We start from the raw sequence: 72,089 nt of genomic DNA, 5'->3' as shown, positions 1-72,089 counted from the left end.
ACAGAGTAGCCAACACTGCTATACATTACTCTGGTTAGATTTCCCTGTGTCCAGAGATTGGATTTCCTTTATTGTACTTTGATTTATCATAAAATCCTTAGTTTCTTTTTGCACAATCCTACTTTTTAAGACATGACTTTCTTCAGTGAGTTTTTGGACTTCATTTTCAATATTACTGTTTAAAGCACTCTGCTCCTCATAAACTTTTTGTATTTCTTTTTGAACCACTCTTAATTTCTTTCTAATTTTTTTCTCTGTGTCTCTTACTTGATTTTCAAAATCCCTTTTGAGCTCATCAATGACCAATTCTTATTTTTCTTGAAAGCTTTGTATGTAGGAGCTTTGACTTTGTTATCTTTTGAGTATGTGCTTTGATCTTCCTTGTCACTATATTAACTTTTAATGGGCAGAATCTTTGTTATTGTCTGCTCATTTTCTTAGCCTATTCTTTGCTTTTAACTCTTTGTTAAAATAGGGCTTTATTTCTAATGGGAAAGTGCACTCTCTCACACGTCAGAGATTTTTGCAGCTGTTTTCAGAGATTCTTCTAGGGACCTGACCACAAGCACACTTTTCTTTCTTGGAACTGTTAGAAGTGTCCCTGTCCTATTGTAGCTGTAAGATGTAGTGTCCTAAAGCAATAGCATTCTTCCTCAGGGTGAGTAAAGAGGCTCCCTACAACCTGAGGCCTCCTGGAAGCTGGTATCCTCCATCACCACTGCCCACACCTATTCCTAGTGTGATGGTTTGTTCAAGGCTCTCTCACCCTACAGACTAACCTTTCCTGCTCACCTTCCAAGTTATCTTTTGTGTCTCTGGGTTAAGCTATCTAAAAACTGACAGTGTATCACTGCTGATTAGGTGATCCTGCTTTTCTGGTATTGGGGCCAGTGCTGCACTGGTATGTGTCTATGACAGAATTGCTCATTAGGCTCCACAGACTTTCTGCTCACATTCAAAAATCATCTTAGGTGTCCCTGAGCTGAGAGATCTGGAAGTCGACAGTACTGCTACAGTTTCAGATGAATCTTGGCCTATTCCTGCTTTCCTGATGTTAGGCCTTGAACAAAAGCTAGAACTGAGCTGTTCTTGCATGACCTACATTAAGGCTGAACGCTGGACACCCTAACCATGGAAATGTGCATTCTGATGCAGTCTTTACCTACCTTGGCCTCAAAGGCCTAGAATGTTTCAACTATATTTTTAGTTCTAGTGTTAAAGACATTGGAATTCCTTTTTTAGTTTACGATTTGAAATTATTCTGTGCTCATTTCAATATGTAGACACCTGAGAGATAATTGTATCTACTTCTTATTTTTAAAGGGTCTATGAATGTGTATGTAGATTTCTATAATCTCAAAAGGACTGTGTAGCCAAAGTAATTTGATTACAGTCTGCATTGTACTGGTCCTCTTTAATTTGGATTTCTCACAATTGCTTAGATATACTCCTTGGTTTGAATTGAATTTCCAAAAAAAAATTTGTTGTTTTTTTTTTGCATATTTTATAGTTCTAAGAAATGGAATATAGTTAAAGAACTGCTTGAAATTTTCATATAATGTTTTTTTGAAGACATTGATAGAAATGGGGATAAATTATATACTGTTCAATTTCTTATAGATAGTCCATGTGCTGGGTTCAATGGGGAAAAATCTTTTTGTTTTTTTCATATTTTTCATTAAGGTAATAGAAATAAATCAATGGGAATATTTCCTAAATCTAATCATTTTCTGCCTACATCAGTAGTTACTCATAAAAATATCTGACACTGGTTATTATTTATTATACATGTCAGCCAACTTTATTGATTGACAGTGGGATCTATGTTTTATGGGAAATACTGGTTTTATGACTTTTATAATAATCAGAACTTCCTTTTATTGAATAACATTTGATTTATTTGTATGAAAGAGAATAGATAGTAGAGATGGGTGAGCTGCTTTCTATTCAAGGTTCCTTGAGTCAGCAGAACTTAGACAACTTAAGGAAAATTGAAACAACAATATAGTTTAGATGTCACAGTAACTTAGAAAAGCTTAAATCTTAATAACTGAAATGGAGCCATTTAAACCAGGTCTTTATAAATAATTTCTTGCCCTTACTCTGGATGATAATTGCTAGAGTGTGACAGATTATATAAGATGCATTCAGTTGCCCAGTTATATTTAATAACTGCAAAGTGATTATCTACTAATAAATCTCTCTCTCCCCACCCTTTATCGCTCTTTCTTTTTTTCTTCTCTCATCTTTTAGTCTCTGTCTCCATCACTCCACCTTTTTTCTCTTTCCTTTCCATGAATGCTCTGAACATATACCCACATTTATACATACATACATATGTATACACACATACACACACACACACACACACACACACACACACATATATATATATATATATATATATATATATATATATATATATATATATATATACATATATATATATGTATATATATGTTCACATACATAGGTAGAGAAAAAATAGAACAATTTTACTAAGGTTTAGAATTTTTAATGTAAAAACAAATATTATCACTGATAACTTGTCACTTATGCAAGTCTTATCATGATCTTGATGAAAAGAAGAAACCTGGGAATCACTGATACAACTCACATCATCTCTTTTTCATCTGTCCTCTTTCCACTAAACCAATAAGAATCAATAAAAATGGTTTAGATACCTAAAAACAATGTAAAATCTCATATAAAAATAATTTTCCCCCAAGAAGTAAATGTACTGATAAAGTATAAAAGTTAAATAATCTATCTGAACCTGATGTTCAATTAAATGAAGTTTTTCATATGAGGACTTGGAGCCCTTGGAAAAATAACAGCTTACCTAGAAAAAGAAGTAAAATATTCTGGAAACCTAATATATTTTTCTTTTTATTGCTTCACTCTTGGTTAAAAACAATATTTGAAAATTGAAAAGTACCATCAATTCCAATCCAAAAGTCAATTATGTAAATCTATTTATCCATATTTTTGTTTTCTATTTAGTGACAAAATTATACTATATTTGTAAGTTTAAATGATTTTTTTAACATTTAGAAATTATCCATTTAATAAGAAAAACTGTTACAGATCACAGTTCAAGAAAGAAGAAGTACCCTAATCAGTGATCCCTTCTAAACCATTACTCAAAATAATCCACAGTGTCATAAAGTCCAATATGATAATTCAGACTCTTTTTGAATGCTTTCAAACAGAAATTGCCTGTCACTTTCTGAGGCAGTACATTCCATCTCTACATTGGTCTATTAGAAAGTATTTCTTTAACTTAAGCCTAAATTTGTTTCTTAGAAATTTCTTTCAAATATCCTAAGTTGGACCAAACAAAACAATTCAGATTCCCTTTCTCTGAAGCAGCCTTCATGTATTATAAGACACATGTAAACTGTTTACTAACTTTTCTCTGATAAGCACTTTGTAATTCCCCTGGGCTAAACTTTGCTAGTTCTTTCACTCAATACACAAAAATGAAGAAATCATCATCCAATTTATTCTCTTTAGTCTAGGCTTATCTCTGTCCTCTTTAAACTGTTCTGGGTGGATAGTACTGAACACAATACTATAGATATGGGTTGATTAATCAAAATATAGGGAAACTATGATCTCCTTATTCCTATAAACCATGTCTTCAGTATAGGGCAAAAGTCCTTATACTTTGATTACTTCTTTGTTTTGGCAGGACAGAAACATCTGATCATTATCATATTGATGTGATCATCTATCAGTGTCAATGCTTGCACTCTCACAATCTGATGCCCAATTATCCCTTCTCTATCTTTTACTTATAACTTCAATTTTCATGAATATGAATTTAAGATTTTCCATTTATAACTATTTTATTTCAGTAATAGTGGCCCAGTGCTCTGATTTATGAAGATTTTTGGACCCTAACTCTTTAATCACATAGTTAATTATTCCTCACAATTTTGTTCAAATGAAAATTTAAAATACATTTAATAAATCTGCCATGTAGTCCTAAACACAAACTAGTAATGAAAATGTGAAACTACTGTATAGGGTCAAATACAGACACCTTACCACTTTACTTGAGACCTGTTGCAATGTTGATAGTGAATCATTACATTTTATTTAGCAATTCAAGGAGGTACAAATACATCTAAGTATATTATCATTTAGTTATATCATCTTTATCTGTACCACAAGACTAGAATAAGATAATTTATCAAATAATTTACTCAAATCTAGGTAAACTTTATGCTTTGTATATCTAATCAATCAGGGCAGAGTATAGCCATTCAAATGTTCTTCTTATCATTACCAAGTTGGATATGAACTGACTCTATAGATGGCATATCCATTTATTTAGTTGATCAGAAAGCTGTTTCAAAATGAAGTCAGAGTTTCCTCATCTTACTATAAATCTACTGTAGCAAAATTCTTTAGATTGGCACTTTGAAGCCAAACTTTAGCAGGAAGTTTTTGTTTGTTTGTTTGTTTTTTATAAATTTGCCTGATTTTTACAAAGAATAAGAAAAGTTTTGTCCTAAGGGAGTAATGATTCCAGTTTCCCCTAAATCCACTGGGACTCACTCCTTTTGTTGGAATTCAATACACTTACACTTAAAGAAAATGTCAGGGATGGCAAAATGAGAAGAAGGGAGAATTTCACTTCTTTCTTTAATAAAACTTTCTTCTTTTAGTCCCTTCAGTATTTTCTGGTTCTTCTGTCTTTTAAAATCCTTTAATCTGTGCCCTCTCTCTCTCTCTCTCTCTCTCTCTCTCTCTCTCTCTCTCTCTCTCTCTCTCTTCCCCTCTCTCTCCTCCCTCTTACACATACTTTTGTCCTTCCCTCCCCTGGATAACAAAACAAATCAAATAAACCAACACAACCCCTAGAAATATATATTTTTGAAGAAAGAGGATAATGTGTGAAATTATAGATAAACATATTTCTTTGTACATATGAAATTACCTCTCCATCTCCTTTCACACTGTTATTCAAAGAGATTTTGTTTCTACTTACTTAAACATTGAGATGCCAAATTGAAAAGAATTCTGAGCCTTTAAAAATTCTTCAGTCATTAATTAGCATTTCAACAAGCTACCCTGGTGGTATATGGGAATCTATTTTCAGGTTTTTGAGCCACTATAGAAGTTTAGGATTAGATTCCTGAGCGATTTATTCTGATACTATTTAGGTTAGAGTAGTAACCTCAGGGAGTTGTCAAAATAGAGCTGTAAGCAGTTATGCCTGTAGCTGAAAAGACACTGTTATGGCCAAAGACTTTTTTTTTCCCTTTATATAGTTCACTGTTGTTTTAATAAGTCTAAAAATAGATGCTCAAAACATATCCTACAGCAAATTCTAAGGCACAAATAGGTTAACTCAAGTTCAGGTCTTAGTGTTAATGTAATATCCCTCCTCCCTCAAGTCTAAGTCACTTCAGAATTATCTCTTTTTTCACTCTGCCCTTCTTTCATGGAACCACTAACCAACATGGAAGTCCTTCCAAACACACCCTTCAACCAGGAAAGAATCATAACCTAAAAAAAAATCTCTCCTAATTGTTCACTATGTGAGATTTGCAAAAGAATTATATGGGGATTAGACAAAGATTCTCCTTTAGAGGAGATCATAAGACACTGTGCTACAGTGGGAATAAATGCTTTTTATACCCGGACAATGATCCTTGGGGATTAAAGGGTATGCCCGTGGTATGTAAAATCTTATACTGTGCACAAAAGTGTGTAAAATGTTTGGACGTATATGCAGGTCCATTGTCTGTTTTTATTGCTTGTGGCACACCCATAATTGCAAAAGCTTGTATAAGGAATTCAGTGACCACTCGGGCTGTCTCTTTTGCTGCTGGCATTGCAAATGTGAAAGTTGCTGTTAACTCTTGTCCAGAGAAGTGACTTCCCTTCCTGCAGAGAGCCGACTTCCCTTCCTGCAGAGAGCTGCGTCAAGCCAGACGTAGTGCAGAGTCTTCTCTTCTTCCTGGAGTGCTGTCCTCTTTTATCCTCCCAGAGAATGGGCGTGAGATAATGCAAGGGCTTCTGGGAAGAACCACTTCAGCCAATGAGCTTGCTCCTTCTATCAAATCAACCTGAGTTCTCACCTTGTAATTGTCCAGACAACCTGAATTCTCACCTTGTCACTGTCCAGACAACCTGAGTTCTCACCTAGTAATCCTAACAACTATGTGTAATTTAAAAGATTTAAAAGTCAATGTTAGAAGAGATATAAAGGAAAGTAATGGAAAGTCATTATACTTTTGATGTTCCCAGTTTAGAGAAGGAGCTAAGATGCAAATACTTTTCCCATTTAGCAGGTTAGCAGAACTTTCTGTTCTGTTAACAAAATCCATCACAAATTTATAATCTGTTGTCATTGTCTTCTCCCTATCTCATCTAGGCTGAAGTACAGTGGCCATTCACAAGAATGATCCCAATACTGTGACACAGAAAATTTAGTTCATTTTGTTTTTCCTCCCTAAGTTTGCTTTATCATAAGCAGCCCTTTTAATTTTGGGGGACTCGACATAATGATGAAGGATTTAGTAAAGACTCAATTTACTTTTATCTACTGTACTTTATAAATTATGAACTCAAACAGTTCAATAGCCTAAGGGTCCTGCTGAAGCAAAATTACTGGTGGGCAATGAGATATAAATTATATTATACTATAGATATACTAAATACCTAGATTTTACATATAAATGATAAATATATAGGGAATGTGTATCTCCTATATCATCTATTTTATAGAGAGCCCAGGCAGTTATATTCTGTATATAACATATAGAATATATATAATGTATATAATATTTTTTATTTAATAGTTTTTATTTACAAGATATATGCATGGGTAATTTTACTATATTGAAAATTGCCAAACCTTTTGTTCTAATTTTTCCCCTCTTTCCCCCCCACAGATGGCAGGTTTACCAATACATGTTAAATATGTTAAAGTATAAATTAAATACAATATATGTATACATGTCCAAACACTTGTTTAGCTGTACAAAAAGAGTTGGACTTTGAAATAGTGTACAATTAGCCTGTGAAGGAAATCCAAAATGCAGGCAGACAAAATTAAAGGGATTGGAAATTCTATGTAATGGTTCATAGTCATCTCCCAGAGTTCTTTCGCTGAGTGTAACTGGTTCAGTTTATTACTGCTCTATTGGAACTGATTTGGTTCATCTCATTGTTGAAAATGGCCATACCTAATGTATTTAATATTAGTGGCATATATTTATGTATACACACATATACAATAAATCATATATTTTATATTCTGCACATATATGTATATACTATCTATATATACAGACACATATACAATACATCTATAGTGTGCCATAGTTTACATTTTATGTAATATTATGTGTTACATTTGTAATGGATATGATTCCAATCTTCTTTTTTATACATTTTTCTGTTTCTTTTTTCTTTGAAAGCCATCATGCAGGATAGCCTTCTATTATAATTTCTGATTGTCATCTACTAAAATGGTTCTAAATACTTAAAGTGGTTTAAAATACTTTTAAATTAAATTTTAAATTAATTTTAACACATCTAATTAACAATAGAACAAACCCTCCTATCACCATGAAAGTCATTTTGCAATTATTTTTATGGAATGGAGGAAACAATTTCTTATGAATATTGGTTGAATATATAAATTTTTGCATATTCTACCAACACTGAAGGGCTTAAAACTTGGAACTGGTGATGTGTTATATGTCTGTTATGTGAGGGCTAAGCAATTATCCTGGAGAGGTTCATCACTAAATTGTCTAGAGGGTGATTTAATTTTTTGGCCACAGTAATTCCTATAAATGATCTATAAAGTCTTGGTATAGTTAAAATCTTTATTTATGGGTGGAAACCTCCACCAATGCTGTTGCTGGTCTCTCCAGTATTAAAATGTAATGAGAAATTGGGCAGTAAGCCCAGTGAGGCTGAGCTTTTATAGAATGTTCTTTTAAAGCAATTCACAAGTGGATTTTGAAGCCTGAATAGAAATTCTATAATTGGCTCTAGTATGCTAACAACATGCATTCTATAATTGGTTCTAGTATGCTAACAACATGGCAAAGAAGCGCTTCTTTGTCTGTATATACAGATCTTAGTGAAGGTAATATTCAAAAGGCAATGGTTTACAAGAAATTTGCCCTTCTCTCTGATTGGATGTTATCCTCCTGGCAGCATTCCTGTGATAGAAATGAGACAATGCTATAAAGGGAAAAAAAATCTAGATCCCTCACCACTGGAAGCCAAAATGTGATATAAATATGGAATTCTCTTCTTTTTTTTTGTTTGTTCTTCCTTTTTTGGGGGGTGTGCTGTGGTGGAGATGGCAATGTGGCTTTCGGTGAAGGAGATTGTGAGTTTACAAGTTTAGGATAGTGAGGTTTCAGGAGGTCCAGAGTTGAATCTATACAAGTGTTATCAACAACCCATTCAAACTTTAAGGCTTCAGGGACATCTTAACTCAGACCAGTAGTAACTGAGAAAGAGATTCATGTGAGAGCAATGAAGTACCCAGGCATGAACTTTGGAGGGCCAGTGCTACTTTTTTCCCCACAAACCAATTCTGTGCAAGAACAGGGTGATATCCAGAGGAATGTATGGTCTGAATGAAGTACATGTTGGGCAGGCTTATTTTAACTTTTGTTCTTGTAGTATCCTCTTACATTTGTGACAGAAAAAATGATATTAATTAAATAGAATTGGGATTCTAGCAGTTAGCAGTAAGGACAATACAGTGGAAAAGATATTTAGGCTTATAACTTCAGAAATGCATGAAGTCATATGTATTTGGCTTAATTCTAAGGTAGTGAGACCATAATATTTGTCATAGTAGTTTGGAAAAGAGGCTCAAGTTTCTGATATCTGATTACTTTAATTACATGACTCTGCATGTGAATAAATTTACCCCAAAACAAATAAGTAAAGATGTATACATTTTAAAATTCAAAAAGGCATACAACTAAATTGGGAACTATTCCAATCCTTCAAATCTTTCCTTTGTAACTTTCAGAGATTAATTAGCAAATGAGGGGAAAAAAAAGCAAAAAGAAAGTCTTCCTATATATGAGAGGTCTGATGTTTAGTACACTGGTGAAGTCATTTTTAGGAATGTGAGGGATGTAGAAGATCCTTACCCAAAATGACTACTCAGAGATCACTCAGTAGAAAGCAGAAAGATTGTTTATTAAAACCTCCAGAGGATGAGCCATCCTATCATGAGATAAGAAAGAGAAAGCTCGTGGTAGGAAGGCTAAAGATACACAGCTTTTATACAAGAGATTACAACACAAATAAGAAAGCATTGAGAAGGGGAAGGGGAGGCATCTAGTTGGTTGCTGCTATTTGGAGAGATTGGAATGGAAAGTTTCTGTTTCCCTGAAATCACCTAATTTCTAGACAACAGAAAATCAGGTCTTCAGGCTTAATCAAGCAAATACTGGTCAAGCTAATAAACTAAATATCAATAAATATCAAATACTGATAAATGTCATCAGCTCAGGTTAAGTAAATATGTTTATAGCTGGCCAAGGCTCAAGTATATTATACAGGTAATAGGGGAAATACAGAAATAATGAAAATAAAACACAGAAAAAGAATTCATACTTTCCTGTACATTCTTCACCTTATGTCTCTATTCCACACAGGAATATTCTGCCAAATAACATGTTGTCTATAAGACTAGGTGACTCATTCATTTAGACCAGCTATAAATTTGTACATGCAATTGCAATTGCCAACAGTAAACATCTGTGTATACATGCTCATTTTTAAAAATTCAGGAGAATTCTGAGATTGATCTTTTGGTTACACCTCTGTAAATCCTGAGATTGGATTTCATCTTACAAACTTTCTTAACTATAGTGAAGAAGGGGTAATCAATCTGTGTGGAAAGTAAAGGGGGAGAGTTAAACAGAGCCACTGCTTTTAGATAGATCTTTTGCTACTGGTATTTACCTTAAAATTAACAAAGATGAAAAAAGTAAATCCATAAAATTATCATTTGGAAATCATCCTTAAATGGCTCTGGATAACCAACATTTATTTCTTATTGTTTATGATTTGCTTTTGAATTGGTGGTACAATTTGAACCATGCTAAAGAATACAAACTTTCAACTAAGAAAAGATAAACTAGAAGAATCCCATTTTGTATATGTGTTGGCCACACAGTAGATGTTTTATAAAAGTTTATTGAAATGAATCAATATAAAGGAAATGGTACTTGTGATAAGAAATTTTATTATAAAGGTATAAGATTAAAAATCAGATTTCGTGCCAGGTATATGTTTAATAAAATTTTTTCTTACTTTACAATCTAAGCCCCTGCTATGGATAAAGCCATGTACTAGGCACTAAATAAAAATAAAATTTAAATAGATTAACATTCCTGCCTTAATGTTGCTATCAGGATAATAGTGAGTACAGTATAATAACCCTGACTCCCTATATCTAACCTTTTCTTTTTACTCATCAATAGTATGAATTCCATTTCTATGGATGTAAATAGAATTTCTCAGTGTTTGGATGGGGTCCTAAGCAATGATTGTGATTGGATATATTCATACTAATCACATGTACAAGAGAAAAAATTGCAAAGCTATAAACCACAAAGAGGTAGAGGTTGAGGGAATAGATACAGAAATTTGAGAAACCTAGAAAATTACCCAGCTCCTTCCTTCCCTAGTATTCTAGGAGCATAATGGTGAGATTAAAGTGGGGAGGTCTAGGAGCTGGTTCTTATAGTAGTACAAGACTAATTTCTAATAGAGTATCCTAGGTGTTAGTACTTTATTGCTTAAAAAAAAAAAAAGTTCAAATGAGACATGTAGAGCTGTCTATTTTATGAATGCTTTAAATTGACCAGCAGTTCTAAGGTTTTGTTGAATTATAGATCAATTATTTTTAAAATAAGGGAGTTTTGCCACTGAAATACTTATTAGGGGAATTTGTTTATCTCTGGTTGGCATTATTTATTAAATTGCACATAAATTTGAATGTCAATGTTTTTCATTTTTCACAATCTTATATTGCCTATAATAACCAAATTATTAACTCACATTGTAAGAGACCTTAATGTTTTCGTAATTTGATGATATAAAATGATTTTATTATATAGTACGTAGAATCATTTTTTCAAATTATTTAAAGATTAATAGGCAAACAAATTAAAATAAATGTACAAATGAAAAAAAGATGATGCAGTCTTATGAGCCAGAACTCTGAAATTGAAACAAGGATGCTTAAAAGGTACCAACTAAGTGAAATTGATGAGACAATGGTTTTCTAGTTTAGCATGATGTTTAATAGTTCTCTTAGTTTAGTATTATTGATTTAATCTTACAATAAATAATGGTTTTCTAGTGATAGAATGATTGGTTTATACTCAGTGTAGAGCATATAAGCTAGCAATCTCAGCTAGATTCAGATTCAGAGCTAAGGAAGACAAGCAAACTGAAGCACAAGCCCTTGGAAAGTTCAATTCCATCTTGGGTCAGGCTCCAGGTCTTCTGCACTTCTCCACTAAAACCAAGAAGGCATTTAAGAAACTAGCTGAGTCCCAAGTGAAGGAGATAGGACTTTGAAAGATATAATAAAGGATTTGGACTTTAACCCCTGGCTACTCTTGTGATAATCACTGAACTGAAATGAAGGCTGCTCCAGAGACACCCAGAAAACCGAAACAAAAAACATTAAAATATAGTAACCCAGAGAAAGAAAAAGAATATATTTTACAAAAGCCAACTCCATTTTCCTAAAGCTATTATTCTGTTTAGAATCTAAATCTATTAAGTATGTGAAGGAAAAAAAAAAAAAAAACTGAGTTAAAAGCTCTTGTTGTTGCCAAGATATATCATTTTAAGAATGCAAATTTTGCTCATCTAAGACAAGAAATTTCTATGATTTGGAAATTTTACTATGATTTACTATGATATACAGTTCCTCTTAGTCATTATATTAATAAATAACTCTTCTATTATTTTTTCTTTCAAAAGGCAGAGAACTTAAAATAAAAGTAACTTATAAATATATTTTCAAATGAACAAGCTTTTATTATTTTATTCCCTCTCCCCATCAAAAAATAGATGTTAAAAATAAATTATTATTAAAAAAAAAACTATAAACAAAACGAGTTCTTAAACTAGTTATGTAAAGATTAAATTTGTCTCATTGCAAATCTTGAGTTTTCCAATTTTCTACCAGGAAGTAGGCATTATTCCCCATCATAATTCTTTTAGAATTATGGCTTAAAATTTGCATTGATGAGAATTTTAAGGTCTTTAAAATATCATTTTTAAAGCAGCTAGATAGCACAGTGGATAGAGTACCAGCCCTGAAGTCAAAAGGACTTGAGTTCAAATTTGGCCTCAGACACTTAATACTTCCGAATTATGTGACCCTAGTCAAGTCACTTGATCCCAATTGCCCAATTGCTGCAGAAAAGTATATAAATAAATAAATTAATTAATATATATATATACACATACATACATACATTTACATACACACATATATCATTGTTATTTAGAAACAATTTTTCTTTCATTTTTCTTAAACCATACTGCATCAGTTCAAACAAATCTTTCCAGATTTCTCTAAGACTATTCTAAAACCAATCTCTTGATAATCAATCAGTAATTTAAGTCTACAGTGGCCTGAATTTAGTCTGCTTCATTTTTTGCTCTCTCTTTTTCTCATAATCTCCTATTAGACTCTGTGGAGTAAAATACATTTTTGTAGTAATTTATATGTTTGTAGGGAAAGAAGGAAGTATGAATTTTTCTCCTTATATCAGTTTAGAAGAAATTTACATTCTTGCTGCTTTTAGTTTATCATCATTTTGTTTTATTTTGTTTTGATGTTTTGGGGGGTGTACAGTTTTATATTTACACACTGGATTATGAGATACTTTCTTCCCAATTTCCTCTTACTTTCCCTCATCCTGGTGTACTCTTTTCATCCTCCTCCCTTTCCAAATTTCTTTTAAGTTACTCAAAATATTAAAAATAAAAATATAGCCTCGTAGACCCTCTATCTTATTAGAAACTCTTTATAATTTCTTAGTATGATAGGATTAGAAAGGAAACTTCCATTATTTTCTTATATTAGAATGGAAGCAGTTTTATCCTTGTATAACCATTTTAGTGTGTGTGTGTGTGTATGTATGTATATAAAATATACACATACATATATATATATATATATATATATATATACATATATATATATATATATATGTATATATATATATATATATATATATATATATATGAAATAATATTGTGCTTACCTTTCCAAAAATGTTTTAAAAGGCTTTATCAGGGCATCTATTTCTAGACTGAGAGGACCCAAAGTTGCCTAATTGTCCCTGGAAATCACTGCAGTTCAGTATCTTTCCTTTCTTTCAAACTAGTTCTGAGCATCACAGAGTGTAGAGGGCTAGAACTGAGCAGATGCAAGGTAACCTAGCACGTGAGGCTAATCACCAGCTGGACAATTCTCTATTGCCACATGTTTGAAGGATGGCCCTCCACAACTATTTTGTGCTGGCTGGATCGGTGGGTGTGGACAAAGAAATGTTAGTGAAATCAGTGGATGGAGTAAGAAGAGGAGATTGATTAATTCTCTTGGAGGTGGAGGGAGAGGAAGGAGGTGTGGAGATTACTAGATCTAATCCCCTGACCAAGACTGCAAAAGACCAAGAATAAAGACTTTTGCTTATCCTGACTCCAGCTGATTCTAAGATATCCAGGGTCCCAACATTTTGGCCTCCAATGTGTAGGCCAGGCACCCTACTTCCACTGAAGTCCTCTGTGACCAGGAAATTAGGTGAGTATTTTAACAGACAAATAAGGAACTTACTTGGTTAAGGGTTAAACTAGTTAGCATAGATAATGAAGCCATATCAATACTAAACACAAATGCACCAAGTGGTATAGTATCTAACTTCCTAAAGGAGAAGTTAAGAGAGTTGCAAGAAGAAATAGACAGCAAAACTATAATAGTGGAAGATTTCAATCTTGCACTCTCAGAATTAGATAAATCAAACCACAAAACAAATAAGAAAGAAATTAAAGAGGTAAATAGAATATTAGAAAAATTAGGTATGATAGATCTTTGGAGAAAACTGAATGGTGATAGAAAGAGTATACTTTCTTCTCAGCAGTTCATGGAACCTATACAAAAATTGACCATATATTAGGACATAAAGACCTCAAAATTAAATGCAGGAAGGCAGAAATAGTAAATTCCTTCTTCTCAAATCACAATGCAATAAAAACTACATTCAATAAGAAGTTAGGGGTAAATAGACCAAAAAGTAATTGGAAACTGAATCTTAAAGAATGATTGGGTGAAACAGCAACTTATAGAAACAATTAATTATTTCACCCAAGATAATGACAATGATGAGAAATTATGCCAAAATTTTGTTGGATGCAGCTGAAGAGGTAATAAGGGGAAATTTTATGTCTTTATATGCTTACTTTAATAAAATAAAGAAAGAGAAGATTAATGAAATGGGCCTGCAACTTAAAAAGCTAGAAAAAGACAAAATTAAAACACCCAACCAAAAACTAAACTTAAAATAATAAAATTAAAAGGAGAAATCAAAAATATTGAAAGTAAAAAAAAAAAAACTATTGAATTAATAAATAAAACTAAGAGTTGGTTTTATGAAAAAGCCAATTAAATAGATAAACCTTTGGTAAATCTGATCAGAAAAAAGAAAGAGGAACATCAAATTGTTAGTCTTACAAATGAAAAGGGGGATCTTTACATCAATGAAGAGGAAATTAGAGAAATAATGAGTTACTTTGCCCAACTCTATGGCAATAAATTTGATAACTTAAGTGAAATGGATGACTACCTCAAAAATATAGGCTTCCTAGATTAACAGAGGAGGAGGATAAACTGCATAAATAGTCCCATTTCAGAAAAAGAAATAGAACAAGCTATTGATCAACTCCCCAGGAAAAAATCCCCAGGACCAGATGGATTTAGTTCTGAATTCTATGAAAGATTTAAAGAACCATTAGCCCCAATGTCATACATACATACATACATACATACATACATACATACATATATATATATATATATATATATATATATATATATATATATATATATATATATATATATATATATATATACAAATAGTTTACTATTTGAAAAAATAGGGGATGAAGGAGTCCTACCAAACTCCTTTTATGACACAGACATGGTACTGATACCTAAACCAGGTAGGTTGAAAACTGAGGAAGAAAACTATAGACCAATTTCCTTAATGAATATTGATGCTAAAATCTTAAATAAGATATTAGGGGAAAGACTTCAGAAAATCATCCCCAGGATAATACATCATGATCAAGTAGGATTTATACCAGGAATGCAGGGCTGGTTTAATATTAGGAAAACTATCAGTATAATTGGCCATATTAATAACCAAATTAATAAAATCCCTACGATCATTTCAATAGATGCAGAAAAAGCATTTGATAAAATATAACATCCATTCCTACTAAAAACACTTGAGAGTATAGGAATAAATGGACTATTCCTTAAAATAGTCAGGAGCATATATTTAAGTAAGCATAATATGTAATGGAAATTAACTGGAACCTTTCCCAGTAAGATCAGGAGTGAAACAAGGTTGCCCACTATCACCATTACTATTCAATATTGTATTAGAAATGTTAGCCTTGGTAATAAGAGTTGAGAAAGAGACTAAAGGAATAAGAGTAGGTAATGAGGAAATCAAACTGTCACTCTTTTCAGATGATATGATGGTATACTTAGAAAACCCCTGAGATTCTTTTATTTTTTTTATTTTTTATTTTTATTTTTTTATTTTATTTATAAATTTTTTGACATTATATATGCATGAGTAATTTTTTATAACATTATCCTTTGTATTCATTTTTCCAAATTACCCCCTCCCTCCCTCTACTCCCTCCCCTTGATGACAGGCAATCCCATATATTTTAAAATATGTGGACAATTTTTAAACAGATTCCATGTGCCACCAAAAAAAAAATGTATCTTTCTTTCTGTCTCAATTTAATTTTCTTCAAAGATTTACCATACTTAACTTTTCTAAAATTCTATTTACCTCTTTAACTTCTTTCTTATTTATTTTGTCATTCAATTTATCTAGTTCTGATATAGCAAGATTGATATTCCACTATAAGTATAATTTTGAAGTCTAATTCTTTTTGTATTTCTCTTAATTTCTCCTCTAGCAATTTGGAAACTATACCACTTGGGTTCATATATGTTTAATATTGATATTACTTCCATCATCTATGGTACCCTTTAGCAAAATGTAGTTTTCTTCCTTATCTCTTTTAGTTAGATCTATTTTTTTTTCTTAGAGATCAGGTTTGCTATCCCTGTTTTTGTGTTTTTTTATTTATTTATTTATTTTATTACTTTAACTGAAGCATAATAGGTTCTGCTGCACTGCTGCAGTCTTTCACCTTTACTTTGTGTTATCACTATGCTTTAAAAGTGTTTCTCATAAATAACATGCCACAGGATTCTGCTTTTTAATCCAGTCTCTTATATGCTTCCATTTTATGGAATAATTCATCCCATTCTCTTTCACAGTTCAATTACTAACTATGAAATTGCTGCCATCTTATTTTTCCCAAGTTACACTTTTGTCTTTCCTTTCTTCCTTTCCCTCCTACAGATTTTTTGCTTCTTACCAACACTTTCCTCAATCAGTCTTCCAATTTTACAGCTCTTTGGTTTTTTCTTATCTACTTAATACTTCTACTTGCATTACTCCATTACCCCATCTTTACTTTCCTCTTTCTTCTTCTATTCCCCTATAGGGTGAGACAAGTGTTTTTGTGAAGCTAATCATGTCTGATGTTCTCTATTTGACCCAAATCCGATTTCAGTAAAGCTCACACAATGCTCATCTTTGTCCCTTCGTTCCTTCAACTGAGACATCAAGAATCAATCAAACAAAACCAAATAAATGAAAAAAGAAATATCAGGTTGTTTTTTTCCTTCCTTATAGGATATAATTTACTCCATTTGAGTAAATTAGTTTTTTCTCTTCTTCCAGTACAATCCCCTTTCCATCTATAATTTATTTTTCTATCATCACAATAAAGTGAAGTTATACTTTACACTGCATAAGCACACTTGTAACAATGATATTTTTCTCAAGAGTTAAATATATCATCTTCCTATATAAAGATGAAAACTTTTTAACTTTCAAAGGAAATAGTTATTTATATATATATATATATATATATATATATATATATATATATATATATATATATATTTCCTTTTTCTCCTTTTTTATGCTTTTCTTGAGTTCTGCATTTGAATATGAAATTTTCTGTTCAGTTCTGGTCTTTTCATCAGAAATAAAAGAAATTTACCTGTTCCATTAATTGTCCATCTTTCCCTGAGGAATAATGCTTAGTTTTACTGGATAGTTGATTGTTGACTATAATGCAAATTCCTTTACCCTTAAGAATATCATATTGCAGGCCATCCAATTGTTTAAAAAAAAGCTGCTAGATCCTGGGTAATCCTGATCCTGGATATTTGTTATCCAATATTTGTGGATTCTGCCATTCCAAAATTAGTCTAGAGGTTTGATTTGATGTTGATCTGAGGAAAACCAGGAACATCACAGACAAATACTGGTCTACTCTCTGCCATCTTCTAAATACTCTTAATAACATTATCTCTACAAAAATTTATTTTATTACTTTACTGTGGTACAAAAGTGATACTGGTGTCACTAAGTCTATGTCATCAGTACACAAGATAAGATGGAACCTGTCAAACTGAAAAAAAAAAAAAAAACGGTTAAGTAGGGTTCCCAGAACAAATATATATTTGAGAATCAGACCTGAGTTTCTGTGTGATATGTCATCAAAAAGTCTACTTTTTTGGAAATTTGGAACTTTCAAAACATTTTGGAAACAATTTGAAGAATTTTGCCTTACTTTGATTCATCTGGTCAGTTTCCCACATCTGAGTGACAAGAGAAGACATAGAGATAGATGCCAATCAAGTATGAGAATAGCTTTGTGATTTCAATAGTATAAGTCATGGTTAAAGCTTTACCAACTCAGATGAGCAGATTTTCTGCTACTTGTTACTAGAAAATAGTGTATAGAACTGAGAGAGATTCAATAAATTGAAAAGATCCACTCAGCTTGCAAATGTCAGTAGCCGGTCCTGAACCTACATTGTCTTTGCTTTGAAAGCAGTTATCAATACACTAAGTCATATGGCATTTGCAAACTGCATCTATAGTGCAAGTTATGCTTAAGAAACATCACGGATAGTAGACATTTGATTAAATAGACTACTTTTGTCATACCATAATAACAATTATAAAAATGCATTTTTTTCATTCCTGATCTGAAACTGGTGTTAAAGATTTTTATGTAAATATGGCACTATATCTTTGATTAGTGGTGGACAACAACAGAACTATATTAGGCCATGTTGACATAGCTAAAATGATAAAAAAAAAAAAGATTATGAGACTTTTAAACCTTTAGAAGTAACTTAGCATTTCACAGGCATTTGATATACTGATATCATAACGGAGGCCAAAAGCTAAAAAGGGCCCAGTGGTTCAAAATCTGAAATAGTTTCATTATCTCCATGGTAGATAACACATGTGCCATATCTCACATGTGACTAATATTTTTATATTTTAAAATCATTTTCATTTATTAATATTTATTTGCAATTTTTTCTTCTAAATGTGACTTGTTATTTTGGACTAGAATTTTTCAGCAATGATATAATTTAAAGAGAAATTTTGGATTTACCAACACAAACCTGACATTTTGAAATTTCATTCTGTTAAGAAACTGAAATATGATAATTTCCTAGATAACTTGCATTATCAAGCTAAACAATTCATGATCTAAAGTATAGACAATTGGCACACTTTAGTTTTCTGGTATTCAGTTATAAAATGATTGAATATTTGCCATGTTTCTGTAGTACTCTCTGATGGAAAGAGCCATGGTTAAGCTATTTATATTTTTAAAGACTGTATGTATACTGTATGTATGTACATTTGTATGTATGTATATCATCATCCTGTACATAGTCCTATTTATCAGTTCTTTCTCTAGATTCATATAGTTTCTTTCTTCGTATGTTCCTCATACTTAATTTGGGTATTTATAGTAACCAAAATAATTTATTCTCTCAAAATCTTCTTAAAACTACATTCTGGTTAACTACAAAATATTCTTTTGATTCTATTCATTTCACTGTTCATTATTTCATGCAAGTCTTTCCAAAATTTTCTGAGGTCATTAGCTCATCTTTTCTATTGTACAGATATGTGTTCATTGTTTAATGCTGAATACAAATCTTTGGCCATTAAGAAAGATAGAAGACAGATGATGTGATGGAAAATATGGGTACCAAAAGATCTCAAGACTGAACCCAGCTCTATTCTTAACTAGCTGTGTAACTTCAAAAGTCTATTAATTTTCTGATATTTTTAATTTCCTCTAATGTAAAATAAACAAATCAACAAACATTTAGTGAGTACTTGCTAATTATTAATCACTGTCTTAAATCCTACTGAATTAAAAAATAGAGAAATCCTAGAAAAATTTAGCCTAGAAAAGAAAAGAAGGATTAGTTGGTACACACAAGAATTAAAATAAAATGTATTGACCAGACTTATACATCTACAAATCTAGCAACTTGAGTTTAAGACATAATTTAAAATTAATTAGATATGCTAGTTATATGATGTTAAAGTCTAAAGTTCATATTCTATATTATGCCTTCAATTCCTTTGGTATTCTTTTAAAATTGTTTTAATAATAGTTTTTTTTTTCTCAAAACACATGCAAAGATAGTATTTACCATTCACCCTTGCAAAAGCTCGTGTTCTATATTTTTCTCCCTCCCTCCCTATTTTCCTCTTCTCCTAGACAGCAAGTTATACAATATAGAGTAAATATATGAAATTCATCCAAACATCTTTTCACATTTCAGATATATAATTTAAATAAATGACAAAATTTTATTTTTTACTTTTTAAAAAAACAATAGCTTTTTATTTTCAAAATATATGCAGAGATAGTTTTCAAAATTTACCCTTGCAAAAGTTTGTTGCAATTTTTTTGCCCTCCCTTTCCCACCCCCTGTCCCAGACAGCAAGTTATGTAATATTTATTAAACATGTACAGTTCTTCTATACATACACATATTTCCACATTTATCATGCTACACAAAAAAATCATTTCAAAAAGAAAAAAAATGAGAAAAAAAGGAAACATATAAACAACAAAAAAATATGAAAAAAAATATGTTGTAATCCACATTTAGTCCCCAGAATCCTCTTTCTGGATGGAGATATTCTTCTGCATTGTTTTATTCCTCATTTTGTCATATTTCCTTAAACTATATTTACTAAATGTTTTTGGATAAAAATATTACTAAAGTGATCTCATTACAAAATAGATTGTAAAATTTTATTTTTAATTAATTAGCTAACTGCTCACTTTATACAATATTAATGTTTAGAAATGTTAGCCCAAAGTTTCACCCAAAATCTTTATATGTTCCCCTCTAAATACTTTATATCTACTTTGATAGACTTCTTTATGCAAGTAGTCATGATAGGTTATTGAAATTCAAAATGCCATTAAGACAGTGGGAATGTGCATGGAAAATTGACTTATGTATATCAGATTCTCTCTCTCTCTCTCTTTTTTTTTTTCTTCTTTTAAAAGACTCAGAAAAAAATAGATAGACTGAATGGACTGAATGGATTTTTTGCTTGTGATCATTTAGCTATAAAATCCTGAATAATGTGATGCAAGTGTTTCCACAACAAAGACAATATAATTTCTAAGCTATGTTGAATGGACAATATGTGTATTGTGATATCAGAAAAAAGCCCTTTCTTTGTTTTCTGTAATTGTCCATGTAACTCCCTGGAGTTCCTTTAAATAACATATAACATAGTGTACCTTCTCTTAAATAATGTAGTGTAAGATTACATAATAGTTTGATCAGATAGAATTGCCCTTTCAAATAATGAAAATTTAAAGGTATGATTAGACAAAAAAAAAATTTAAATTAAAGTTTATTTCAAGCTTCAGTTTCATCTGTAACTGAAAAATATTTAAACTCTAACAGGCTTATCATGTATATTACTTTAAAATATTTTTTCTTCTGTAATATTCTGTCAACAAAAATGAAGAAAGGAAAAAATAAATAAATCAAATCACCTCCATTTTCCCCCACACACATTCAACATGATTGTACTTAAATTTATCTTGAAAGACTATGGTCACAGATAATCAAATAGTTCTGGTTCATGCAAAAAGTATATATACCTGATTGATATTAATTAGATCATCACTTTATAAACATTTTGTCATTCAGATTTATAGTGAAAACTTGAATGGTAGCAGTATAACTCAAAACCTGAGCTTATTCTGTAGAATTAGCATCTTTATTTTCCAATCATTTTCTTGGTCTTTATTCATAAGGTCCATATAAGAAATTGAAAATTTAAGGAACTAGCATGCTTACTCATTATTGTAGTTTCATGTTTATACTTGTTAGGAAAACATTGTTTAAAAATTTGCTATTTATATTGTCTTATCTTGTTTTAAAAACTATATACACTGTCTTTGTGGTTTTATACATTTTCACAAGCTCTTTTGACAGGAAGCTTTTAATGAACAATAAGTCACATATCTGAACAAAACTTTGTGTCCTTATGATTCCATCCAAGTAATACATCTTAATGATATTAAAAGGTGATTGATGAATTAAAGGCACATGCACACATCCTTTTTTATTATAACGTTTTATTTACAAAACATATGCCTGGGTAATATTTTCACCATTGACACTTGCAAAACCTTCTATTACAACTTTTCTCCTCCTTCCCTCCACCTCCTCCCCTAAATGGCAGGTAGTCCAATACGTGTTAAATATATTAAAATATAAATTAAATCCAATACACGTATACATATTTATACAGTTATCTTGCTGTACAAGAAAAATCAGATCTGGAAAGGAAAAAAAATCCTGAGAAGGAAAACAAAAATGAAAGCAAACAATAACAGAAAGAGTGAAAATGCAATGTTGTAGTCCACACTCAGTTCCCATAGTCCTCTCAGGGTGTAGATGGCTATCTTCATTACAGAACAATTGAACTGATAAACACACATCCTTAACTGTTACTCTAAGAGTTAAAAAAAATTTACATGTAGTAAACAAAAAATGTTGGGGAAAAAATTTAATGCATTAGACTGCTTTTATTCCATAAAATAAAAAGATATATTGTATATAAAGAGCAAAGGCAGATGAAATCGTCAATATAATAGAATTCCTACAGAAAGTCTTGATATAAGGAAAAGGTCACTGTCCTAGTCAAACCCAAATGGATGCTCTTGATATTAAACCTTTCCATTTTTTCTGGTAAATTGTATCCTAATATTCCCCTTCCTCTTAGTTCCCCTCTGCCCCCACCTTTTAAATATGTTCATCTCTCTAATCTAAAACTAATAAATAGAAATGCAAATGAGTAAGTTTATAATGAATAAGTTTGTAATAAAGGAAACAAAATTGTAAAGACCTTGGAGGGTCTACTCTTAATTTATATGAAGACAGAGAAGATAATATGACTAGTATTAAAAACATAAACATTATTAAGTTCCTCTCTTCCTAACAAAAGCAACCAATAGAATATCAAGAACTACTCTTTCATATTTCTGTTTCCATATGTGTGCATTTTAATTAGAATAGTCTATAAGTGTAAAATTGTGTCAAAATTGTCATTTACAAGGAATATATTTTTTTAATTTTGGTATATTGCAATAGTCTATATCTTTTGTCTCATATAATCATATAGAAAGTGGGAAGAACACAAAGTACTATCTAACTCCTCTGATTTAAAAAAGGAATATATATATATATATATATATTCAGCCACAAAAAAGACTTACTTACTTACTTGTCAGGGTATCTATCTTGCACATATTCAAATTATGTACGATTTTTTTGAAAATATGTGAAATGGCAAACCTTATCTTCTGATCCTCTCAGTAATAAGTGAGCTATAAAACCAGCAGACATAAACTCAGGAATGGTGTTGGACATTGCCTCAAATGAGATTGTGAGCTACCAATTTAGTGAGGGTTTCAATTTATATGGTGAAGCCCTTAAGATACTCCCCTTTGTGAATATCATTGTGAAATCCATGCATTGGCCAAGCCCCAAGCTTTTTCATCCTTTTCCCTTCTGCTTCATACAATTTCTCTATTTTTTTCAAGATACAGTTCAAGCACAATCTTCGACATGAAACCTATCACTATTCCAATATCTCCTAATACCATCCCTTCTAAATTATTACATTGTACTTAAATAATTTGCATGTTTGTATCTTTTTACTTTCTGGATATCCTTATTCCAGTTTAACAAAATTAGTTGTATCTTTCCCTCAGTGTGTTTGCATATCCATGAAAAACTTAAGTGTCTTTCTCTAATGCCATTGGCTCAATCCTTATTGTCAATTGTACTCACCAAAGTTTATCTCTAATCATTTGTGTTTTATTTTTTACTTAGCTAAATATCATCAATGAGCTTTTAAAAAGGTATATTTACTACAACTATATAGAAAGAAAAAAAAATTCAAAGCATTCCTTCCACTGTTCTTTATTTACACTTTGTTATATATCTTCATTCCCTGGAAAGGACAGGTTTAAAATTAATGCAGTCCTATTCAACATTAGCAATACCAAAACAATCTCAATCTCTGAGCTAGTTGGTATAGTAGATCAAAGCTTCTTAAACTGTAGGTCATGACATAGTCACCTAACTGGATGTGGGTTTGTGAAAAATTTGGTTGCAGTAAAAGGTATCAAATATTCCACCATATTTATTTAAAAATAAACAAGCACATCCATCTTATTACTATACAAATTTACTTTCATTTTCAACAAATTAGAATATTACATGTGTACCACAGAATTATTTGACAATATTTATTTATGATTTGTTATCAGTAAATGTTTCATTTGTATACCTCCCAAAAGTTGTGCAAAAATTCCTTTGGAAAAAGGGTCATTACTGGAAAACAAATTTTGAGAAGCTCTACAGTAGATAGAGTGCTAGACCTGGAGTCAGGAAAATCTAAAATCAAATACAGGCTCAGGCAGTTATTAGCTTTTTGAGCCTAATCAAGTTATTTAATCTTTGTGTCTGTTTTGTAATCTGTAAAGTGGGGACAGTAAGACCTCCAAATAATGAAAACTTACCTCTCAGACTTACTGTAAGTATCAAATGAGATAATAATTATAAAATACTTAGCATATTATCTGACAAATAGTTAATACTATATAAATTATTATTATTTCTCCCAAACAAATTAAAGCATTTGACTTTATTGCTGAATAGCCCTATTTTCTTACAACTCATATGGGTCAAGCAGTTTATTCAGCATTTCTTTCCAGATCATCTGGCTTTTGCAAATCCTGATATGTAATCCAGCTTCTGGAAATCTGGTAGCTTGCCATTGTGACTTTCCAAAGTTTATCAGGCTGTCTTCCTTAATTATTTTTGTGTCAATTTCATCATTGTAAATGAGGATACTAATATTTCCTAATAATAATACCCTATTTTTCAGATTTGTTCCAAAGATCAAACTGAGATAATAAATTTAAAGAGCTTAGCATAATTTCTGGTTTGCCCAATATTCCTAAATGTAAAAAAAAAGGGGCTGAGGCAGCACAGTTTGAGTTCTATAGTCTTTGTTTCTAGAGTGAGTCTTCTTCTCTAATAATATGCTCTTTCAATGGATTGGTCAATAATAAACTCAGTAGGAACTAAGAGCTTTATATTTGAGTGATCAACATCAGTTAGATAGGAAGAAAGACATATGTAGAGTAGATTATTCATTCTCTATAGCTTTAGTTTTGCTGGTATTTTTATTGATAAATCAGATGAAAAAATACTTGATTACAAATCTTGGCAGACTAACAAACAATAAAATACCAATTAAGAAGAAAAAATAAAATGTTTAAGAATTTGGTCTGAAGCATGTAATAAAAAAGTATCAGAAATAAATAGTTCTCTGTCATTAAGATTAAAAAAATCTTGTATAATTAAAACATAAAAAAGAAATATAGGTTGTCAATTTTGTATGAAAATGACTCAGAAGTTTTAGAAATTGAATTATTTCTTTACTATTTATAGAGTCCTTAAAGACGAAGGACAATGAGGTCAAAGTTATTCTCAATGAGGATGGAACAGGAAGAACTTGAAAAGTTTTAATCAGTCAATATGCATGCATTGTTTTGTATGTGCCAGATATTATGCTAAGTTCCAGAAATATGTACATAACGGACCAAACTTATCAGGTAAGTTTCCTAGACACTGAATCACAGAAAATACTGAACCACAGAATCCTTGTTCTTTGTAAGATGTAACTATCCATGTTGTTTAATAATTCTACTATTAGTACTCTCCTTAATTAAATGGCAGATGATGTTAGTTGTATAACTACTTGACAGAGGTATTTAATATGTGCTTTACAAAGCACCAAATAGTTTATGTATGTGTCACCATTATTATCAATAAGAAAACATATTAGAGAATTATATGGATAGTAGAATTTAGTTATTAGAACTGCCTTTTATGGTTATCAAGTAAAGTTATACTTTTAACATAAAAATTAAAATGAATTTAGCATATTATTGGATGGAATTCATTTTTTTCATATTTTGAATTTTTATTAGTTTCATGCAAAACGTATTCTGAGAGTTTAAAAAATGTCAAGAAAGATTTTGAAATTAGTCATGAATGAATTGCTATGTCATTATTTTTTACCTTTATTAAGTCAAATCAACAAATATTTATTCTTTGTCTTCTATGTCTAGGGTATTATTCTAAATGCTGGTGTATCAAAGAAAAACATACAAAACAAAGCAAAAGAAAAATACCAATCTTTGGGAACTCACAATATAATATGGGAGGCATCAAAAGTATCTGGAAAAGTTGCCAGAAGAAGAATTTTAGCTGGAACCTTAAGGAATACAGAAAGCCAAGTATCAAGGATGAAGAAGGAGACAGAAACCAAGTTAGGAAGAGCTTTATAAAACCAACTTTTTTTAAAAAATATTTTTGAAGCTAATGGAGGGCTGATGAAGATTACTGAATAATAGAAAAGAATATATGGTCAAATCATCTATTGAGGAAGATCAGTTTGAGAGATGATAGTAATTTGGATTGTGCTGGAGATAACTGAGATGGAAAAATCAATAAGAAGTTTATTGAAAAAGTTCATGTGTGAATAATAAGGCTCTACAGCACAGCTTCAGAAAAAGGATGAGAGGTTACTTAGGATAATGAATTAAAGATGACATTTTCAATTTGAGTTTAGGATACTGAGAAGATGGTGGTAACAGACAGTAATAGTGAATTTAGAGAGATGAGAGTGAAAAAAACAATCATGAGTTATGTGACTATATAATTTAGAATATCTATAATACATCTGAATCAAAATTGCCAATATGCAGATGGATATTTGATAGTAGAGATTAAGGGAATATTTAAATCTTAAGAAACAAGAATCATTGATATAGTGATGAAAATTGAATTCTTAGAAGTTGATGACAACGTCATATGAAATAATTCAGAAGGAGAAAGAACAGTCATATAATTTTCATAATATTAAAATAGGAAAATGTATTGATAATCATTTATCAATAATTAGGCAAACTACTATGCTCTAAATGCCTGCCAAAATTAGCATTTGCAGTTTTAACAAAAAAAAAAAAAACAACAATTTTACTTATTCATGGCATCTCATAGCTTGTGGATTTGAGTTTTCTATTATTTAGTATTATTCAACTTTTTGCATCAGATTATCTAGAGATATTTCTTATAATTCAGAAATTATAACAATTTAGTTGTCTTTTGTTCATTTTTATTTTATTTGTTTTAAATTTAAGGAATAAAACAAATGTTTCCATAATATTGTATAACAACAAATATAAAGGATGAATGCATGTGATATAATGCAATGTAACACACTCCTTTATCTTTAAAGATATGTTAAATATATATATATATTTTTTAATATGTTAAATATATATATATATTTATATATACATATATATTATATATAGAATATATTTTATATTATATATATTTATTATGTTATAAATATTTATATATATTTATATATAGTTATATATATTTATATATATTTATTAAATATGTTAAATATATATTTATACATATATTGTGTGTATGTATATATATGTATATATATATACATACACACACATGTGTGTGTGTGTGTAGCTATTCAATGAAATAACAGACTCTTATGGACAAGCTTGGACAAGCTTCATTATATTCCATCACTTGAGTCCTCACACTCTTCAATTTAAAATGATCATCAATTCTAAGCTATTTTCCATGGCAAACTAAATTTTGATATCCCAAATCATAATGAAATATCTCAGTGGTATTTAGCACTGAAGCAGAAATAATTTGTTTTAGCTTCATGAAGTCACATTTATTTTCTTTTTTAATGCTTAAAAATGTTTGATCATGTAAAGTTTCCAATAAATTAAAAAACTCTTAATTATTCTTATTTTTATTACTGATTACAAATAAAATCACATAGTTGTGAAAAAAATGAAGAGAAGGAATAAGTAAGGAGGAGGAGAAAAAAAAGAAAAGAACTGACAATTTTTGACAAATGAAAAGACTTAAATTTTTGAGATAAGAATTCATTATTTGGTAAAAATGATTGGGAAAACTGGAAAGCAGGTAAGGCAGAAATTTGGTATAGCAGAATATCTTTTATCATTTCCCAAATTGAGTTAAAAATAGATATATGACCAATATATAAAAAATTACAAGAAAATCTAATATCATCAAACATATTATTTATCAGTCTTATAGATGGGCAACAATGTATGACTAAATAAGACATAGAGATCAAAGTGAGCTATGAAATGTATAATTTTAATTATATTCAAGTTTTTGTATAAGTAAGACAAATGTAACCAAGATCAGAAGGAAAGGAGAAAAAAATTGGATAAATATTTTTACAGCTTCACTGATAAAAATCTCATATCTCAATGGCATAAAAAACTTTGTAAAATCTATAAAAATATGAGTCATTACTCAGTTGATAAATGGTCAAAGGATATGAGCAGGCAGTTTTCAATGCAAAAATCAAAATTACTTATAGTCATATGAAAATAATCCTCTAACTCTCTAGAAAAAGTCAGTATTAAAACATTAAAACTTCTACAATTTAAATTTTAAATGAAAAGTGGTATTGGTAGTCTTTATAAATTACCAGGGATGATAAATAATCCTGTGTTTTTTATCTTACTATTTCTTTTACATTCATGATGGAAATGATAGAATGTTTCATCTCCTATAGGTTGGCTTATCTGAATACCAAGTCAAATGCTCAGAAATTGTTTGATAAGGTCCTGGAAAGACCACGGAGTCAGGTGCACTCCCTGATCTAGTTGATGAAATGCATGGCGATCAAAATGACAATATCAATAGGTTAATGAATGAGAGGGGAGAGAAGAAGAAAATAGCAATTTTCTCCTTTTTATACATGTAAAAAGAAAGGAGTAAGAGTGGGATCTTTTCTATTTTACAGGAATCCAGTTAGTGAATGGGAGGCAGGAAATAAGAACAATAATAGTACAGAGGTCATGTTGAATAGAAATTCTTTGTTTTCAGTGAATAGTAGATAAGATTACTAATGTTAGAATGATTCAGAGGCATAGAAGGAAAGATTTTCTTCAGGAATTATTTTGCAGTAAAACAACTTATTTGGCAGAATTTCATACTCTTGTTAAAGAGGTATTATATCTTCATGGTTGTCTAGGAACAGCATGTACCTGAAGATCAATCTCAAAGTAAATAGAAAATGTGGTAGATAAATTATTTTATAAGAATAAATGATCATAGTCACCAGAGTGCTGCATCTGTACCAATGTAATGTTAAGAAATCTTTAAGTATCCTCCCAGTGTGCTTAGAGGATGTGCTATGAAGGATATACAAATGTATATGTTGGTTATAACAAATGAAAAGTCTTATTATATTATGCTAAGAGTATGCATAGAAATTTAGTCATAGAACAAGTAAAATACTGATGTAATTCAAAAGGGATTAGAAAGAAAAATAGATGTCACTTAGAATCATCATCATATCACCATCAGATCAAGTCATGCCAGACTAGCCTCATTTGATTTTCTGGCAGGATTACTTAATTTTTAGAATGAAAGATTGTTATAGTCCTTAAAAAGCACTTGGGAAAGTCACTCATACTATTCTTATAAACAAAGTGAAGAAATTTGGATGAAATGACAACATAATTATGGGCAAATTACAAACAGGCTGAATTATTTATTCCAAAGAAGAATCCAAAGAACCATAAAATAAAACTATGGATGATGATGTATAGAATTATGGACTCATGAAAACAAAGCAAAACAAACAACAACAAAAACCCAAAAACTTGAGTTAATAATCTTTTTCTGAAATTTACATTGCTATCTGTGTTAACTTGTATGGATAAGTATTTAATTATTCTGTGCCCCTGACAACTATTTTTAGACCTTCTTACTTAATGAAAAGCTGCTTTTATAAATATAGGATAAATTCCTTGCCCATAATTGAAGTAATATGTTTATAATTTTGTTGCTATATAATATTGTCATGTAATGAACTTATTCATAGGTTCAATCTATTGCATACTTATTCATAGTTGTCTTGACTTAATGGTAAACTCCACGGTAAGAAATATTTCCTCTAAATCATATTTTGGTATTTCTGTTGTATTTTGATAGAAATTCTTTTGATGCAAGGATATAAAAGTGAAACAGCCACTCTTCTATCTTCTGGGTCAAGTTTATCATAATAGTTCTGAGTTCTGAGTAGGATAGATTGTTATGCTATTCCACCATAATTTTAGATTCATAAAAACAATTTTATTGTACTGACTGGAGTGTTAGTCTAACCAGAAGTGTCATCAGAACCAGATATCCAGTTTTACTATTACCTCCATGTAGCATGTTGAGGATGACTTGGACTTTGAGGAGTATTTTATTGTTATTATTATGTTTCTAAGAACCTCAAAATTTAGGCATTATAAGATATTTTTGTCATGTGTATATGATGATACATATCTATGCCAATATGAAGAGTGATATGCTTAACATGAGATGACCTCAGTTTGAAATTTGACACTGTCACTTCTTATCTTGACTTGGTCAAGTCATATTACATTGATGACAATCAGTTCCTTTATCCATTATCCCCAAGTTAAATTTCATATATATAATAGAATCATAATAAAAGAGGATAATAATAAGTAATATGAAAGTAAATTGGTCTCATGCCTAATAACATCTAGACTTTTTCTTTTTCTCTGAAAATGACCACTAGTTTAGGCCTACTTTATATACATAACTTTAATGTTCTTTAAATTATATACATTGTTTTTTAATCAGATTAAGGGCACTCAGCATATATGTTATTACTGTTTTATTATATGCAACAGAAAAATTACAAATGAGATCATGGAAAAGAACTAGCTACATTATGATAATGGAACACAGAGATACTGGGTAATCATTTTAATGATGCTTAATTGAAAGAAAGTTGTAACTTAAAATATATAAGAGAAGAAGAAGAAGAAGAAGAAGAAGAAGAAGAAGAAGAAGAAGAAGAAGAAGAAGAAGAAGAAGAAGAAGAAGAAGAAGAAGAAGAAGAAGAAGAAGAAGAAGAAGAAGAAAAGAAGAAGAAGAAGAAGAAGAAGAAGGAGGAGAAGGAGGAGAAGGAGGAGAAGGAGGAGAAGGAGGAGAAGGAGGAGAAGGAGGAGAAGGAGGAGAAGGAGGAGGAGGAGGAGGAGGAGGAGGAGGAGGAGGAGGAGGAGAGGAGGAGGAGGAGGAGGAGGAGAAGGAGAAGGAGAGGAGAGAGGAAGAGGAAGGAGAAGGAGAAGGAGAGGAAGAGGAAGGAGAAGAAGAAGAAGAAGAAGAAGAAGAAGAAGAAGAAGAAGAAGAAGAAGAAGAAGAAGAAGAAGAAGAAGAAGAAGAAGAAGAAGAAGAAGAAGAAGAAGAAGAAGAAGAAGAAGAAGAAGAAGAAGAAGAAGAAGAAGAAGAAGAAGAAGAAAAGAAAGAATTGGACGACAAGGAGGAGAAAGAGGAGGAGAAGGAGAAGCAGGAGGAGTCCAAGTGATTAACTAGAGAAAGAAAATAGTTTTTCTGCTATGTAAATAAAAAATATTTTTTCACAGCGTAAATAAAGAGAACACTCATCTTTTGTAAGAAATATTGTATTTTTATATATTTAAAGTGCAAATGATTTTTATATATTATTTCTCCTTCTGGCCCATACTAACACACGCACAAACACACACACACACACACACACACACACACACACACACACACACACCTATGCACACACACACACACACACAAACACATGCTTCCCCATGAAAATGTGAAGCTTAGAGCTTCTCTAAAGTCTTATTGTGGTCCATCAACAGGGTAGTGGACTGCAAACTAGTTTAATACTGCTTTTTATCCTTCATATTCAAATTTACTACATAAAGAATTAGATCCATGCTAATCCTAGAAAAAAAAAAAAAACTTCTGGAGAACACTATAGCCTTACATGTAATTTCATTTAGGGGTAGATCCCATCCAGGTCCTTGATTATTTCAGTCTCCACATAAGTAGTTCTGTCATGAGGCACATAAGATTTTCTTTCATTTTTCATCTTTTTTTTTCCTCTTGTGAGGCAATTTAATGACTTGCCCAGGGTCACACAGCTAGGAAGTGTTAGGTGTCTGAAATCAGATTTGAACTCAGGTCTTCCTGACATCAGGACTACTGCTCTACACTGTGCCATTTAGTTGCCTGAGCATACGAACTTATGAAAACTTCTAAGTGGCACAAGTTTCCAAAAAAAACACTCTAAAACTTTTCTCTGTTTCCAGATTTTCAATATGAAATATGCCTATTATAGAAATGGAAACTTTTTGGTCACTATATAAGCTTATATTTCTGCTATTTGGGGTTATCAGCCTACATGGAATCCTTAGACATTAAGACAATCATGGGTGTATAAAAGGGGAAAAGGGAATCATTGCAGATCATTTCTAGAAAAAGTATGATTCATGTCTATCTAATAGAATTAAATTATATCATTCTTAAACATTTTCCAGCAGAAATTGTATGGATAACCATTTGTAGCAAATGTCATAGTATATAACTTGGATTTGATGACCAATGACATCCATTCAAACTCTCAGGGTATGAGACTGTGGCTATTTAAAGATAATCTTTAATTAACTGTGTATTCAAAGTCTTCTAGTAATTAAAGAATAAACTATAAATTTGCTTAGGAGTGTTTATATGTGAATAACCACAAATGAATTTGCTTTATTAAGAAAAATTCCAATGTTGAAATTCCAGGGCAATTTATATGATTAACATGTCAAAAATGGGGGAAAATGCCAAGTGGCTAAGTTTTACTAGAAGATACGCATTCAAAATTTAGCTGAAATAATGTAGAATTTTTATAACAAATACATTTTCCAATACTCTAAGAAAAAAGAAAAAGAAATGAAAAAAATTAAAACAAAATTAGTTAAACCAAAAGGTTAGTTAGACTGTTCAATTTAAGATGAGTTAAATGAAATGACATTAATTTAAATTCAATTAAACAAGCATTACATATATTAATTTGTATACATTTTGTTAATGGGAGACATGCTATACTTCTCAGATTGCCTAAAATAATAGGATATAATAATGATGAATATCGGAGGAAAATTGTTTGGAAAACTGGAACACTAATACAGTGATGATGGAGTTTTGAACTGATCCAACTATTCTGAAGATCAATATATAACTATGCCCAAAGTGCCATTAAATTGTGCATATCCTTTGATCCAGCAGTATCTCTATTGGGTCTACATCCCAAAGATACCATAAAAAATGGAAAAGGATCCATATGTGCAAAAATAATCAGCCCTTTTTGTAGTGGCAAGTAAAGGAAACTGAGTGGATGCCCATCAATTGGAGAATAGCTAAATATATTATGGTATATGAATCTTATGTGATATTAATATTTTATAAGAAATGATGAGCAGGATGATTTCAGTGATACCTTGAGAGACTTACATGAACTGATGCTAAGCGAAGTGAGTAGAACCAGAAGAATGCTGTACACAGCAACAGCAAGATTATGTGATGATAGTGATGATCAGTGATGATAAGTTTGGTTGCTTTTAACAGCAAGGTGATTTATGTCAGTTCCAATGGTCTTGTGATGAAGAGCACAATTTGAATTCAAAGAGTGGCCCGTAGGGCTCAAGTATGGACCAAATCATGTTTTAATTTTTTTTTTTTGTTTGCTTGAATTTTGTTTTTTCTTTCATTTTGTATCCTTGTTGATCTGAATTTTCTTGTGCAGCATAATAATTGTGGAGATATGTATAGAAAAATTGTATTTAACATACATTGCATTACTTGCCTTCTAAAGGAGGTGTGGGGGGAAGGGAGGGAAAATATTTGAAACATAACTTTTTGCAAGGGTAAATGTTTAAAAGTATTTATGCATATGTTTTGAAAATATAAAAAAAAAACTTTAATTAAAAATTAAAAAGGATATTTTCTTAAATTTTAAAAAGAAATAAATAATGCTTAGTTCTATGAAAAAAATATATTTTTACAATCATCATTCTGCAAAAGAAGCAAGATCTATGGTAGCTCATCCTGATCCTGACAGTTTTTCAGACAGTACCTATGTAATGAAATTTTTCTTGCTAATCATCTATATTCTTTTGACACAGGTTATTCTGGATGTGTGAGAAAAATTACGTATTTTTCAGGGCAGTTAACAAAGAATCTTAGAAAAAAACAAAAACAACATGTTTTTCTTAAACCAGTGTTTTGAAGTAAATCATAAACACACATACACATACCAATACATATGTATAATATGCACATGCATCTATACATATATAAATACCTATTTCTTTTATAGAGCATGTATCAAAATTGATAAGGTCAAATTCCACAAGTAATATGTCACCTTGCTAGGGGATGGGAGTAGATTTCGCATGTTAGTTACTGAAAATAATATTGGTATTACATTATAAACTGATGTGATTTTTGGTACCCTCTGCCTTCTTTTGCAACATGTTGTTACTATCACTGAAAAAGATGGGAAAATAATAAGAATTTATATAGTGCCTACCACATACTACTACTGCTTAATTGGCTAAATATGTTACAAATGTTGTCTCATTTGAACCTTACAAAAAAACTATGAGGTAGGCGTTATTATTATCCCCACTTTACAGTTGAAAAACTGAATCAAACAGAGGTTAAGTGAAATAGTTTGTGACAAATAGCTTGTGAGTGTCTAAAACTCCATTTTTCCTCTAGACCTAACACTTTATTTATTGTACCATCTAGCTGCCTCTTAATATCGCCTCAAAGTGATTAAATTTTAGGACTTTTTCAGCATTCTAAATACCCTTAAAAGTGTCTGTAGTGCCTTGGTTCTCGGCAAATGGTTTATATAGCCCAATTGTTACATTTCCTATAATACAATTCCATCTAGTTATTAACATCAGATTATGTTTTTACAAATTAATATTTACTTTAAGAAGTGTAAGCATATATTTTAACATGTTTAACATATATTGGAATACTTGACATCTAGGGAAGGAGGAAGAAGGAGAGGAAAATTTGGAACACAAGTTTGCAAGGGTCAATGTTGAAAAATTATCCATGCATATGTTTTCAAAATAAAAAAGCTTTAATTAAAAAATAGTACATGATGCAGTCATACCTTCAAAATTAGATTTTTACTCACCTGTTTATGTAAACAATCTTTTCTTAATTAGATCCTCTTATCCTTCATATGACTCTTCTATGAGCTGGTTTTGAACTTTCCTCAACTTGTTGACTCTCTGACTAACCCTAGCTCACAAAGAACATCTGGATCTTGCATTTGGTTGGAATATTTGCTAAAGGTAGTCATGCTCCACTACATTCATTATGTTAAGAGAAATTATGAAAAATCCCCAGTATTTTGGGTATTCCCATACATAGCTAACTTATAGGAGAAAGTGTAAACATGTTAGATTGATCTAGATGGGTGGAGATCTACATCTTTGCAAGGAGTATCCACATTTATGATATCACAGAGCCATTGAGAGTACTTTTTTCCTATATATCCTGTTGCCTTTAAACTTTGTATTTGAATCCTATCAAATATTCTTGTAAATACATATTCATATATATATTGATTTCCCTAAAGGAATGCATTGTATCTGAAGAAAGGAACTGTGCATTTTTGCTTTATAAGTTCAGCATCTATAATAGTATTTTTAAAAAATAATAATAGTATTTATTTATCAGATATTTGCATGGGTAATTTTACAACATTGACAATTGACAAAATTTTTTTCCAAATTGTCCCTTCCTTCCACCCCCAGATAGTAGGTGGACCAATACATGTTAAATATGTTAGAGTATAAATTAAATACTATATATATATATATATATATATATATATATATATATATATATATATATATATATATACATATATATATATATATATATATATGTATATATATATACACACATACACATGACCAAAGTCTGATTAGACTTTGAAATAGTGTACATTTAGCCTGTGAAGGAATTCCAAAATTCAGGCAGACAAAATTAGAGGGATTGGAAACGCTATGTAGTGGTTCATAGTCATTCCCAGAGTTCTTTTGCTGGGTAGTGTTGCTGATTCAGTTCATTACTGCTCTATTGGAACTAATTTGGTTCATTTCATTGTTGGAGAGGGCCATGTCCATCAAAATTGAAAATCATACATTATTGTTGTTGAAGTATATAATGATCTCCTGGTCCTGCTCATTTCACCCAGCATCAGTTCATGTAAGTCTCTCCAGGCCTTTCTGAAAGTATCCTGTTGGTCATTTCTTACAGAACAATAATATTCCATATGATTCATATACTACAGTTTATTCAGCCAATCTCCAAATGATGGGCATCCACATAGTTTCCTGTTTCTGGCCACCACAAAGGGGGCTGACACAAACATTCTTGCACATACAGGCCCCTTTCCCTTCTTTAAGATCTCTTTAGTATACAAACCCAGTACCAACATTGCTGGGTCAAATGGTATGCACAGTTTGATAACTTTTTGAGCATAGTTCCATATTGCTCTCCAGAATGGCTAGATGTATTCACAGTTCCACCAACAATGTATCAGTGTCCCTGTTTTCCCACATCCCCTCCAACATTCTGCATTACCTTTCCCTTCATTCTAGCCAATCTGACAGGTGTGTAGTGGTATCTCAGAATTGTCTTAATTTGCATTTCTCTGATTAATAATGATTTGGAAATAGTTTCAATGTCTTTTTTCAAGAATTATCTGTTCATATCCTTTGACCATTTATCAATTACAGATTGGCTTGATTTCTTATATATTAAAGTCAATTCTCTATATATTTTGGAAATGAGGCCTTTATCTGAACCATTGAGTGTAAAATGTTTTCCCAGTTTATTGTTTCCATTCTAATCTTATCTGCATTGATTTTGTTTGTACAATAACTTTTCAATTTGGTATAATCAAAGTTTTCTACTTTGTGATCAATAATGATCTCTAGTTCTTCTTTGGACATAAATTCATTCCTCTTCCATAGGTCTGAGAGGTAAACTATCCTATGTTCCTCTAATTTATTTATAATCTCATTCTTTATTCCTAGATCATGAACCCATTTTGACCTGATCTTGGTGTATGGTGTTAAGTGTGGATCAATGCCTAAATTCTGCCATATTAATTTCCAATTTTCCCAGCAATTTTTGTCACACATTGAGTTCTTATCCCAAAGGCTGGGGTCCTTGGGTTTGTCAAACACTAGGTTATTAGAGTTATTGATTATTTTGTCCTTTTGAACTAACCTATTCCACTGATCAACTAGTCTATTTCTTAGTCAATACAATATGGTTTTGGTAACTGCTGCTTTATAATATAATTTTAGATCTGGTACAGCTAGGCCACCTTCATTTGATTTTTTTTTCATTAATTCCCCAGAAATTCTTGACCTTTTGTTTTTCCATATGAACTTTGTTGTTATTTTTTCTAGGTAATTAAATAGTTATTTGGGAATCTGATTGGTATAGCGCTAAATAAATAGATTATTATCATCTTTATTATATTTGCCTGCCCTATCCAAGAGCATTTAATATTTTTGTGAATTGGTTAGATCAGACTTAATTTGTGTGGAAAGTGATTTGTAGTTTTGCTCATACAGTTTCTGATTTTACCTTGCCAGATAGATTCCTAAATATTTGATACTATCAGTAGTTACTTTAAATGGAATTTCTCTCTGTAGCTCTGTTGGATTTTGTTAGTGACATATCAGAATTCTTATGATTTATGTGGATTTAATTTGTCCTGCTACTTTGTTAAAAGTGTGGATTATTTCTAATAGCTTTTTAGTTGAATCTTTGGGGTTCTCTATGTATACCATCATATCATCAACAAAGAGTGATACTTTGGTTTCCTCATTACCTACTCTAATTCCTTTAAGCTCTTTCTCCACTCTTATTGAAAAAGCTAGCATTCCTAATACAATGTTGAATAGTAATGGTGATAGTGGACAATCTTGTTTCACCACTGATCTTAATGGAAATGATTGCAATCTTTCCCCATTACATATGATGCTTATTGATGGTTTTAAATAAATGCTACTGATTGTTTTAAGAAAAAGTTCATTTATTCCTATCGTCTCAAGTATTTTAATAGAAATGGATGTTGGATTTTATCAGATGCTTTTTCTGCATCTATTGAGATAATCATATGATTTTTGTTAATTTGATTATTAATATGGCCAATTGTACTGATAGTTTTCCTAATATTGAACCAGCTCTGCATTTCTCGTATAAATCCTACTTGATCATGATGTATTATCCTGGGGATAATTTTCTGGAGTCTTTTTGCTAATATCTTATTTAAGATTTTAGCATCAATATGTATTAGGGAGATTGGTCTATATTTTTCTTTCTCCATTTTCAACCTACCTGGTTTGGGTATCAGTACCATGTCTGTGTCATAAAAGGAAATTGGTAGGACTCCTTCATTCCCTATTTTTTCAAATAGTTTCTATAGCATTGCAGCTAATTGTTCTTTTAATGTTTGATAGAATTTACCTGTAAATCCATCTGGTCCTGTCTATTTCTTCCTGCAGCTCTCTTAACTTCTCCTTTAGGAAGTTAGATGCTATACCACATGGTGCATATATGTTTAGTATTGATATGGCTTCATTGTCTATGCTACCCTTTAGTAAGATATAGTTTCCTTCCTTATCTCTTTTGATTAGATCAATTTTTGCTTTTGCTTGATCTGAGATAATGATGGCTACCCCTGCTTTTTCTGACTTCACTTGAAGTCAAAAAGGCTCTAGGCTTTTTCCTTTACTCTGTATGTATCTTCCTGCTTTAAATATGTTTCCTGTAAACAACATATTGTAGTGTACTGACTTTTGATCTAGTCAGCTATCCATCTCCGCTTAATGGGAGAGTTCATCCTATTCACATTTACAATTAAAATTACTAATTCTGTATTTTCTGCCATCATATTATCCCCTGATTATGCTTTTTTCCCTTACCCCCCCCGAACCCCTTCCCCAGTATTAAACTTATGAGCCCCACTTATGTCACACAGCCCTCCCTCTTTAATATCCCTCCCATCTCCCTATAAATCCCTTTCCCTTTCTTATTTTTTTTTTTACCTTTTCCCTTTTCCTTTCCCTCTTTTTAATGAGGTGAAAAAGAATTTTCTCTAAAACTAATATGTTAATTATTTTCTCTTTGAACCAATTCTGATGGGAGTAAGGTTCACACAATGTTCCTCCCCCTCTTTACTCAGATATGATAGGTTTTCTTTGCCTCTTTGTGGGATGCAGTTTCCCTCTTTTTATCTCTCCTTTCCCCTTTTTTCTTATACGATGCCCTTTCCATTTCTACCCCCCCCCATTTTTTGTAATATCCTTAAAATCAAATTATACATGTAGTCTTAATGTATATCCACAACAGAAATACAGTTCTCAAAAGTTCATTTTACCTTTTTCTGCTTCTCTTTAGTCCTACAATTGGAGAACAATTTTTTTTTTCTTTATATCTGTTTTTTTTTTTTTTTTTTTTTTTTTTTTTTTTCCCTTAGAAACATATGGAATTCATCTGTTCATTAAATGTCCATCTTCTTCCATGGAAGAAAATGCTCAACTTAGCTAGGTAGTTTATTCTTGGCTGCATTCCAAATTCTTTTGCTTTTCAAAATATCAGATTCCAGGCCCTTCCATCCTTTAATGTAGAAGCAGCCAGATCTTGACTGACACTTATTATGGCATCTTGGTATTTGAATTGTTTTTTTCTTGGCTGCTTGTAATATTTTTTCCTTAGTCTGATAGTTCTGGCCACAATGTTTTGTGGAGTTTTTTTGTTTTTTTTTTTTGTTTGTTTTTTTTTCCTTAGGTTCTTTTTCAGAAAGTGTTCAATGAATTCTTTCAATGTCTCTTTTACCTTCTGGTTCTATTTCTCTGGGCAGTTCTCTTTGAAGATTTCCTGTAAAATAGTATCTAGGCTCTTTTTTTTTCATCATAATATTCGGGAAGTCCAATAACCCTCAGATTGTCTCTCCTAGATTTATTTTCCTGGTATGTTGTTTTGGCAAGTAGATAGCTGACATTTTTCTGCAGATTTTCATTTTTTTGGCTTTGCTTGATTGATTCTTGATGTCTCAGTCAATCATTCATTTCAATTTGTTCATTTTTAATGAGTTATTTTCTTCATTAGCTTTTTAAACTTCTTTTTGTATGTGTCCAATTGAGTTTTTAAATGAGTTGTTTTGCTCCATGGAATTTTTTTCCCATTTCACTAAATTGTTTTTTAGTGAGTTATTTTCTTTTTCCAATTCACAAATCCTACTTTCTTGGGAATTCTTTATCTTTTCCAATTCACATTTCAGGAAGTTGTTTACTTTTTCTAATTCACATTTCAGGACATTGTTATTCTCTAGCATAGCTTCTCTTTCCTTTACCCATTTTTCTTCTAATTCTCTCTTCAAATTTTTAAAAGTCTCTTATAGGAGAGCGTTATTTGTGGAACTGTCTGCAGGCTGTCTGCTATTAGGTTTGGAAAGTAGCTCTTTTTTCTGCATAGAAGCTTTCAATAGTTTTCTTCATTTTTTTGCTCATTTTAAAAAAAGCTTTCAGGGTCTTCCCTCAGGGCTAGAAGATTACCAGCTTCTTCTGCAGAGTGAGGATGGATTTTTGGGCAGTATTTGCCCTCTCAGTGGGCTACAAGGGATGGCGGAGCTTTGGGAGAGCTCTGGGAAGAGCTCCACTTGGAAGTGAGTATGCCTATGTTTCACTGCCTGGGTTGTGTAAATGCCTTGCAAGGAGCCCCATTGTGAGGATTAGTAACCACATTGGGGCTAGAAGTTAAGGAGCAAAGGTATCACTGCCCCCACACAAATGCCTGCTTTGAGTATTTGAGATCCTTCTTTCCCTCACCGCACCAGAAGTATCTCGGTCTGGGGAGTGCAGTTGGGATGGGGAAATTCCACTACCCCCGGCTGAGCCCCTCACTATACAGATGAGAGGCTGCTCTGGGTTGTGCCCCTGATGTGTGTGACTGCCCCCCACTACGAGCCCCTTGCTGTTTAATGCAACAAAGAGCTGTGTTATGATCTGTGCTAGGTCACTTCTGGTCCTAGGTGGACACAGCCAGATCCTTTCAGGCTTTGGTGTCCCTCAGCATACCCACTACCCCAGGCTCCAACTTCTCTGTTGGTCCCCTACTCTGCCACCAAAGCAAATCAATCAGGCTACAGCAGAGAGCTCTGTGTGAACCCTCCAATCCCAGAGGCTGCCCCGCTCCTGTTTCTCTCCCTGCTCTGTGCTGGTCTGCTCCTGCTACCTCAGATCAAACCTTTTCTGGTGATATTCCAGATTCTCTTCAGCTGGTAAGTGTTTGTATTTCCAATCTTCGTGGGTTTTACCAGTCAAGTACTGATTTTGAGGCTGAATTAAATACTTGGTATAAAGGGAATTAGAGAGCTTAGAAAGTTCCATCTAACTTCTTTGCCATCTTGGCTCCGCCCCCTATAATAGTATTTATATAGAATTTTAAGTATTGCAAATTGTTTAACATAATCTCATTTAACACTAACAAAATATTGTAATAACCTACTATGATATCATAAGATCTATCATAAGGTCACATACTCAGGTACTTGTCTGAAATTCCAAATTCTGCACTTTATCTACTATGTTACTTAAATTCTTACCTTTAGTAAAGACTTCACAACTATTTGTTATACATTATGATTTTCTGGTTTCAGATTTTCTGGTTGGTCTGATGATCCCTTCTATGTTCAGGTTAAATTATTGTAGGCTTTTCTGTTTTCTTTTTTCCCTTCTCCCTCTCTCCTTCTTCTGTGCCTTCCTTTCTTTCTTGCTTCCTTCCAATCTTCCTTCTTTCTTTCTTTCCTTTCTCCTCAAGTTCCTTCTGCTCTTTGTCCTCCTCATCCTCCTTCTTCTCTTTGTCCTCCTTTTCCTCCCCATTCTCCTCCTTCTTGTCATCCTTTTCCTCCTTACCAGGGGAACCTTGCAAAACCTAGTGTTTCAAAATTTTCCCTCCCTCCTCCTTCTCTCTCTCTATCTCTCTGTCTCTATTTCTCTGTCTCTCTGTCTCTCTGTCCCTGCCTCTCTCTGTCTCTCTGTAAGTGTGTCTTTTCTTCTCTGTGTCTGTCTCTGTCTCTGTTTCTGTCTCTCTATCTGGCTAGCTGTCTGGCTCTCTCTCCCATTACATTTTTCATCAAATTTAAGATTATTTCTCAATGTCATTGATCAGAGACCCTAGTAGTTCTTATGACCATTATCAAATTTCCGTTTTTCTATGCTCTCACAGGACCATAATAACTTCAGTTTTAACTTTAATTCTAACTTTTCAATCTTCAATTTGTTTCATACTTTAATTGATTGAATTGTGCTACATGTCAGTGGGATTGTCTCCTGTCCTATAACTCCCCATCCTATTTCTGTGCCTATTTTGGTCTCCTCCAATTTCCTTTGTAGTATGTAAAACATAACTGGGAGCAGGTGAAAATATTCAGTATTTTAAAGATAAATTGCAAGGGGGCAGTATAGAAAGAGTGAAGTATGAATTGATATACCTTCTCGTCTCTTGATTGGATATCTACTCCTAAACCATTTCAGAGTCTCCTAATTGATTCTATATAAGGGTTTTGAAATGGTAGCTTTTGATTCATGAACATTGTAGCATTTTTTTGTAGAATTAGAATTATTGGAACATTTATTTCAGGCAGTGAGTAAAAAAAAAAAAAAAAAAACCTGCTAACCTTTAAAAAAGTTTATGCAACCATTTATGTACATTTTACACTGTCACTTTTATTAAAAAGGAATGTGCTTCACCACCCTTGTCTTCCTACCAAATAGTCCCCTTCGTAACTGCAAGTTTTATGGTCTTTTAGTTATCAGCATACCTGATTAGACATCTCAAAAGCTGCAACTAAAATGAAGAAATGAACAGTCAAACACCTCATAAATATTAAATGGTAAATTCATAGACTCAGGCATGGTCCAGCTTTTTGTTCCATGTTACAATAGGGAGAAGTATGAGAAGTGGAATTATACCATTTTGCACTGCAGTAATTTCTTCCCCTTCATTCTCCTGCTTTCCTGTAGCTAAGCTTGAAGGCTATACGGAAAAATGAGGAAAAAATTGAATACATTCTAACATTTTAGCAACCTCTCATGAGAAAATGAAACTTATCCAGGTGGAAATGTGAATTTGAAATATGCTGGATGCTACAATTCTCTGCTCTAACATATTTATAGAAATCACTTTTGGTCCAATTCTGTTGTTGTCTTGGGATCAAAACTTTGATAATACTTGAAATATTGAATTCTAGACAAGTGCAAATTTTAGACTGTTTGTGATAATCTGTTGTCAGAAACCCATGTATTCCATAGCTCTCCACAATTCTTACAATTTTCAATCTGGTCTGGTACAATGTCAACAATGATTTTTTTTTTCCAAAAAACATTTTTCCTGTATCTAAGCAAATGATATTTCACTCAAAATATAATAGTTCATCTTTTCAGTAATGTTATCACTTTTAAAATTTAATTTATAATGCACTTTGAAGCTTTCATATTTTTGTATCCATGTTTCTTATGAGTAAATGTCTCCTCCATCCCACAAACTCACAAGATTAAACCCAGCACGCACATACACATATAGATTTCAATTTAAAGATATCTCTTCATATATTTATGCATATGAAGAGATTAAAACACTTTCTTTCATTTTTCTATAGTTATTTTTGATTGTGATGATAAAATAGCAGCATTAAATCATTTGTACCCAGACTGCTCATTAGACAAAGTATTTCTTCAAGTCATTCAGCTAATTTAAACTATTCAGCAAATTTAAAAGATTATATCTGAGGCAGAACCAAGATGGCAGAGACACACAACTTTCTAAGCTCTCTCAGGCCATCACGACCAATTATTAAATTCAGCCTCAAAAATAGCACTTGACAAGTAAAACCCATGAAGATTAGAAGTACAACAGCTTACCACCTAAAGATAATCTGGAATTTCATCAGAAAAGGTTTCTCCTGTGAGGTTAGAGCAGACCTGCACAAGTGGGGATAGAACTAGCAGCTAACATATTGTGTAGATCTGGAAGGGGTGACCTCTGGGGTTAGAATAATTACAAAGACTACTTTGGCATAGGCTGATTGCTCTGCTCTGCTTGCAAAACAGAAGGTCAGCAGAGACATCAAAGCCACTCTAAAAAATGCCAAAATCTAACAGGATCTGGCTATACCTACCCAAAACTGGAGGTGATTCAGCACAGACCACAGCACAACTCTGCAGCCCCAATCCATAGTACAGGGCTTTTCTTTGGGGCAGTTAAGAACCTGCACATCAGAAGGGCACAGCCCTGGGCAGCCTCTAATCTACACTGTGGAGGGCTCAGCCTAGGGCAATAGAACTTCTGCATCCTGTCTGTGCTTTCCATGGCAGAGACACTTCCAGTCTATGCAAGGGCTATTCACTGGTCAGCTGCTAATATTCACAGCCCCAAGGTGGGCTTTGGCCTGGAGTAGTGACACTTTCACTATTCAGCCTCTAGCCACAGGGCAGGGTTAAGCCGAACCGCTGGGGTTCTTCACTGGGCACTTCTGCAACTTGACCTGTGCTTACAAGGTTTGAATCACTTTCAGTGAGGGGGGAAATTTTTCCCAGAGCTCTGCTGTACACCTGCCTTCCATATACTTACACTGTTCTGCAGAGGAAGCTGGTAACCTCTTTGTCCTGAAGGCAGACCTTACAGGCTTTAAAAAATGAGTAAAAAAATCAAAAGGATGATCAATAGCTTCTGTACAGAAAGAGAGCAGGTTTGCAACCCTGAGGACAGTAATAGTAAACACTCTCCAGGTAAAACTTCAAAGGGGAATGTTACCTGGCCCCCTCATATAACTCCCTCCTAGAAGAGACTATTAAAAACCTTAAAAGAGAGTTAGAAGAAAAATGGGAAAAGGAAAGAGAAGCTATGCACGAGAGTAATAACTTCCTGAAATGTGAATTGGAAAAAGATAAAGAATTCCCAGGAAGTGCAGGGAAACAGAATTTGTGAATTGGAAAAGGTTGAAAAATACCAGGAAAGTAGAATTTGTGAATTGGAAAAGATAAAGTTATCCCAAGAAAGAAGGATTTGTGAATTGGAAAAAAAAAATAACTCACTAGGAAAAAAAAAATAGTGAAATGGAAAAAATTCCATAGAACAAAACAACTCATTTAAAAAATTCAATGGGACATATGTAAAAAGAAGTTAAAAAAAAAGCTAATGAACAAAATAATCATCAAATTCATAACTAAACAAATAGAAATAAATGATTCTTTGAAACATCAACAATCAGTCAAGCAAAACCAAAAAAAAAAAAAAAAAAAAAAGGAAAATTAGAGAAAAACATCAAATATATACTTGGAAAAATGACAACTTGGAAAATAGATCTATGAGAGGTAATATGAGGATTATTGGACTTCATGAAAATTATGATGAAAAAAACAGCCTAGATATTATTTTAGAGGAAATCATCAAAGAGAACTGCCCAGATGTAATATAATCGGGAGGTAAAATAGGTGTTGAAAGAATTAATCAAACATCTTCTGAAAAAGACTCTAAAATAAAAACTCGAAGGAATATTGTGCCCAAACTTCAGAATTATCAGACTAAGGGAAAAAAAATATTACAAGCAGCTAGAAAAAAAAAATAATTCAAATACCAAGTGCCACAATAAGGATCACTCAAGATCTGGCTGCTTTCCCATTAAAAGATTGAAGAACCTGGAATCTGATATTCAAAAAGGCAAAAGAACTTGGAATGCAGCAAACTACCCAGCTAAGCTGAGAATTTTTTTTTCCCATGGAAGAAGATGGACATTTAATGAAACAGATGAATTCCAATTATTTCTAAAGAAAAAAAAAAAAAAAAACAGATCTAAACAAAAAAATTGATCTCCAACCCTAGGACTAAATAGAGTAAGAAAAAGGTAAAAGGGACTCTTGAAAACTTTATTTCTGTTGTGGTTATACATAAAGACTATGTGTATAATTTGATTTTATTGATGTAATATTAAAAAAAAGGAAGTAGAAATGCAAAGGGGATGGTGTCAGAAAAAAAAGGGAAAGGGGGGATAAAAAGAGGGAAACTACATCCCATGAAGAGGCAAAGTAAACCAATCATATCTGAGGGAATTTAGAGAGGGGAAGGAACACTGTGTGAATCTTACTCTCACTAGAGTAGGCTCAAAGAGAAAATAATTGATATATTTATTTTAAAGAAAATCTTCTCTCACCTCATTAAAAATGGGGAGAGAAAAGGGAAAAGGAAAAGTGTAATAAGGAAGGGTACATGAAAGGGGAAAAGAGTCAAAGAGGGGAGGAAGGGATCCTATAGTGTGCAAGTCGCATAACACAAGTGGGCCCATAAGTTTAATACTGGGAAAGAGGATTGGGAGGGACAAGAAAAAGAAAATATAATCTGGGGATAATAAGATAGCAGGAAATACATAATTAGTCATTTTAACCATAAATGTGAATGGGATGAACTCTCCCATTAAGCAGAGGTGGATAGCAGACTGGATCAAAAGTCAGAACCCTACAATATGTTGTATACAACGAACACATTTAAAGCAGGGAGATACATACAGAGTAAAGGAAAATGGCTGGAGTAGATTCTTTTATGTTTTAGGTGAAGACAAAAAAGCAGGGGTAGCTACGCTTATGTCAGAACAGGCAAAAGCAAAAACTGATCTAATTAAAAGACATAAGGAAGAAAACTATATCTTGCTAAAAGGTAGAATGGACAATGAAGCATATCAATACTAAACATATATGCACCAAGTGGTATAGCATCTAACTTTCTAAAGGAAAAGTTAAGAGAACTGCAAGAAGAAATAGACAGTAAAACTATAATAGTGGGAGATCTCAACCTTGCACTCTCAGAATTAGATAAATCAAATCACAAAACAAATAAGAAAGAAATTAAAGAGGTAAATAGAACATTAGAAAAAGTAGGTATGATAGATCTGTGAAGAAAACTGAATGGTGATAGAAAGGATTATACTTTTTTCTCAGAAGTTCATGGAACCTATACAAAAATTGACCATATATTAGGACATAAAGATCTTAAAATTAAATGCAGGAAGGAAGAAATAGTAAATGCTTTCTTCTCAGATCACAATGTAATAAAAACTACATTCAACAAGAAGTTAGGGGTAAATAGAGCAAAAAGTAATTGGAAATTAAATAATCTCATCTTAAAGATGATTGGGTGAAACAGCAAATTATAGACACTATCAATAATTTCACTCAAGGTAATGACAACGATGAGATGTCATACCAAAATTTATGGGATGCAGCCAAAGTGGTAAGAAGGAGAAATTTTATATCTTTAGAGGCTTACTTGAAGAAAATAGAGAAAGAGAAGATCAATGAATTGGGCTTGCAACTTAAAAGCTAGAAAAAGACCAAATTAAACCCCCCCAATCAAATACTAAACTTGAAATTCTAGAATTAAAAGGAGAAATTAATAATGTTGAAAGTAAAAAAAAATATTGAACTAATAAATAAAACTAAGTGTTGGTTTTATTAAAAAAAAAACAATAAAATAGATAAACCTTTGGTATATCTGATTATAAAAAGGAGAGAGGAAAATCAAAACATTAGTTTAAAAAATGAAAAGGGAGAACTTTATGCCAATAAACTTGATAATCTAAGTGAAATGGATGACTATATCCAAAAATGTAGGCTTCCCAGATTAACAGAGGAGGAAGTAAATTGCTTAAGTAGTCCCATTTGACAAAAAGAAATAGAACAAGCTATTAATCAACTCCCTAAAAAAAAAAAAATCTCCAGGATCAGATGCATTTACATGTGAATTATACCAAACATTCAAAGAATAATTAGCCCAATTGCTATATAAACTATTTGAAAAAAAAAAATAAAAATAGGGAATGAAGGAATCCTACCAAATTCCTTTTATGACACAGACATGGTACTGATACCTAAAACATGTAGATTGAAAACAGAGAAAAAAAATTATAGACAAATCTCTGTAATGAATATTGATGCTAAAATCTTAAATAAGATATTAGCAAAAAGACTACAGAAAATCATCCCCAGAATAATATAATATGATCAAGTAGGATTTATACCAGGAATGCAGGGTTGGTTCAATATTAGGAAAACTATCAGTATAATTGGCCATATTAATAACCAAATTAATAAAAACCATATGATCATCTCAATAGATGCAAAAAAAAAAACATTTGATAAAATCCAACATTCATTCCTATTAAAAACACTTGAGAATATAGGGATAAATTGCCTTTTTCTTAAAATAATCAGTAGCTTCTATTTAAAACCATCAGTAAGCATCATATATAAGGGGGATAAACTGGAACCATTCCCAATAAGATCAGGAATGAAACAAGGTTGCTCATTATCACCATTACTATTCAATATTGTATTAGAAATGCTAGCTTTGACAATGTATTGAGAAAGAAATTAAAGGAATTAGAATAGGTAATGAGGAAACCAAACTATCACTCTTTGCTGATGATATGTTGGTATACTTAGAGAACCCCAGAGATTCTACTAAAAAACTATTAGAAGGGGGCAGCTGGGTGGCACAGTGGATAGAGTACCAGCCTTGAATTCAGGAGGACCCGAGCTCAAGTCTGCTCTCAGACACTTAACACTTCCTAGCTGTGTGACCCGGGGCAAGTCACTTAACCCCAGCCTCAGGGAAACAAAAAAAAAAAAAAAAAAAAGCTATTAGAAATAATCCACATCTTTAGCAAAGTTATAGGATACAAAATAAATATACATAAGTCATCAGGATTCTTATATATCACTAACAAAATCCAACAGTTAGAGTTACAAAGAGAAATTCCATTTAAAGTAACTACTGATAGAATAAAATGTTTAGGAATCTATCTTCCAAGGGAAAATCTGAAATTATATGAGCAAAACTGCAAAATGCTTTCCACACAAATTAATTCAGACCTAACCCATTGGAAAAATATTAAATGCTCTTGGATAGGGCAACTAAATATAATAAAGATGACAATATCACCTAAACTAATCTATTTATTTAACACTATACCAATCAGACACCCTAAAACTATTTTAATCACCTAGAAAAAATAACAACAAAGTTCATATGGAAAAACAAAAGGTCAAGAATTTCAAGGGAATTAAAAAAAAAAATCAAATGAAGCTGGCCTAGCTATACTAGGTAGAATTATATTATAAAGCAGCAGTTACCACAACCATTTGGTATTAACTGAGAAATAGAATAGTTGATTAGTGTAATAGGTTAGGTTCAAAGGACAAAACAGTCAATAACCTTAATGTTTAAACTTTGTTAATGTTAATGTTAACCTTTAGTGTTTAACAAACTCAGAGATCCCAGCTTTTGGGATAAGAACTCACTGTTTGACAAAAATTGCTGGGAAAATTGGAAATTAATATGGCAGAAACTAGGCATTGACCCACACTTAACACCATACACCAAGATAATGTCAAAACGGGTTCATGACCTAGGCATAAAGAATGAGATTATAAACAAATTAGAGGAATCTAGGATAGTTTACCTCTCAGACCTATGGAATAGGAAGGAATTTATGACCAAAGAAGAGCTAGAGATCATTATTGATCACAAAATAGAAAAATTCGATTATATCAAATTGAAATTTTTTTGTACAAACAAAACTGATACAGACAAATTTAGAAGCAATAAACTGGGAAAATATTTTTACAATCAAAGTTTATGATAAAGGCCAAATTTCCAAAATATATAGAGATTCGACTCTAATTTATAAGAAATCGATAAGTTCTCTAATTGATAAATGGTCAAAGGATATGAATAGACCATTCTCAGATGAAGAAATTGAAACTATTTTTAGCCATATGAAAAGATGCTCCAAGTCATTATTAATCAGAGAAATGCAAATTAAGATAACTCTGAGATACCTCTACACATGTCAGATTGGCTAGAATGACAGGCAGAGAAAATGCACAATGTTGGAGAGGATGTGGGAAAACAGGGACACTGATACATTGTTGGTAGACTTGTGAATATATCCAACCATTCTGGAGAGCAATTTGGAACCATGTTCAAAAAGTTATTAAGCTGTACATATTCTTTGATCCAGCAGTGTTACTACTAGGCTTATATCCCAAAGAGATATTAAAGAAGGGAAAGTGTTCTGTATGTGCAAGAATGTTTGTCGCAGCCCTCTTTGTAGTGCCCATCAATTGGAGATTGGCTGAATAAATTGTGGTATATGAATATTATGGAATATTATTGTTCTGAAGAGAAATGATCAACAGGATGATTTCAGAAAGATCTGGAGAGACTTACATGAACTGTTGCTGAGTGAAATGAGCAGGACCAGGAGATCATTATATACTTCAGCAACAATGCTATATGAGGCTCAATTCTGATGGACCTGACCCTCTTTAACAATGAGATGAACCAAATCATCTCCAATAGAGCAATGGTGAATTGAGATAGCTACACCCAGGGAAAGAACTCTGGAAATGACAATGTAATTCCCAATCCCTCTACCTTTGTCCGTGTGAATTTTTGATTTCTTCACAGGCTAATGGTACACTTTTTAAAAGGCCAATTTTTTTTTGAACAACAAAATCAGTTTAGACATGTATACTAATATTGTATTTAATTTATTCTTTAACATTTTTATCATGTATTGGTCAATCTGCTATCTGGGGGAGGGAGTGGAGGGAAAGAGGGGAAAAATTGGAACAAAAGATTTGGCAGTAGTCAATGGTGTAAAATTATTACCCATACATATAAATTGTAAATAAAAAATTATAATAAAAAAGAAGATTATATCTGAACAATAATATTCTCTGAAACTTGATAATTTTTATGGAATAATTATTTTAAAATTATTAGTAACAACTGAATTTCTTTACTTAGACAAAATGTCATCTTCACTGACTTTTTTCTAGTAACTCTATCAGGGTTCTGTTTGTCTCTGTGTTTTTGTATCTCTATCTTGTGTTTATCATTTTTTTCCCTTGTCTCTTATTTTTTCATCTTTAGATATCCAAAACTTGGCACATGTTAGTTGCTTAGTTAAGGCTTTAATGGTGATGCTTATCAAAGAGATAGAGGTTGACATTAGTTAGGAAAGCAACAATGAAGATCCTTTTCATGGATTAATGACAATAAATGATAAATAGATAAAATTATTTTACAACTATAAAATTAATTTTTGTGACCAAGTTCCCAAATTCAATTGAGTTGAATTAATTTTAACAATATTTATCTTCTGATAAATTTATTACATTTTTATTTATTACATTTTAATAAATTATAATGCTGATTCAATTTAATGTTTCTTTCCTAATAGTGTAACAGATGCAATCTAATTATGATAAATAATTATAATAGATATTAATCAGTAAGTCAATCCATATTTATTAATCACTTACTATGTTCCAAACACTGTTCTTCAATTATTCTCTATATAATTTACTTTTGCTAAGCCAAATAGTATGTTGACTTTTGTAAATCTTTGTATAGTCTCTCTTCTTCCTCACTCACCTTTTCATCTCAGTACGTATGCTTCTCTGCAAAAACCTTTTGTTGGTGGTGTTTGTTGGTATTGCTTTTGTTGTGGGTATTTACAATCTAGAATTCATTGGCCAATAATTCAATGTTTATTTTGGTAGAATTTTAGTAAATTATTTGAGAAACTATGTGTATGATTTTTCACTCTGTTTCACAAAAAACGCAGTCATAAAAAATGCAGAGGGAAAAAATATTTCCTTATGTAAATGAATAGCTGCATAACAAACTTATTTTCTTCCCATTCATTCTTTAGTATTTTCTTGGAACTGAGTCTTTTTGACAATTTTAGCTATTTTCTCACAGATAGAAGAACTTTCATTTGGATATATAAGCTATTTTACTAGTGAAAAAGAAAAGACACTGTGACACTTAAATACAAAAGTTGTTCCTTTGTAAGAATAAAAATAAAAACACATTAAAGACATTGTAACATTTAAATACAAAAGTTGTAACTTGAAAACCTTTCCAAGATTTAGGGGCTACTATCAAATGAAATTCTGAAGATAAAGAAAAAATTTCAATGAAGATAAAAAAAGGAGGATGGTATGTTTTCTAAAGAAACTGATGTGGGTGCAGAGAAAACTCAAAATCCAGCTTAGATTTAAAGGATATGAGTATGAAAGTTAAAAGTAAGATTAGTTCATTAAAGAAGAATATAGACATATGTCATGGTTTTGCAAAAATAGTTTTAGGTGTTCTAAAATTAAGAATGCTTTGAAGTGGGCAAAAATGTTAAGATCAACCAGATTTATGTATTTTAATATATTGTCAAGGAGAAAGAGGAATAAAAAGAAGTACAATAATAATCAACAAAGTAAGAAAAGTTACCTATTAGTTTTATTTTAATTCTATATTTCATACCTAGCAAAGTGAGCTTTCAAAAATAATGAAAAATCATTAAAGGAAGAGAACACTTCCTTTCTCCCTCCTTTCTTCCCTCCCTATGTCCTTGTATCCTTTCTGCTTCCCTTTTAACCTCCCTTCCAATTCTCTTCCTTTCCTTAACTATTAATTTTGCCCAAAGGAATGGTTTTGTTTTGTTTTGCATTACTGAAACCTCCCAAGAATTCTAGGGGTTTACCACCCATATTTCTTTTTTTAAGGACAAAACTTTAAACCCCAATGACTGACTCTCTTGGATGTCCCAACAACAAAACCCCAATTATTCATTGTTTGGACCCTTACTGATTCTGATTCTGAGTGAATATAAATAGCAATTCTCTATGTTTGGGTTAGAAAATCCTTTGAGTCTCCCTCTCCCAGATTGGATTTTTCCTATTCTTTTTCTCTCTCTCTTTTTTTTTTTTTTTTTTTTTTTTTCTTTTACCTATAACTGCATGGACTGAGACCTGCTAAAGATCATAGCTGAAAAATATGGTAATATCCCATTGCATCCAGAGGCAACTCCACTTGTTCAGGTCTGTATTTTATCCTGAAACCCAAATGACTCCACAGGAGAGAGTGAGGATGATAGCTTTTAACCCTCACTTAAATCCAATTTATTTGCATATTATTATGCCTCCCTGAAGTCCTAGTCCTTCTTTGAGAAAAGGCCATTCAACAAAAATAAAAACAAGAGCTCAACAACATGTTGAAAAGATGCTTTCAATAAAAACAGATCATACAAAATTAACTTCAGTTCTTGCTTTGCCTTCTTCCCCTCTTTCCTTTTCTTTTCTCTTTAAATCATGGTTACTAAATAGTGTAGGCAAATTCCCTAACAACAGTACCATGATTTAACAAGTTATATAATGTCTCCTGGTATTTTGTATTAAAAAAAAAGTTAACAGAGTATAATCTAGAATCCATAACTTTTAGATGGATATGGAACTGGATGAATAGCTAGAAAAAAAACAGTAGAAGATTTTAATGACATTTCAGTAGGAAGACTGCTATGGAATGCCTCAAGGACTTTGTATTTAGTACTGCAGTGCTTTAACATTTTCATTGACTTGCAGCAAGGGGAAATGTGCTAAATGTGGAATCCAGAAGAGTTCATATATTAAATTCACATCTTTTTTCAGACACTTATTTAGCCTGAGAAAATTAGTTAACCATTATGTACCTAAGTTTTCTTATCTATAAAATAGAATCAGAATCAATAAAATCACTCACAAATCCAAATAAATTTTATGACTCTTTATGTGAAAAGATTTAATCAAATTTATAAATAACAATCTGAAAGGAGTGGATATTACTTTTGTATTGGGAATTAAAACTATAATTGAAGGGGTCATATACAGGGCCAAAGATTTTGCCTAAAATTAATTTGCATTATAAATATAATGTTGATATTGGGAAAGGGAACCCAAAACATTGTGGTCATAGATCAGAGTCAGGAGTTTTCTCAAAAGAATTTGCAAGCTTGAATGCATTTTTTGGTCAAGGTGCAAAGTTTATTGGAATTGTAAAGACAATTGGAGCAGGTTAAGTTTTAGAAGAGATTAGCAAAGTGCTAAAAGAGAGATGACACTTTTATCCAGCTTTCTATGATTGACATGCTAATTCTATAGCCCAGAGCTACTGCCTGGGAGTAGTCTTCAGATTATCACTATTATTTTAGGAGTTTGGTCAATGGGACTATCCTGAGGCCAAAAGTTATCAGACTGTCAGCAATGAATTGAGGAGTGGTCTATTCAGAATCAGATACATGGTTGTTCTTAAAATCTGGAGTATGGGAAGTCCTTGAGATGGACTCCAAAACCAGAAGATTTAGGATTACTGATTTATTATTAGAACAGAAGTCCTTCCCCTCCCCCAAGATTCCAGGACCTCAAAAACACTTCTATCTCTTCTAGCAGATATATCACATAATTTTCCTATCTCAAGCAGTTGTACCTTAAATTCATTTGGGACAAAAAGGTTGGAAATTTCATCTTCTGGAGCTGCTTTATGTTGATAAGTGTAAAGTTCTATAACTTGTTTGTCTGCCTAGTAGGATCCAGACCAAGAAAACGACACACAAGATTTGAAGATGGCAGCAGCAATATGTAGGGGATATTGAGTGTCTAAATATTCAGACTGAACCAATATTTGGAAGTTTATAGCTTTGAGGAAACAAAATTATGTGGTTAAGAGATCCTTTATGGCAAGAAAACAGAAGATAGTCAAATTAAAGTTAATGCCCTGGGGAAGAGGGGTAGCTAGTATGAATGGGGTGGCAACCAGGACAGGGATGGTGATATTTGGGAATGGCACCTTTGCAAATATTGCATCAGGTTGCATATGTGGGCTGCATTGAGGATGCTAAGGACACACTCAATAATCCTGAATGCCCCCATTGCCCACAAAATTCCCTGGTCTGACTAAAGATTAAGGAGTTGTCTCCCCACTGGCAGGAGCCACAGAGTGACATCAAGAGAGCTAGAGAGAAAATACTAGAAGCAAAGTTCTTATCCTTGGAGTGTTGTTAAAGTGGAAAATAACAAGAAAGAAAGAAAACTAATCTTAAGTGCCTCAGCCAGCTTTTTAGTTATTTGAGTTATTTGAGAAGTGAAGGCTGGGCCAAAATTGCTAAGTCAGCAAAGAGCTGGGTAGGTCAAAAGAAGTTCCCACTGATTTGCCTGTGGGATTGGAAGCTAACATGTAGGTGTTTGAAACTACTCAGAAGTAGTTTCTTCTACTGGCCAAAGCATTTCTCTTTAAATGGTGGGCTACAGACTTAATGATTAGGCAATCAAATTCAAAACTCAAAAGAATCAGTTACAATCTCAAGGGATTTTATCTCTACTAGCAAATTTTTCTAATCTCAGTTTAGGGCTAGGTACATTATTTTAAAAGTATACACCAATATGAGGGGGTGTAAGAGTCAGGGATCTAGGGAATTAAAAGTGCCAGAGTCAGGGGGAAAGGGGTGGCTACGTGGGCAGCTGAATCAGCAAGCCTGTTCCCCTTGGCCTGATGTGAATCTTCCTTCTGGTGTCCTTTACATAACAGAAACCTCTCTTTGTTCATGGACAGCTTGCAACAACTGTAGAATTTTCCTTGCATATTTAATAGGATAATTTTTTCATCAAAAGTTCCCTTTCTTATATAGCTCCATGAATATGCAAAATACGAAAAGCATCTGTGGCAGGGTTAAAAATGTGGCACACTAGGAAAGTCAAGTCAAGAGAGTCTACCAAGAAGAGTCTCATAACTAGTATGCCTTCCACTAGCAAGCTACTGATGCCCTTGCTTCAAAAATGCTCTGAATCCAGTGGTGAGCTTAAAGGCTTCCCAAATCAGAAGGGCTGTGGAAGCTAGCTCCAAGGCAAATAGTAAAGACTCCCTGGTTCCACCTTCCATCAATGTACAGTGCAAAAGGTTGTAGGTAGGGCTAAGGCCAGGAAAGTGATAAATTTAGTTTTCAGGGTCTTAACAAACTAAGATGACTGTGTGGGCTTTGAGCCAAAGAAATTTCATAGGCCTAAATTGGTGAGAGGGCTGGAAGTTAAAGGTTTGTCCAAATATGTGTGTGGTGGGGAAGGGAAAGGGAAATCAGAGGTACTGTTACAGAAGCCCTGAGCTACCTCCATATTATGAACATGACTATCCATGTTCATTAGTGGGGGGTTATCTTCCTCTGGATTTGCCCCCTCAAAGGTGAATCTATGAATATTTATGCAATGGTATGCAAAGGAAAGCATCTTTAAGATTTAAGGTAGAAATCATTGTATTCCCAAGAATATGTGTAATTGGCTCATCCTTCTACTGACCATTTGTTCTGATTATAGAAATTTGCTGTAAGTGGAAAAAGCAGGGGCATGATTATAATTGCATCATAATAATTCCTTCAGGTTTCAGCCTGAGAGCATGCACATGACAGGATAAAATATCCTTAGATCTGTTTGACTGCTGATTATGCAGTAATAATTCCATTTTATAGCCAGACTCAGCAATAATTAGCTGAGAAACAAAGAAACAGAACTGGGAAACTGATTCAGAAGGATTCCAACTTAAGCAGAGGCTAAGGTTGTCCTCCCAACTCTTGCCCAGATAAGTAGTCCACCTAGACATTCTCTGAGTAATTTATGGCATCTCTCTTAAAATGGTGGTTATTGACTTAATGATAAGGCAATCAACTTCAGAACTCAAAAGAATCAGAGTCCCAAGAGATTTTATCTCTAATAGCAAATTATTCTAATCTCAGCTTAGGGCAAAGCACATTATGTTAAAATTTACCAGAACTTAAACCTATAGAAGATTTTGTTTACCATGTTTTATATGTTTAAACTTATTCTGGTACAAAGTATCAATCATTATACAGGCTTATAAATTCTTACTAATTGTATTCCTTGTTAAGAAACTCAATTCTCAGGGCTTTGCTTACCTTGATGGTTTCAAGGGAACATGGTAAGGTTACAAATTAAGGAGAGATGACAGAGACCCCAGGGAAGGGGCTAAGCTTGCTGTTGCCCACCCCAACGATTCTTAATGTTTTCATGGGTTGTGCTGTTTGATAGCTCCCTTCCATTCTGGGAAGGGGCAAAGGTGCTGCACACCTCATACTTGGAACTGCACTGATAGGTTTAATATGATGACAATAACTCCAAGTAACTTAGTTAATAATTTTAAAATTTTCCTAATAGCCAAATAGTCTTAGCTTTAGTTTCTAATCCCTTAAATAAGATTCCCTTTTGTTTTAGGGAGAAAACAAGACAATTTTGGAACAGATTTAAAACCAATTTAACTTTAGTTAATGAGATTCCCTGGATTATGATTAAATATCCTAAATATATTGAATTGAAATTTGGTTATTTTCCAATTTATGCAAATCGCTCTTTTGTGAGTTAGGAAAAGATTTAAGGTGCCAATTTCTCCTGATAGGGCCCTCAGAAGTATGATCTAGATAAACAAAGTTTGTAAGGTAATCCCAAACTCTTCTGTTAACACAATCAGTGCAAATAGATTACAATCTACAAAGCCTTTTAGTGGACTTTAATTAGATTACCTTTAAAATTGCTATTACTATCATATCTCAAAAATGTCCAAATTTCTTTTTATACACATAGAAATAATTTATCTATTGGTCACATCTTAAAAAACAAAAAAATAGGGGTTAGCTAGGTGGTGCAGTGGATAGAGTACCAGCCTTGAATTCAGGAGCACCCGAGTTCAAATCTGGTCTCAGACACTTAACACTTCTTAGCTGTGTGACCCTGAGCAAGTCACTTAACCCCAGCCTCAAAAAACAAACAACAACAACAACAAAAAACATAGTTATCAAATAGGAAAGTAATTAAATTCAATAAAGCAGTTAAAATTCATACAAAAAAAATCATATTGCATGTGTTATGCTAAGCACTTTTGCAATCATGTCATCTTTACAACTATTATTTTTCAATAATTTACAACTATTTTTTTCATAAATTACTACAGTAATATATATCTACAATTGAGACAGAGAATACTAGTCTTACTAAATGCAAAGGCTGACTGGTTTTCTCACCTCACATTGTCATGCTGGGTGGTGGATAGAACTTGCTGAAAGCTGGGGTGACTGGTGCTAGATATCTTTTTGATGATAGTTTCAAAATTCAGGGTTTAGGGAATGCTGACCATGAAACCTAACTCCTAGTGTATCCCCTGTCCTCAAAACTGGGTTGAGGAAGTGTTTGGGCAAGGTTGTATGAGGTCCCCACGGCTGCTTCCCTTATATCTTCAGGTAAGGCAGAATTTGAGTTTTAATCTGATTTGAGTTGAGAGTGGTAACAAACAGAAAGACTTGGGATATATTGATCTTGTTAGCAATCTCCACAACTGAGATACACTCAAAATCATTCCAGAGAGTGGAGTGGGGTCAGTTAGTACCATTTGAGTGCTTTCTCAAGGAAGCAAAGGGGAACTTCAGACAAGATATAAGTCAAGAAAGGTTAACAAAAAGTTGCTATTCACCTAGTTTGTTTTTCCTTTTTCATTTCCTCCAGAATAGACTAAATTTCTGGAATTATCACCAATGTTTCAGGAATTATAGCAATCTTACAATGACTAATTGCCTAACATTTTAATCATTGCTTTCAAAACTTTGAGAATCTGGATGTTTGACTGTAGTGTTGTTCTGTTCTCTAAATTGTAATCGTTCTCTGGGAGCAGATCTCTTGGAGATCTTCTGGAGACAGCCTTAGTTTCAGTTCAGTTCAATAATCCCAAAATGCAGTCAGCAGTTAAAGTCCAGATCCTTCAAAATCCTGAATATTTTTCTGGGCCCAGTAAGCTTTCTTAGAGGTCTATCTCTCTCCTTGGTTCCCGAGAGCTCTTGTTCAAATGTCTCTGGCCAGCACAAAAGTTGAAGTGGGAATGAATCTAACTCTGCCTCCAAGTGTGGGATTGTGGGTTTCTGCGTTGTGAATTTCCCAGAAGGCAATCCTAGTTCTGAATCTCCTGGAAGTCCATGAGCATAGAACATTTTACATGACAAGAATATATAATAATCAATTCCAATGATTGTGTCTCTTTTAGACTTGTGAATCTCCTGGACTTGTGAATCTCCCCACTGAATCTTGGCTCTGAAATCTCCTCCCAATGGGCTTGTCCTTTTATATGCTCTCTAAAGGTGTGAAGTCTAATATGTGAACCAATGATCAAACTCCTTTAAAGGTATGAACTCCTTTAAAGGTGAGAACTAAGTACTTGAGTACCTTGTTTTAAGTTCTGGCCCATAACATCTCCTTGTGGGATCAGATCAACCATAAGAATCATAACATTTGACCATGATGTAGAGACCTGTTTAATGGACAGTGATTGGAAAGCAACCTATAGTTTAAATGATAGAGGAAATTCCTGGACAATATAAGTTGGCAGCTTCGGTGAAAATTACATATATATACAGAGAGTTGTCTAGAACACTCAAGTACTTTATTTGCCCATGATCATATAGATAGGTGAAAAAGATAGGACTTGAACTCATGTCTTCCTGTCTTAAAAAGCACACTCTCTATCCCCATGCTCTACATAATATCTTTATGAAATTTGATTTTCTGGCTTTATCTTTTGATTTCTTTCTAGTCATTCACAGCCTTTTATAGTTTTGGGAACATATATATATATATATATATATATATATATATGCAACTATGCAAAAAAATTTAGCAATTATTTTTTAGTGGCAAGGAATTAAAAACTGAATAAATGCCCATATGTTGGAGAACGGCTGAATAAGTTACTGTATATGAATGTTATAGGATATTATTGTTGCATAAAAAAAAAAAAAAAAAATTAACAGGATGATTTCATAGAATCCTGGAGAGAGTTCTATGAAATGATGCTAAGTCAAGCAAATAGAACAAGGAGAACTATAACATGTTGTTGTCTCCAGAAGCTGCCAATAGCTCTCTGGGAGGAGATCTGCTGTGTCAACTCAAATCTCTCAGACAGATTCTTCTTCCTGTAGAGAGCTGTTGTCTCCACACAGTTGCTGTCAACTCTAGTCCAGAGAAGTGATTTCCCTTCCTGAAGAGAGCTGCCTCAAGTCTGGTCTAGAGCAGAGACTCCCTTTTCCTCCAGAGCTGCCTTCTTTTATCCTCCCAGAGAATGGGCGTGGGATAATGCAAAGGCTTCTGGGAAAAATTACTTCAACCAATGAACTTGCTCCTCCTAAGCATGCAAGCTCTTCCCCAGGAATTCATAGGTCAAACTCCCAGGAAAGGCCAGAACTAGAAAATTGTTAAGTACCGACTTAGCACTTAGTAAAAACCTAATATCTCATTATCTCATTAGCACTTAGTAAGAACCTAACATAGAACATTTTACATGACAAGAATATACAATAATCAATTCCAATGATTGTGTCTCTTTTCAACAGTGAGGTGATTCAGGCCAGTTCACATGATGTTATGGAGAGAAACATCTGCTCTCCTTGGTGACTGAGTGTGGATCACAACATAGTATTTTCACTTTTTTGTTCTAGTTACTTGCATTTTGTTTTTTTCTAATTTTTCTTCCCTTTTTACCTGATGTTTCTTGTGCAGCAGAATAATCATGGAAATATGTATAGAAGAATTACATGTTTTATATACATTGGATTACTTGCCATCTGGGGGGAGGAGGGAGAAAATGATGGATTAAAAAAAATGGAAACAAGAAGCTTTGCATGGGTGAATGTTGAAAATTCTCTATGAATATGTTCTGAAAATACAAAGCTTTAAGGAGGGGGAAAATAAGTAAAATAAACAAAACAAAACAAAACCAAAAAACCAGGATCACAGAACATGTATCACAAGTGGCATTCTGAACCTAGGCATTCCACTCTTTAAGATGAGATAATACACTATACCATTTGACCTCATTTCTACTTTGCATAAACTAAGATTTCACAGAGTATGGGAAAAAAAGGCTTTAGTAGAGTTATTTTCTAGAAAATCCCTTATTGTAAAGGATTATTCACTTTCAGAAGAGTAAGAAACTTTTATTCTTCTTCTAGCCTTAGTCAAAGACTTCACTGTAAGGGCCCTTTAAATGGGCGGACACAGTGCATCGGGATTGAGGCCCAGAAGTAATTTCTGTGGATATTAGGACTGCCCTTGGGCGGGATCCTGGCCATATTGAAATAGTTTTGTAATGGGTGACTCTCTCGCTGATTGGCTGTGTGTGTGACCTCACAGGCCCTATATAAGCCCACTGCAGGCAGCAACCGCCCTCTTTAATCTCCTGCTGTTCACCCTGGCTCCTAGCCTGGGTGGCCAAGCCAAGATGGGTAGCCGAAAGAGGTAAGGATTTTGGTAGTGAACACATGGGTCTTCTGACCAGGTGTTCACCAGGGAACCAACAAGTCAGGGCATCAGTTAGGGCATTATGTGAGTAGGTATAATAAAGGCTTTTAAGATTACACGTGGTTGTTCTTGAGTGCGCTACCGGTTATTAAGCTATAGATTCAAGAGATTGTGGCCAGAGACCTTAGAAGGCCTCAGAGGAGGCGAGCCGGGTAGAGCTCACACTGCAAAGGACAGTGGTCAAAGGTACTCTGGTGGGTCTAGGACAGACTAGAAATTGTAACTGCCAGGAGAGCACGTTACAAATGGCGCCCAACGTGGTGGACGCATCAGGAATTATCAGGTTTTGAAAATATTTAATATTCAGAATTAAGATTCTGAAAGATCCGGTAGAAACGCCACTTAAGAGGGAAGACAGAGAAGCAATATGGACCCAGGTAAATCTGGGATCAGACTCAAGGACACAGCTGAACATAATGCTTATATCAAGAGGTTAAAGAGCCAGATGGAAGATCTTTTAACAAAGATCACCACTGAAGAACAGCAGGAAGCTTGTAATCAAGCTCCCAGAAGGCTATCCCCACACCCAGTAAATAGAGCTAGGAGAGGGAGCAACCTAGAGCTAATGCGATTGTATGACAGTAGAGAGTATAAAATGCCACAGCAAGAGTTGCTGGAATCGCAGGTTAAACTACAGATGGAGATAGAGAAAGAAGAAAAAGCTAGGTTACTACAGATAGAACAGGAAGAGTTCAAACCAGTGGCTGAAACTAAGGAAGGAAATAAACGAATCACATGGACTTCAGTTGTAGAAATTCTTCTTAGCGTTTTGTTGGTTTACCTCGGGCATTGTTGTTTTAAGGAATTTATTGATTACTCTTCCATTGAGAAGTTTAGTTCTTTTTATGTGCAAAGCTCAGGTTTGATTTTAAATCAGCCTTTGGGGAATTTTCCAATTCTTCTTCCCTCTGCCTCACCTTCTTGGGCCAAGGGAGAAGGGGGAGGAGGAAAAGGAAGGGCGATAATATCATCAGCACTGCCCATTAATCCATTTAAAACTCCTGTGTCTTCATTTCAAAGGACTGGAGTAGGCTTTATGCCCCAAGGCAAAAAGGAATTGTGGGGTATTGAGTATAATCAGAAAAGTTTTAAAAATACAGTTGAGTTAATTTCTAAGAAACCTTACAGGGACAAGACCTTGCAGTTAGAGAGAGTGGAGTTTTATACTTGTAAAACTGCTAGGATCGTCTTTGGAGAGTTGGAACTCCTCTTTTATTACCTCGTGGATTTTCCACTTCCACAGGTGAGCTTGATTTCCCAACCCCCCACGGGTACTTATAAAACAGTGTTTATGTTTAGAATGGGTTGGAAAATTGCTGTTTTAATCACTAGAATAAATAGACAGTGTGTGATCTTTGACCCAGGAGGAAAAGTAATATCAGATTTATTGATTCACACTCCTGGAGTGTGAATTCGGTATCAGAAACTCAAACTGATTTTTAGGCAAAAGAATTCAGGGATATAGCCAAGTGTTCTAGTAAAGTCATTACTGCACAGACTATCCCCAAGATCTTCTCTTCTAAACAAGAGAAGGGAATTTTGGGATATGTGATTGCTTACAATTTTTAAATTTTGATTTTACATTTTTAAACATTTTTGATTTTACATCTTCAAAGTATTTTGATTTTACATTTTTAATCTATTTCGGTTTTACACTTTTAAATTATTTTGGTTTTACATTTTTAAATTCTTTGCCTTTTACCTTAGCAATGCACTTCGGGCATACACAGAAAGTGCAGCTAAGTGACAGACTGACTTTTGTCTGACTTGTTAATCTTTTTGACAACAACTTTGTTTCCACTGTGATGTGGAAAGGCCTGGATGGCATTTGGAAAGGCCCAAGTTGGGCCCCGGGGACATTCCTTCCTAGGTGCAGATCCAGCAGCAGAGTTCATCCCCACCAGAGACATTTGTAACCTGGGGATCCAAGAGAAGGACCAGACAACAGTCCAGAGAGACCAGCCAGATGTCCGCAGCCCTTCAGACGCTGATGGCGGCAATGTCCCTCCTGACCATGACACCAGAGACAGCAGACACAGTTCCAGTGTTGCAGCTGAGATGGACTGTTTTGGCTGATACGCAATATAAAGAAAGACTGTAAATGGACAATGGGCCTGCTTACTTCTCCCATGGCTACTTGCCATATGGTGGCCTGGGGAGAGGCTTTGCCCTATGCTTTCTATTGAAGGACTATGCTTTTAAATTAGTGGGTGAAAAACCAACACACCCACCTGCCATTGTTATTGAGACAATGTTACTGGACATGACTTTGCTTATGTGCACCTGTGAATCTAGAATTGTTCTAGAATTGTGAAAAGTGCAATAGAGAATTGTGATAAGCTAGAATTGTTCTACAATTGTGAAAAGTGCAATTGAGAATTGTGATAAACTAGAATTGTTCTAGGATTGTGACAAGTGCAATTGAGAATTGTGATAAACTAGAATTGCTCTAGGATTGTGAAAAGTGCAATAGAGAATTGTGATAAGCTAGAATTGTTCTAGAATTGTGAAAAGTGCAATTGAGAATTGTGATAAACTAGAATTGCTCTAGAATTGTGAAAAGTGTAATAGAGAATTGTGAGAAACTAGAATTGCTCTAGGATTGTGACAAGTGCAATTGAGAATTGTGATAAGCTAGAATTGTTCTAGGAGTGTGAAAAGTGCAACAGAAAATTGTAAGAAACTAGAATTGGTCTAGAACTGTGATAAATGTAACTAGAATTGTGACAACCTACCTCACTGATATTTGTTAACTAGAATTGTGATGTTTTACCTTGTTGACTTCCCACCTCAGTGTTGACATCCTACCTCATTGGCATCCAACCTCTTTGGCTTATTATCTCGAGTATGACTTTGATGAATGGGTTGAACACTTGGGCCACTGTTGAGCCTGGTTCTCATTGTCATACTTCTGTTTACTGATCTGCTGCTTTGTACCTCCTTGGGCATAACACTGTCATCTCATGGACCAAGTGAACTATAGCTGGTGCTAAAAGTTTAGCTTGGTGAGATGTGCGGTTCCCGCAAAACAAGAGAAAGGGAATTGTAAGGGCCCTTTAAATGGGCGGACACAGTGCATCGGGATTGAGGCCCAGAAGTAATTTCTGTGGATATTAGGACTGCCCTTGGGCGGGATCCTGGCCATATTGAAATAGTTTTGTAATGGGTGACTCTCTCGCTGATTGGCTGTGTGTGTGACCTCACAGGCCCTATATAAGCCCACTGCAGGCAGCAACCGCCCTCTTTAATCTCCTGCTGTTCACCCTGGCTCCTAGCCTGGGTGGCCAAGCCAAGATGGGTAGCCGAAAGAGGTAAGGATTTTGGTAGTGAACACATGGGTCTTCTGACCAGGTGTTCACCAGGGAACCAACAAGTCAGGGCATCAGTTAGGGCATTATGTGAGTAGGTATAATAAAGGCTTTTAAGATTACACGTGGTTGTTCTTGAGTGCGCTACCGGTTATTAAGCTATAGATTCAAGAGATTGTGGCCAGAGACCTTAGAAGGCCTCAGAGGAGGCGAGCCGGGTAGAGCTCACACTGCAAAGGACAGTGGTCAAAGGTACTCTGGTGGGTCTAGGACAGACTAGAAATTGTAACTGCCAGGAGAGCACGTTACACTTCACCTAAACTGAAAGAGGATCATTCTCTTCTCTCTTTTTTTTTTTCCAATGATACTTTTATGAATTCTGTAATACTTTTGTAACTAACCCTAATCTAAGAAAACATTATTTGATTAAATCCCTGGAAATAAATATAACACATCAAGTTTTTATTATAATAAAATTTATTTTTTTTTAATTTTTCATTTGAATAAATGAGGATTATAATGGAATAAGATGTGCAACTGTGAAGTAAATATCATAACTTTGTATAAATATAAACATAACTTTGTCCTGCTGAAGAAAAAGTAAGTTTGAAGTGGTTTGAAGGCTAATCAATTTTTATTGCTTCCAGCAATATTTTTGATACAAGATAATCATTTGAAAGTTTGTAAAGCAATTTAAAACTAAGAGTATAAACCACCTTTGGGTCATAGGAATCCAAGAAATTGTGATTTTTGAGGTCATTTCCTTAAGCTAACAGATATGAAATAAAAACAACATTGATTTGTGACAGAATAGGTTAATTGAACTAAGGAAAACAAACAGATATACAAACTCCCTAACTTACCCCTCAGTTGAGTTTCATAAGGATAAAATCAAAAAGAAAAAAAAAAAAAAAAAAAAAAAAAAGAAGATGGTGTAATTAGACATCTATTGATTATTCCTGCAAATATTTAATCAAGATTGGTCTGGATGAATGACCTTGCCAAATTTTACACACACACACACACACACACACACACACACACACACACACACACACACTGAGGGATCTATAGATAGATGGATAGATAGATGGATAGATAGATAGATAAGGGAGTAACAGAGAAAGCCTTAAGTACTGATAAGGTTACTCCTTGAGGCAAGCATGGAAGGACAACCTTGCAGCTCCACTGCTTTGGAAGGCTTCAGTAACCTCATTTGACTATATTCAGTCAGAAAGCCAAATTATATCAAATCCTCAGGTTAAAATTTCCCTTATATGTCTGTCTATGGGTCACAGGATCTTTGCTGAATCTCTTTTGGATTAATCTGTTGAGGGCTGAAACTCCAAAAAGTAGACTTGAATCAAACATCTGATCACTTAAGGCTAATTACCTGTTCTATATGAGACAAAGACTCTATTAGCATATGTTTGGAAAAATGGCTTTTCTTACTGTTGAGTACTTGATGAATGTTTGGTGTTAAGATAATCATAGGCTAGGATTGGGGGGGGTGGGGGGAGAGAGGTGCCTACAGAGTCATTTGGCAGCTGGACTAGGAGGAGAGAGGCTGTTGGCTTTGGACTCGAGAATCCAAGATACATCTTTGGCAAGCTTTGTGGCAGTTTGTGTACCTCCTTCACTTCTTCCCCTTAAGACCAAGGATTTTAATTTATCCTGACTCTGGCTGACCCTGAAGCCTTCCAAGGAACTAGCCTGTAGTTTACTTTAATGCTCCACTAGTTCTGCCTTGTGAAGTCTTTTTCTTTACTCCTCCCCCATGCCTCATGGTGTCTTTCTCCTTTCCCCATCATCATCTTCATAATATTCCAAGGAATTTAATTAAATGCTTTCCCAACTCTATTTCATATTTACCATTCCTGGTATCTATTGTGTCTTTTCATTTTTTCTGTAACCTCTTCTTATAAATAAACCTATCTTTTGCCAAAGAGAATGAATGGCCTTGTGAATTCTTCACATGACCGAACTCCAATATTTGGTGCCAAACCAAATTTTGTGATGTGCTTACATCAATCTCATCATTTAGTACTGTACCTCAAACGCATCAGACCCATTTATATCTATATCTATGTTTATTCTCACCAGCAAATAGACCTAAAATAGAGTAGTTCTGAAAAGAAGCACCAGTTTCAACTAACATAAAATTAATCAAAGATCACTCAAAAATAAACAAACAAACCCACCAAGGTATGTAAGAAAAATCTACATATTTCATTTTCTCCTTTCTGTTTCTTGTTAATTGCATTTAAATAGATTATATATATATAGAGTAACATATACATTTGATTTTGCATGGTTATATTTGTAAATGTTTATCTAAGTATTTTTAACAACCATTTTAACCACACAATTTAAGCTACCTAGCTTACACACTAGACAATGTCACAAAGACCAGAGTTTGAATCCTGTTCCAGATAGTAAATACCTAATACTGGGCAAGTCACTTAAGGTCCTTTGTATGTCTCATTTTCTTCAACTGTAAAATGAATCAGTATTCATCTTACAAGGGTGTTTGTGAGGATCAAATGATCTAAAACATATACATTCCTTTGAAAACTTTAAAATATAAATGTTTTTTTTTTTTTTTTTCCAAACTCCAAAATTCAGTGGATCGTTCTATGTGTTAAATTAGCCTGTTTAGATACAGGTATCTTCATCAGATTGCAATTTTTAGGCATTTAAAGTGCTTTAAATTTTCAAAATATAAATAATCATACATATTTACTTATATATGTATATATACACATACACACATATAAAGGTATATAAATGTATATGCATGGGTATATATATATATATATATATATAAGTTTAACATATATATGTATGTATATATATATATTTAACCCATACAATGGTCTTGTAATATAAGTACACATATCATAATTTCACCTAAAAAATGAAACAGAAATTTTGATTACAAATATATTTTTCCATGTATTGTTATCCAGAATTATCCTAAACTAAAATTTACAACAATGTAGAAGCAATGACATAAGCCCAGAATTTTTATTGGTTTTCACTATAGATTGTTCTAATGTTCCACAAACTTAGGAATCTCTATTTTTATGCCCATATGACACTACAATCCAAAGCTCTTTCTCATTGTATACACTAAAAAATTTTGGTCCAGTCTGATTTGACTTCACACACAAAGCTATGACTCTTTTTTTTTTTTTTTTTTTTTAACCTCTTAAAGTATCGATTTGTTCTTTTATAAGAACAAGTATATAGATTTTCTTATATCTGACTCAGGAATCATAATTTTTATTAGGACCAACATATTCATTTGTTATTTATAGTGATGATAGGTTTTATCATAGCATTTATAATATTTTAGCACTGTCCTTATGTCAGAGATATGTAAAGTGTGATAGAGAGCATATTTTTGACAAAGACTTTTGACAAAGTCTCTTTTCAGCCTTCTATTAAAGTGACTTTTATGTGTGCAGCCTTAGGCTATGTCCCTGTGAAGCTAAAATAACCAGTTAATAATGAAGAACATTCTTCTCTCACTCATTAAGTTTCCAAGGATAACCTTGATTTCTTTTGTTTTCTTTTTAATAAAATGTACAGCAATGGATAATATTTACAAGATTTTGAATAGGAAGAGACCTTTGAAATCATTTAGGTCAAAAACTTTATTTTGCACACTAAAAAAATAAAACAAAACAAAAAACAAACAAACAAACAAACACCAAAGAAACAAAAACAAAAATGAAAAACAGGAAAAAAAAAAAAAAAAAACTTAGACTGGGAATTGAGGAGAACGAAATAACAAAAACCATCACAAAAGTACAACAAAGGTCAAACAAAGAAAGACTTTGAAATCATATCTTGACTTCAAATCCACTATTTCTTTAGACTGACTTTGTGATTTTATGGCAACATACTGACGTTTTTCTTCCCTAATTCAAAATTTAACTTTAAAATTTATGTCACTATCAAGGATGGCAATGAAGCTAAATTCTGGTCCTGAGTTTTAGTTTGTTTCTTCTCACAGTATAACAGCACATTTTTACAAGGAACATCAAAATGTTTTTTATTACTACCTTAAATTTTCTACAGAATATGCTACAGTTAAACTACATTATGACAGAATCATAACACATTAACTGGGAAACATCATTTTTAATATATAAAGATTACCATAATGATGTATATGCTAAATTATTTTATTTTTGTTATGTCAGTATTTTAAGCAATATTTAAGAAATATTAAGCAGTATTTTTAGCAATGTTTAAGCAATGTTAAGCAATGCCACCCTTATGAACATTTGATTCAGCCATTTCCCATATTGTTATATATGTTTTGTTCATTTATACTACATTTTAGTTATGACAATACATAAATTTTACTTTATTCACAAACAATAAAATTTTTGTTTAAATAAGCCCCTTTATCTTCAAGTTGCTTTTAGAGCTTTTTAAAATATGATTTATGAAGTTGTTTGTTATACTAAAAACAGGAGGTTATGTGATTGTTAGGGATAAACAAAGTCAAACACACACACAAAAAGGTAATGACTAGAAAATTTGTTTCCAAAATGTGTACCCATTCATCTTTAGTAAAGCTGATTCATGGCAAATATAACACTTTCATCCCTTGTTAAAAAAAGATAGGATATCTTAGGCTACTCACAGTATGATAAAAATGTTCTTACTAAAGGTAAAACAGAAAATAATAATCTTGTTTTATCAACTGTTTCCTTCACAAATGTTATCTTAATATAATGGATACAGTTATTTTCAAAAAGCCTATACCTCACTTAAAATATCAAGTTAAACATTCTCTGGGAGGGAGGTCCTAGACCACCATGATATCAGTTACCAATTTCCAAGGACAAATTGGTTTCATGTAAATAGTAACTTATTACATAGACAGTATATTACAAATTAATTTATTCACCTCAACTAATTTAACAATTGACTTTAAAAGATTTCCAAGTTAAGATCTTTATATATTTGATAAGAAAATGAAGAGAGTCTTGATGTATTTGCTTGCGGAAGAAATATGGTTATCCTAAAGATTATAAAAATATAAGTTATCACCACAAGGTCTCAAATATCTTTGTTTTCCTAAAATTACTTTTACAGGAAAAATAAACAACAAACACAAAAACCTTTAATGTTCCAATGTATCTTTGATTTATCACAGATTGAATTTAATTTTATATTGGAGATCACAATTGACTTGGGCTTTTTCTTCCTGATTGTAATTGTTATTTTCTTCTATAACCTCTCACTGGGACTCTACTGAATATGTTGTTTCTATCCTGTAAGTCCTTTAACATAATTTGCACCACATAAATTGTCCATCTTCTCTATATCTTGTCCTCATTATTTAACTGCTCACATGCTATTCTGATCATAACACATTTTTATCTTTATGATTTGCCACAGTCTAGAAGTGAACTTAGATTCTAAGAAGTTATTAAAGCAGAAAGCAAACTCTAGATGGCTCTTTTTTCAAGGAAGTGATTGAAAATAGGTTAAAAAAAAAAACAAAAACAGTAGAATTAACACTATCATAAATACTTAGGCTAATTTAGGGAAGCAAAGGCCACTTACATTCAATAGAAAATATATAATTCAACAGAAAATCAACATAGCTGTTAATCTAAATAACAGTATTACATAGTAGAAAGTATACTGAACTGGAAAACAATGGATCAAATAAAACACTATTAATAATTGATTTGATATTGATCTCAAATTATGTACTTATTTTTCAGTTAAAAATTAGCAGACACATTACATGTTTCCTGAGGCTTTTTTCAACTAATTTTTTTTACAATTCTGTGATTTTGTGTAAGTGCTTCTCTTAAATTGTTATACATATGATATAAAATAGCATATTGTGATAATCAGGAAAGAAAAACAATGAGTCAGGAATACAAAATCTTTTTCCATTAAAAGGAGAATATATTCTCTTACTCTCTGATATTGTGAATCTATAAAAGCAAAATATGAACTTTTGACACCAAGAAAATATAAGATTGTTCACTTTCTCCAAACCATTTTTACCCTCCAAAACATCTTCTCTTCAAGTATTTACAAACCAAATGAGAAATAACTACAGGTAAATTATTAAAAGAATAAGATAGTTTTACCAACAAGTAAGCATCTTTTAAATTTAACTAATTATAAGAAATTTAAAAAATAAAACTTGAAATAAATATATTTATGAGAAAAATCTATTTGGTTTTAAGAACAATTAACTCCTAAATAAAATAAATCTATTATTCTCAAAAAATTTTTAAAGGTCTTTATCAAACTCCTTTTTTGAGAATGTAGTCATAATAATGAAATCAGAGAGGAATACAGCAAAAAAAGTTAATGATAGAGAAATACTTTTATGAATAGTTTAATTAAAAAGCAATAAATAAAATTCTGGTGAAAGAGATTGTAGCATTATATCCACAAATACTTACCATGATCAAGTTTATTTTATCACTCAGATATAAAGATAGTTCAGCATTAGGAAAACAATATAATTTATCAAACTGAAAACAACAAATGTGCATGTAGAGAAATATGAAATCATGTATAAAACTCATTTATGCTAGAAATCTTATGGCAAAATAAAGACACAGAAGAGCTCTTGGAATAAAAAAAAAGATATATCTAGAACATAAATATAACAAAATTGCAATGGAGAAACACTAAACAATTTCCTAATAAATATAATAGTAAGCAAAGATTCTTGCTTATCCCATTGTTATTTGACACGGCTTTAGCAATGTTACTAATAGTAAGAAGAGAGGACAAAGAAATAAAAGCAAAACATATAAGTAAAAAAAAATACAAAGGTATTTTATTTGCATTTGACATGATGATTTACTGAGAATTTTATAGAAAAGTAGCAGAGAAACCAATTGTAATGGTTACAGCATATGAAGAACTCTCACTTCCTTAACTTTATAAATTGTCTTTAATGAAACCTAATGTTATTTCTTCCATGTAATATTATCAACTAATATTGTGCATTTACCTCACTTAAGTCCTTTCCAAAATTTATTTATTTATACATGCTATCCCTTAAACTTTTTAATACTCATTTCAAAAAAGACAGCCTGAGATTTAAAATCTACTTCTGATAGCTTTATAAAGTTATTAAAAGTGAGTTTTTCACTAGGGAAATACATAAATGGAGTCCATTGTTCTAAAATATTGACATTCCTTTTTTTGTTGTTGCTGGGCAAAGGAGTTTGGATTCTGACTGTTGTGTCATATGTTAGTTATTCCAGCTTCTTGCCTTTTAAAAAATTTGAAAATCTACATACATAGATATATGCATACCTATATATACAGATACATATTGCATATATATATATATCTGTATTCATATGTGTATTATAGGCATATATATGTATATATATATATATATATATATATATATATATATATATATATGTATATGACCAACAGTTTTTCAGTTCTGTAAGGTTTATAAAGTATTTTCCTTACATAAATCTTATGAAATAGGTTCTTCATGCTATTGTTATGCCAATTTTATAGAAGGAGAAATTATGGCTTAGAGAAATTTAAGAACTTTATCAAAATCACAGACCTAGTAAATAAAAATGTGAAATCTAAAAGCAGGTTTTCTAACTCTAAAATCAGACCTTTATCTAAGATATTAGACTATCCCTAATTTGGTAT

The sequence above is a fragment of the Sminthopsis crassicaudata genome, chromosome 3 (genome assembly GCF_048593235.1).
Source record: "Sminthopsis crassicaudata isolate SCR6 chromosome 3, ASM4859323v1, whole genome shotgun sequence".
Classification (NCBI taxonomy): domain Eukaryota; kingdom Metazoa; phylum Chordata; class Mammalia; order Dasyuromorphia; family Dasyuridae; genus Sminthopsis; species Sminthopsis crassicaudata.
Note: the sequence above shows the minus strand (reverse complement) of the source record.